Source organism: Solanum verrucosum, unplaced genomic scaffold (assembly GCF_900185275.1).
Source record: "Solanum verrucosum unplaced genomic scaffold, falcon-dt-bn FXZP01000363.1, whole genome shotgun sequence".
NCBI classification, from domain to species: Eukaryota; Viridiplantae; Streptophyta; class Magnoliopsida; order Solanales; family Solanaceae; genus Solanum; species Solanum verrucosum.
In genome coordinates, this window is record NW_026019863.1 from 1 (window position 1) to 72,089 (window position 72,089).

General features: G+C 29.9%; 6 protein-coding genes and 1 long non-coding RNA gene across 8 annotated transcripts in view; 6 read left to right on the forward strand and 1 right to left on the reverse strand.

Annotated features, from left to right (window-relative positions):
• Window positions 1-8: 8 nt before the first annotated feature.
• On the forward strand, window positions 9-619 carry LOC125818584 (tyramine N-feruloyltransferase 4/11-like; the record flags this gene model as incomplete). The annotated part of the gene is made up of 1 exon (XM_049498084.1): window positions 9-619. A coding segment is annotated over one exon (507 nt), but the record flags the coding sequence as incomplete, so codon positions are not given.
• A 14,438-nt stretch (window positions 620-15,057) lies between these two features.
• Window positions 15,058-15,956, forward strand: LOC125818556 (tyramine N-feruloyltransferase 4/11-like). The gene has a single exon (XM_049498050.1). The coding sequence runs from the start codon at window positions 15,076-15,078 to the stop codon at window positions 15,817-15,819; it is 744 nt and encodes a 247-aa protein (XP_049354007.1). The 5' UTR covers window positions 15,058-15,075; the 3' UTR covers window positions 15,820-15,956.
• A 14,412-nt stretch (window positions 15,957-30,368) lies between these two features.
• LOC125818575 (tyramine N-feruloyltransferase 4/11-like) lies at window positions 30,369-31,130 on the forward strand. Its single transcript, XM_049498072.1, has one exon. The coding sequence runs from the start codon at window positions 30,387-30,389 to the stop codon at window positions 31,128-31,130; it is 744 nt and encodes a 247-aa protein (XP_049354029.1). The 5' UTR covers window positions 30,369-30,386.
• Window positions 31,131-35,673: 4,543 nt separating this feature from the next.
• On the forward strand, window positions 35,674-36,602 carry LOC125818566 (tyramine N-feruloyltransferase 4/11-like). The gene has a single exon (XM_049498061.1). The coding sequence runs from the start codon at window positions 35,737-35,739 to the stop codon at window positions 36,478-36,480; it is 744 nt and encodes a 247-aa protein (XP_049354018.1). The 5' UTR covers window positions 35,674-35,736; the 3' UTR covers window positions 36,481-36,602.
• Window positions 36,603-44,091: 7,489 nt separating this feature from the next.
• Window positions 44,092-72,089, forward strand: part of LOC125818596 (histidine decarboxylase-like) — a 49,536-nt gene continuing 21,538 nt past the window's right edge. Inside the window, exon 1 of the mRNA XM_049498094.1 lies at window positions 44,092-44,145. Within this exon, the coding sequence (XP_049354051.1) occupies window positions 44,122-44,145 (24 nt within the window). The 5' untranslated portion in view covers window positions 44,092-44,121. The remainder of the gene's footprint in view (window positions 44,146-72,089) is intronic.
• LOC125818605 (histidine decarboxylase-like) overlaps window positions 44,348-72,089 on the forward strand; it is a 65,259-nt gene continuing 37,517 nt past the window's right edge. The window contains exons 1-4 of one of the 2 annotated variants that reach the window (XM_049498106.1): window positions 44,348-44,820; window positions 44,912-45,105; window positions 45,205-45,341; window positions 45,428-46,199. In XM_049498106.1, coding sequence (XP_049354063.1) covers window positions 44,360-44,820; window positions 44,912-45,105; window positions 45,205-45,341; window positions 45,428-46,006 — 1,371 coding nt within the window. In that variant the 5' untranslated portion in view covers window positions 44,348-44,359 and the 3' untranslated portion in view covers window positions 46,007-46,199. Of the gene's footprint in view, window positions 44,821-44,911; window positions 45,106-45,204; window positions 45,342-45,427; window positions 46,200-72,089 lie in introns of those variants that run through there. The other variant, XM_049498115.1, reaches the window with a different exon arrangement.
• Window positions 45,598-72,089, reverse strand: part of LOC125818621 (uncharacterized) — a 35,375-nt gene continuing 8,883 nt past the window's right edge. The window contains exon 2 of the long non-coding RNA XR_007442407.1: window positions 45,598-45,770. This is a non-coding gene — a long non-coding RNA (uncharacterized LOC125818621). The remainder of the gene's footprint in view (window positions 45,771-72,089) is intronic.

Here is a 72,089-nt window from a genome sequence, read left to right on the forward strand (position 1 = left end):
TTAAAGAAAATCCTCTTCCACTTTTCTACGGGCCATCCGTACTTCTACTTGAAGTCTCTCCAACACCTTTTAACGAACCCACAAATGAAGGGTTCAAGCCTGTCCTTACAACGTTCGACCTTAAATTCCCTGTCGTTGAAGGACAAGTTGAGGAGTTCCGATCAAAATATGATGATAAGAGTGATGCTTACATTGCAGGATATGCTTTCTTTTACGCTAATTATTCATGTTTCAATGACAAGCCTGGATTTTATTTTGAGAGTCTTTACTTCAGAGAGAGTTATAGAAAGTTGGGAATGGGGAAATTGTTGTTTGGAACAGTTTCGTCCATTGCTGCCAACAATGGGTTCGTATCGGTGGATGGAATAATCGCAGTTTGGAATAAGAAGTCATATGATTTTTACATAAATATGGGAGTTGAAGTTTTTGATGAGTTTAGGTATGGAAAATTGCATGGAGAAAATCTTCAAAAGTATGCTGATAACAAGGACAAAAATGACCAAGGAAGCTGTTAGCTATTGTGTGCTTTCTTTTAAATGTTGAAAGTTCAATTCATACATTTCTATTTGTAATTTTGTAAAAGCAGAATGCTCATTACATTTGTATTTTTAAATTTTAATTGGTAATTATCACATTAAACCCCTCTATTCAATTTACATGATCTTCTTCTTCTTTAAGTTATTACTCCCTCTGTCCCAATTTGTGTGACACATTTCGCTTTTCGAGAGTCAAACAGTTTAAGTTTGACTGAGAATTTGCTCATGAAATCTTCAAATTTTTTAAAATGAAATTTATATATTTATAAACTACATAAAAAGTACTATAAGTCACAATAATTGATAATTCAATATATTTTAAAAGATATAGGAAAAATTTACGATCAAAGATAGACTTGTTTGAATCTTGAAATTCAAAATATGTCACATAAATTGAGACAGAGGGAGTATAAAAAGAATCACATCTTTCTATATTTAGAGGTAAGTTCAAAGTATATATAGAGGGCATAACCTTAATTACCGCTCATAGTAATTTATCTCTCTTATCCCACAAGAAGTCAATATATATATATATAAAAGAAAATTCTAGACTCGCGTATGTAGCGCCATTACAAACCAAAATTCTCTTTTAATTTATTTTATTTCCAAAACTAGCCTTCCTCGTTTATGAAAAATTGTGACTTTTATGAAAAATTGCGACTTTTATGAAGAATTGTGACTTTTATGAAAAGTTGTGACTTTTATGAAAAGTTGTGACTTTTATGAAAGGTTGTGATCTTTCCTAAGGGTTGTGACCTTTCTGAAGGGTTGTGACCTTTACGAAGGGTTGTAACCTATCGAATAAGACACAATAAACATTTGTTCACACTACCTTTTGTTGTCTATAAATAGAGGAATTTTCTCTCATTTTAAAACAACAAAAAAATTGAACTTATTCTTCTTCTTATGGACAATTAAATATTTGTGTACTTTGCTTATGTTGAATGACTCACTGACACCATTGTTTTTGTATCAATACACTGGTGAATAAAATCGTTCTATCCTGAGAGGACCTATTCCTTTAAACATCAGGTACTAGATGGGAATAATTTTCTTAAGAGGACACTGTGCATTCAGTGGACTCAATTTTTTCCATTCTGTTTCATTCTATTGTTACAGATCCTAGTATGCATCTTACCGTCATTAATTTATGCTTATATTATTAATTGTTATTTTTGAGTACGTGCTTTAAACTTTGTTGTTTATGTTTCTGCAAAATTATTTTTATAAGTATTTGTTAGTACTGATTAAATAACAAATGTTAATTGAGTATTCAAATAAGTTTTCTCTATTAGAATTGTTGAAGGTACAATAAAAAAAAGGCCTTACAAATCTCTAATTTCTTCATCAACAACGTCATTCCTTACAAGGATGAGATTTTGTGTTCTATTTTTACTAAATTTTATTAGTGGAAATTATGACTACTTTAAGGATTGAAAGTTAATTGAAGTGTTATTCAATTTTTTGAGGTATGTTATTTCAAAACATAGGAACTTTTTTGGTTAGAATGTTTTGTTATCATCATTGGATAGCTCATAGTTTACTCCCTTTAATGTATGTTTTTTCTCGCCGTTTTGTTGTCTTCTTAAAATTGTATTGATTATTTTTTATTTGGTATGTATATGATCTCACTTGGACAAAGCTTTCGTCCTTTTAATGTTTTTCTTTTTTTCCTTCTCATTCGGCTCTTCTAATATTTTTGGTGTGAGTTATGACTATTTTCGGCAAGCTTAATTTGAAGAATATGAAACAAAACCTGCTTTAAATAAAAGTAATATCTTAAGCTACAAAAAGAAATGTCTATTAAGATAGATTTGTTGTCCATGTCCCAAGTCATTGCTGAGCATTTGAGTTATTTAGGTGAGACTCATTTTTAATTTTTTAATGTTCGAGAATATTTCTTTAACATGAGTCTAGAAACCAACATTTTGATCTACTTTTACTTTCATAATGCAAAAAATATACATACATATTTCTGAAAAAGTTGCAAAGTTGCATTGATGAAGCATCAAGAAGGGCCTTCAGAGTAGCAATTTAATGAAAAATGAATTTCTAAAAGGGTCAACAATATTATTTTGTTGTCGTTTCAAATTAAATTTTGTTAGAGTAACAAAGTAACAATAACGAAAAGTGGTGAACATTTGACCTCAGACAGATTGTCTCTAAATTTTTTTTAATTATGTTGTTGTGGTGTACATTTAACGGTCTTAACTTATTTATAACTAATATTGATTACCGAAATTTTCACATAATTTTTCTAACCATAAAAATTATCATATTCTATATTTTTCATGTAAAAAAATAGAAAAATTGATGTTTAATCGCTACATAGAAACATCACTCAGTTTATCAAGACAATTATATCATCAAACATATATTATGATAAATTATGTAAAAAATAAAAATGATTAGATATCAAGATATTTTTAATTATTCATTATATATTTATAATTCTTGAGATATGTGATAATGTCAAATCATTTAATTTCTGTTGAAATGATCTTAAAACCTACTAAAATTTGCTTATTTTTTTCTTATAACAATCGATTATTGAAAAGGTTGTTCAAAAGCTTAGAAAGATGATTAATGCCCAGGAAGCGTGAATTTATTACCTAGTTTACAATCAACTCTCAATCAGTGTCCAATAAAAATGAGACAAACGATGCAAATAGTGAAACTAAGTAATTAATCAACTAAACGACTAGATAAATTTTTTGGAAATATGTAATTGCGTTCCTATTTAACTTAACTAACTTCCGTCTTCCTTTTGCATTTTGTATTAACATATTATTTTGTGAAAAAATATTAAAGTATTTCATATGTGATTTATGATATGGCGTGTCTTCGTGTCATTTCATTAACCATCAATGTGAGACTTTTATCATTCTTTAACACCTCACATCACGCCTAGTGCTTAGCATGTGAACACTATAATGGGGAACAACATCGGTGGAACAACAAATATTGGGATAAACTTGACTCTAATACCATGTTAAATTATATTTTATGTCTAACTTACACCCCAAAAACTAGCTCATGAGGGGAGGAAGGTTTGTCCAAATACATATAAAGAGAGTAGGAGTGTCAAAAATGAACTCAAACATAGGTAAACCGTCCAACTCGCCCAGAATTTTAAGGGTTGGGCTCAAGATAATTTGAATTGGGTTCAATCTCAACCCATTCAGGCGTAACCCATTTTAAGAGAATCCTTAATTGAGTCCAATTCAATCTCCAATTTCAATCCGTTTTAAAACTCTTTATTAATATATGCTCCTATATTAAATGTATGAATTATTATCTATCTAATATCTTTTAGGATTTATCTATCTATTTGTTACTTTTAAAAAATAAAATAATAATCTTGAGTTGAAATTCAAATTGTGATTATAAAAGTTAAATATCACTATGTTAAAATTATAGAGATTAAGCAGGTCAAATTAGGCGGGTCAAGACCCAACCCATATTTAGCCCTTTTGAGCCCAACCCATTTGAATTCAAAGTAAACTTGGGCGGGTCAAGACCCAACCCGATTTCCATTTCAGCCCAACCCGCCATTTGACACCTCTAAAAGAGACCAATTAATCTCTTATTCCTCTGCAGATGTGGGACTTCTTAACAATATGATGTACTAATTTATATATTAGGGGCTTATACATATGCTCGAGTAGGGGTGTACATGACCGGGTTGGTTCAGGTTTTTCAATTATCAAACCAAACCATTTATGTCGGATTTTTAAATCTATAAATCAAACCAAACCAATAAAACTCGGGTTTTTCAACCTCGGGTTTTTTGAATTTTCGGGTTTTTCCGGTAAAGTATTCATACAAACATATAATTAATTTACTTGTACTTCAAATATTTCTTTAGTCCTACCAAAATACAACTATCTAAGATGTTTCTTAAGAAAATAACACAAAATATGATATGAGTAATGACACTAAAATATCCAACAAAATAACAATAATAATGAAATCGCGTAAAACAAATATTGCAAATTAACAAGTCATAATGAAAATGATCATAATTTAAAAGTACTAAATCATGCTAAATAAGTTTAATAAGTATTAGTTACATGACTAAATATTAAAGGAAATTAAAATTAGATTATGCATTAATTGAATTGTCTAAACCAATGTAAAACCAAAGAACAAATATTCAATATTATTGTCATTCTTAGTGTTGAATTGATTTTCTTTTTGCATTAGTATTAATTTGATTTTGATTTAAGCTTTATTATAATTATCAACATCTGTGGACTATAATCTTTATTGAACCATTCAGAATTCTAAGTTTCAAACTTGAAATAATATATTAAAAGAAAAAAACTATGAAAAAGTATAAGAAATATTTAAAAATTATATCAAAGTAAATATTTTTATATATAAAATAAAATTTTAAAATTATATATATAATGTCGGGTTGGTTTGGTCTCGGGTTGGTTTTTTCAGCTAAAACCAACCCAACCCAAATATAGTCAAGTTTTTTTTTTTCAATACCAAACCAAGTCAAACCAACCACTAGTTGGGTTTTTTTTTCTCGATTTGCGGTTTGATTTGATTTTCGATTTTATTTTGTACACCCCTATGCTCGAGTATACTTAAACACATTATATAGGCTATCATGGATTTGTGGGTGAGTCATTATATATTTGTATAGAATTTTCACGGTATAAGGCTAGATGTAGTTTTAAAAGTACAAAAAATTATTATTATTCAATTATATTATAAAGGTGTTTAGTTTAACTGATCATAAATAGTTGATAAATTTTAAGTGTTGAAACTTGAAGGTCAATTGATAAGTTTTAAGTGTTGAAACTTGAAAGTCAATTTTTTAAGTGATGAAATCAATTTAACTACACAGTTACGTGCTCGGTCATAGAAGTGTTGAAATGATCACCAATAAAGTATTTGATAAAACAAAATATTGATATTTTAAAATAAAAATAAAAATAACATACTTTAATTAATTCATTATTTTTGCAAGAACTATAAATTTGAAAAGTATCTTTTTTGTTAAAATAAAAGGAGGAACGATGAATACTGAGTGAAGAGAAAGCTAGGAATTTTATTTTGAAATATATATTTTGAGAATTAGAAAAACTATTAAGGGTAAAATAGTAAAATATTTTGATAAAATAAAAGTGCTTATAAAAAACCATTAATTAGGGATGATTCGAGGACCGTTAGTGGTGTATTCCATGACTTTTGTGGAATATTCGAGATGCCTTTTCAAGGGAATATAGTACCCTTTATATAGTCATGAACTAGAGTTTAGGGTTTACCCTCGAAGAATCCTAATTGGAATTGAACACATATTGTAGAGTCTCAACTAGAATTGAACACGTCTTGTAGAGTCCAACAAAATTTCAATGTCTACAACCACATCGTTACAAAAGAAAAATCGACGGCTTCACAAAATCTAATTTTTATTATACAAAATGAAATATTCAAAGAATTAGTACGATATAAATTTTTAAAAAAAACTAATTGCACTACTAAAAAATTGCTAAAAAACGACAGACGACGTCGCTCCAAAAAACGACACCATTTGCCACGCTGTCCGTCGCTTTTTAATAAAAATAATTATTTTTCAAAAAGCGACGGACGGCATCTCTTAGTCCGTCGCTTTTTTTTTCGCGGATTTTTGCACGAAATATATATATAATTAATAATTAATTGATTAATTATTTTTTTAAAGGAGCGACGGATAGCATCTCTAAGTCTGTCGCTTTTTGGTCAACATGACTGGTCAAACATTTAAGAAAAGCGATGGATAGCATCTCTTAGTCCGTCGCTTTTTTGGTCAAAATTTTGGTCAACTATTTTTAAAAAAGTGACAGACAAAGAGACACTGTTCGTCGTTTTTCTTAAAATATCTTTGACCCAGATCGTGATTTTCTTATTTTCTTCTCTCTCTCTTCTCTCTTCTTCTCTCTTCACTCTTATTCTCTCCCTTCTCTCTATCGATCTCCCTCCACCAGATGCCGCCTCCACCTCCACCGCTGCTGCCGTCACTGCCCTTGCCCGTCGCCGCTAGTCGCCGTCCGTCACTGCCTCTCCTCTTTGTTAAGGTTGGTGTTTAGTTTTAGTTTTAGTTTGTTTTTTTTTTTCAATTCTAGTGATTATAGTTGATTGTTAGTTAGTATATTATTGTTTTAGTTTGTTGGGTTGTGTTATTGTTAATTTGATTTGATTATTGTTAGTTAGGTAGAGAATTGGAGATTTTTTATTTTAGGATTTTCTTTTAAATTGAGCATTTTTAAATTAGGTATTGTAATTAGTGAATGAATTAGGGTTTTTTGATTTTAGGACTAGTTTGAACTTGAGAATATGTAATTTGATTGTGAATTGATATTTTTTTAAAATTTGATTGATATATTGTTACTTAGTAAAGTGTTACTTTGAAGTTAGAAATTAGTAATTGAAGTATATATGATGAATGTTTGAATGCCATGACTATATAGTGATGATTGTTTGAATGTCATGAATATATATTGATCGATGAGGTTTTTTTTTAATTAGAATTTGAATATATAACTAATTGTTGAATTAGAAGTTTATATATAACTAGCTATGAACTTTAATTTAGAACTTGAACTTGGAACTTGAATATAACTAATTAATTCTTGGATTAGAATTTTATATATAGCTAATTTTAGAAATTTGATAGGAATTATTAAATTTAATTAGAACTTGAATTTTTGTAGGATTTTAGAACTTTAATTAGATTGTGAACTTTAGAAATCTTGAATTATTGTATGATTTTAGAACTTTAGGTTGTGAACTTTAGAAATCTTGAATTATTGTATGATTTTAGAACTTAAAGTTGTGAACTTTAGAGAACTTGAATTTTTGTAGGATTTTAGAACTTTATAAGGTTGTGATCATTAGAAATCTTGAATTATTGTAGGATTTTAGAACTTTAAGTTGTGAACTTTAGAGAACTTGAATTTTTGTAATATTTTAGAACTTTAGGTTGTGAAACGTTAGAAATCTTGAATTATTGTAGAATATTAGAACTTTAAGTTGTGAATTTTAGAGAACTTGAATTTTTGTAGTATTTTAGAACTTTTAGTTGTGAACTTTTGAGAACTTGAATTATTGTAGGATTTTAGAATTTTAGGTTGTGAACTTTAGAAATCTTGAATTATTGTTGGATTTTAGATCTTAAAGTTGTGAACTTTAGAGAACTTGAATTTTTGTAGGATTTTAGAACTTTATAAGGTTGTGAGCGTTAGAAATCTTGAATTATTGTAGGATTTTAGAACTTTAAGTTGTAAGATTTAGAGAACTTGAATTTTTGTAGGATGTTAGAACTTTAAGTTGTGAACTTTAGAGAACTTGAATTTTTATAAGAACTTTAGGTTATGAAACGTTAGAAATCTTGAATTATTGTAGAATTTTAGAACTTTAAGTTGTGAATTTTAGAGAACTTGAATCTTTGTAGGATTTTAGAATTTTAAGTTGTGATTTTTAGAGAACTTGAATTATTGTAGGATTTTAGAATTTTAGGTTGTGAACTTTAGAAATCTTGAATTATTGTAGGATTTTAGAACTTAAATTTGTGAACTTTAGAGAACTTGAATTTTTGTAGGATTTTAGAACTTTATAAGGTTGTGAGCGTTAGAAATCTTGAATTATTGTAGGATTTTAGAACTTTAAGTTGTGAACTTTAGAGAACTTGAATTTTTGTAGGATTTTAGAACTTTAGGTTGTGAAACGTTAGTAATCTTGAATTATAGTAGTATATTAGAACTTCAAGTTGTGAATTTTAGAGAACTTGAATTTTTGTAGGATTTTAGAATTTTAAGTAGTGAACTTTAGAGAACTTGAATTTTTGTAGGATTTTAGAGCTTTAGGTTGTGAACTTTAGAAATCTTGAATTATTGTAGGATTTTAGAACTTTAGGTTGTGAACTTTAGAAATCTTGAATTATTGTGGAATTTTAGAACTTTAGGTTGTGAACTTTAGAAATCTTGAATTATTGTAGGATTTTAAACTTTAGGTCGTGAACTTTAGGAATCTTGATTTATAGAATTTATGAACTAATTATTAGGTTGAACTTTAGAAATCTTGATAAAATGTAGTCTTTATGAACTATTTGTAATTTTGAAACGAATTTTGACGGACTTTATAAGTCTTTATATTGTAATTTAGATATTTTTGAATGTTAATTTAAGTTTGTGGTTTTATATTTTGTGTAGCTTCTTTATAATATTTTGTGTTTGATTGGAGCTGAATTGAATTGAATTGAGTTGAATTGCTATTGCAGGTTGGCCAGTTTCTGCTGCCAAAAAATTTGCAGAAAAAGTGACGGACAAGGTGGTTTTGTCCGTCGCTTTTTTAGATTTTATTTTTTTAAAACCCAGAAAAGAGACGGACAAGGTCCTTTAGTCCGTCGCTTTTTTTAATTTTATTTTTTTAAAATCCAGAAAAGCGAAGGACAGGGTCCTTTAGTTCGTCGCTTTTCTGAATTTTTCAAAATTTTATTTCCAAAAAGCGACGGACGGTGTCTCATTGTCTGTCGCTTTTCAAGATTCTAAAAAAAATTAAAAATTAATTAAAGCGACGGACTTCGTCTCTTTTTAATTAAAAAAATAAAAAATAAAAAAAGCAATAAACGACATCGCATTCTTAAAAAAAAATATTTTTTTTAAAAAAAAAGCGACAATGTCCGTCGCTTTTGACCAAAATGTTGAGTTGTATCATAGACATGCACATTTATTAGGATTGTCGTTGTCTTAAATCATTCAACAAATTTATGTGATTAACTTGGTTTCCATTTAACAGAAACACTTGTTTCCATGCATCTTGGTCAATATTGATGGATTTCCATTACCTTTAATTTCAAGCCACATATATGTAATCCATACATATGATTTTTATCAATATTGGTGAAATTGTCAACATTTATCTTTGGAAGAATTTTCAATTCCTTCGCAGATGTTAACATTTGTATGATATTTTGCATGATCCTATGCTGTGCACCCACTTGCAATTGTTTCTTCTCGATATTTCACCTTTGTTGAAAATTCATGAATTATTTGTGAAATTTAACTATTAATAATGGGCCCTGTCGGTTGAGTTTAGGATTTTTTTTCCCCTTCCTATGTGGATAAATAAAATCTTATTAGGATCAATTCATTTTAGCCCATAAGCTCAATAATATGTGGTATATATATAAGGCATATTTAGGTCTTTTTTTTAGAAACACAAGAGAGAAAAATCAAGAGAGAGCCGTTTTAGAGATTGAGAGAAAGGGAGAAAAATCTCGTCTTTGCTTCAGGAAATTTTCTGCTCAGGCAGTTCTCTTCTAACAGAGTTTGCTGCTCCGTTAACCGTTGGATTGTGCTCAAATTTGAACTGGCTGTTGGATCGTGCTCAAATTTGAACTGGGAGTTCTCAGCATCTAGTTATTCAATTCAACACTGGAGATCAAATTTTGTTGTCTGTAGCTTCTGATTTTGGGGCGTGAACAATAGCTCGTTTTTTTTTGGTGAAATCTCTCCTTTAATTCTCTAGTTTTGGTGCAATCTTGTTTTGTTGACGCTCATTGTTTGGCACTTGTTTTGTGGCCAATTTTGGAGAACAATATTGTAACTCTTGGTGTTTATAGTGAAGCTTTTGGTCCTTACTGTCCATTCTTCGTATTGCTTGATTTAGTTTGTCTTCTCTTCGTTCAAATTGAAAGGAAAAGTTTAGATTTGAGTATTATTCCTCTGTTATCCTATCGGGCATTCTTGTGAATGTCTTGCCTTACCCAACACTGCCCTAGTCAAATCTTTCTCTTCGCACCTCAGATCAACAAGATCAAGAGGAAGGGCTGCTTGTCAAGCTGGCCTATATACAACTATAAGAAATTTCTTTCTATATCCAACTTAATTCTCCACTATAAATAACCATTATTATACTAAGTATTCCCACACAATATCCCATTTTAAACCTTTTATCTGAAACCTCATTCCCCTCAAATTTAACTAAATAATTTCCCATGGCTCCTGCTACTCAACAACCAACTCCATCTGAAACAACATGCATCCATGCATCATCCGAATCCAATAATGACAATGTTACCATCACTCGAAAGATATATACAAGAGTTTGTCTCGCTACAAAGTCTGATCTGTCTCATATATACCAATTGTTTTACCAAATACATGTATACCATAACTATACTCATTTATACAAAGCTACTGAGTCCTCCTTAGCTAACTTGCTAATGTACTTTTAATATTAAAATTATTTTATAGAGAGAAACTAGTTTAAAGATCTATTACAAAAAAATAAATTAAATTTTTATTTTATTAAAATAAAATGTTCATATTCAAATTTTCAATCAATACTATACATTTTTTTTGAAAGGTACAAATCTTTAATTGTTATGTTTTTTCTTTTTTCCTAATCTTACAAAACTATTATTATTGCCTTTCTCTTGTTTTCTAATTTTGTAAAGTAATACGTAAAATAATAAATAAAATAATAATACGCAAACGGAAAATAAAATATAAAATTTATTATATAAAAATAAAAAATAAAATTATTAAATGGAACTTAACCAAACATATTAGGTATGCTAATTAAGTAATAATATATATATATATAGGGACATTTTAGTCTTGAAAAAAATAATTTTCTTTTGCTTTTTTTTAAGCAGAAATTTTTAGCTTCTTCACAATAACAGAAAAACTGATTCTTCTTCTATTTAAAAGCACTTTTACAGGTTTGTCAAACACCAACTTTTTAAAAAAAAAGTGTGTTTTTGTTAAAATAAGTGTTTCTGGGCTCCCAACAACAATGTCAAATAGGTTCTTAATCAGTGTTAGATAATCACCAAATTATTAAAATATAAAAAAATAGATTTTTTATCAAATCAAATCATCATCTTTATTACAAAATTTCCTTCTTCATTTATTAGCATCACTATTTTCGATTTCTAAAAGTGATTTCTAATTTTAGGAAAGAGAAAACTACTAAATCAAGTTGAAAAAGGAAGAAGAAATAATGGAATAATATTGCAAGAAACAATCCAATAATATTACTTGTCAAAATTCAATATGTGTAAACTGTGAAAATTTTAATTTAGTAAATGTTTTTGAAGTTTTTGTAGAGAATAGCAGAAGAAAAGTGTAATCCGGGAAGTCTTCTGCTAGCCCAAGATCGTTAACTAAGATCGAAAGATTCAACTAAAGAAGAGAAAACTAGAAAGGAGAACTTGTTTATGGAAGAATACTCTTTTATTTGGGTTGTTTTTTGGTTACTTTACAAATGCCTAATGCCACCCCTATTTATACTTGTATAGGGATGCTTCTAGAAATTATTCTAGATACTTGTACAAGAAAAATCTAGATATCCTTATCTTCTGACTATGTAACAAGAACCTAGATATTTCTATACTTTACTTACTATACATATCTAATTATCTAGAACCTCTAGATTTTTCTTAAGTATAAATATAAAAGATATTTACTCTACAAAAATCTAGAAAGTTCTATTAAATATCTTAGATATTTTTTGTACCTCCAAAAAATCAACTTTAATTTTTCACAGTCCTCCTTAAAGTGATTTTTTGAAAACTAGCCCACACTTGTCATGGAAGAGCTCAAACGAAGCTTTGAGCCACATTTTGGTGAAAATCTCGACAGTTTCTTTCGAACTCCTCTTGCTTCTTCAAATGATAAAGATTCTTCATCGTCAGTTAATCCATGTAGATTATCTCCTTGTTGAGTTCTCAGACTCCCCCTTTCTCTTAACTTCTCGGTAATTATTTTATCTAGAGAAACACTATCAATTTCTTGTAAAGTCTCAACACCAACACATGATAACTACCATATTCTTTTATCATTTCCTCGATAGATTTTTTTGGCAGCTTTAGAACTTTCAAAAAACATATTATTTGTCTTTGAGACTTCAATATCAGCTTCTTCCTCTATTTGATATTCATCATCTCCATTTGCTTCTAATATTTGATCAAAGCCAAAGACTGACCTTGATATGGCTGACGATTGTTCAGAGAATTCAATTTCCCATACATCTTCCTCAATACTTTCTCCATAAAGGATACCATCAACATATATAGCTTTAAATACTGCTTGTTCAGAATTTATTTTCTTGATTTGTTCGATATATAGAAGCTACCATATCACCAGTATGCATATCTTTAATAGTTTCTTGCTTCATACTGATAACATCAACATTTTTCTTCTCCACGTGATCGATTGCATTATATTCTGAATCCTCGATCAAGTCTTCTTCAAGGTTGATGGAAATCATAACATCTATTGCTCGAGCCTCAACAACTCAACAATTTTCCCAGTCTTCTTCTTCTTTAGCAACTTTTTGAGCTATATTGCTCTCTTTGACTCAGCAATATATTCTTATGAGTTCTATTTCACCACAACGATAACATCTGAGAGGCTTTTACCATAATAGTAGAAGACTCTTCCTTCTTTCCAAGCAAGCTTGAATCATCTGAGGATCGAGAGTGCAACATATCTCTTGATTTTCCTTTGAAGTTTCTCTTGTCGACTACAAGAGCATCTCCTTCTCTATATTTGACAAACACACTAGCCAACTGCTTCGCTAGTAATTCCTGTGACGACAACAAAATTTTAAATTTCTTCAAGGATGGTTGTTGAGCCAATCCTTGAATTGACGTCACAAATGAAATATATTCATGTTTTAACCCATGAATGACTATTTTTTTCATTCGTGCTTCAGAAATAGCCTCTTTCGGATTCAACAAAAATATCTCAGAACATAAGTTTTTAATCTTCAAAAAATACTCAGCGATAGAAAGGTTACCTTGAGTGGTGTTAGCCAATTCATTCTCTAATATCTGCAGCCGAGATTCATTCTTCTTGTTGAACAAATGATTGAGGGTCCTCCATACTTCATGAGCTGATTTACACTTTATAATATGATCGAATAAATCGGAGGAGATTGTCCTCTTTAGAATGAACTCCGCCTTCACATTAATCTGCTTCTATTTCTTGTACTTATTTTCCGGTCCGTCAACAGGAGAACTTGTGTTACTCCCATTCATAATATCCCACAAATCCTCGCCCACAAGGTATGATTCCATACATGTTTTTCATACCTTATAATTGGACTGATTCAACAACTCCATCCCAAGTCCATTAACATGACCGCTAAAATCCATATAGACAAACCAGTTGAGTCTACCTCTAATCCGATCTTGAAATAACATCAACAAGCCAATCTACAACTATAGCTCTGATACCATGTAGAGAATAGCAGAAGAAAAGTGTAATTGGAGAACCCTTCAAGATCGTTAATTAAGATCGGAAGATTCAACTAAGAAAGAGAAAGCTAGAAAGGAGAACTTGTTTGTGGAAGAAGACTCTTTTATTTGGGTTGTTTTTTGGTTACTTTACAAATGTCTAATGCCACCCCTATTTATACTTGTATAGGGATGCTTTTAGAAATTATTCTAAATATTTCTACAAGAAAAATCTATATATTCTTATCTTCTAACTATGTAACAAGAACCTAGATATTTCTATACTTTACTATAAATATCTAGAACCTCTAGATTTTTCTTAAGTATAAATATCAAAGATATTTACTCTACAAAATTCTAGAAAGTTCTACTAAATATTTTAGATATTTTTTGTACCTCCAAAAAATCAACTTTAAATTTTCACAGTTTTACTTGTCAAAATTTTAAACTCCAACAATACTATATATAAACCGGGGTTGTTAAGTCCAACTTCATTTTTATTATTATTAAGGACTATTTATTTCGTCTAAGTTTATATGAAGTAGTTTACTGTATATCAATTTACGAAATAAGGGGAAACTTTAAAATGTTTCAAAACTACCTTAAAAAGAGTATATCTTTATGAACTTTTTTCGCGAAACAATTGAGATCCACCATAAGTAAAATGTTGATAGCATTATTAAATTTTACGTGTCATTATTCGTGGACTAACTAAAAATCAAAACGTGTCATATAAATTCAAACAGAAATAGTTAATTACTATTCCCTCCATTCACTTTTTTTGTGACTGTTTGACTTAACATACCCATTAAGAAAAAAAAATAAAATAATTATATATATATATATATATTACCAAACTATTCTTATTAAATGATACTTAGTATTGAGTCTTGAAATAATGATTTGAAAAATAGATATTTAATGGTGAGGGTAAAATATATAAAAAATTTTTTATCTTTTCTTAATAAGTCAAAAGAAATAAATAAAAACAAAAATCTATTATAAAATAAAGGATAAGTGGAAAGTAGTATCAACAACATAAAATTGGTGGCCAAAGGCCAAACCAATTACATCAATGACTCGACCCTATAGAACGCACGTCAGAGTTGACCTCCACCAACCGTTTTTTATTGTTGAAAAATCCACTAATCTCACTAGCAAATAAATGAATTTTAAAAAGAGACAACTTAATTCTCCACTATAAATAACCATTATGATACTAAAGTATTTCCACACAATATCCCATTACTAGTCCTTTCAACATTTCCTTTATCTCCAAATTTAACTAAATACTTTCCCATGGCTCCTGCTACTCAACAACCAACTCCATCTCCATCTGAAATAATAACCACCGATGCATCATCGGAAAACAACAACGTTACCATCACTGGAAAGATATACACACGAGTTCGTCTTGCTACGAAATCTGATCTATCTCATATATACCAATTGTTTTACCAAATCCATGAATACCATAATTACACTCATTTATACAAAGCTACTGAGTCCTCCTTAGAGGGCTTGCTTTTTAAAGAAAATCCTCTTCCACTTTTCTACGGGCCATCCGTACTTCTACTTGAAGTCTCTCCAACACCTTTTAACGAACCCACAAATGAAGGGTTCAAGCCTGTCCTTACAACGTTCGACCTTAAATTCCCTGTCGTTGAAGGACAAGTTGAGGAGTTCCGATCAAAATATGATGATAAGAGTGATGCTTACATTGCAGGATATGCTTTCTTTTACGCTAATTATTCATGTTTCAATGACAAGCCTGGATTTTATTTTGAGAGTCTTTACTTCAGAGAGAGTTATAGAAAGTTGGGAATGGGGAAATTGTTGTTTGGAACAGTTTCGTCCATTGCTGCCAACAATGGGTTCGTATCGGTGGATGGAATAATCGCAGTTTGGAATAAGAAGTCATATGATTTTTACATAAATATGGGAGTTGAAGTTTTTGATGAGTTTAGGTATGGAAAATTGCATGGAGAAAATCTTCAAAAGTATGCTGATAACAAGGACAAAAATGACCAAGGAAGCTGTTAGCTATTGTGTGCTTTCTTTTAAATGTTGAAAGTTCAATTCATACATTTCTATTTGTAATTTTGTAAAAGCAGAATGCTCATTACATTTGTATTTTTAAATTTTAATTGGTAATTATCACATTAAACCCCTCTATTCAATTTACATGATCTTCTTCTTCTTTAAGTTATTACTCCCTCTGTCCCAATTTGTGTGACACATTTCGCTTTTCGAGAGTCAAACAGTTTAAGTTTGACTGAGAATTTGCTCATGAAATCTTCAAATTTTTTAAAATGAAATTTATATATTTATAAACTACATAAAAAGTACTATAAGTCACAATAATTGATAATTCAATATATTTTAAAAGATATAGGAAAAATTTACGATCAAAGATAGACTTGTTTGAATCTTGAAATTCAAAATATGTCACATAAATTGAGACAGAGGGAGTATAAAAAGAATCACATCTTTCTATATTTAGAGGTAAGTTCAAAGTATATATAGAGGGGCATAACCTTAATTACCGCTCATAGTAATTTATCTCTCTTATCCCACAAGAAGTCAATATATATATATATATAAAAGAAAATTCTAGACTCGCGTATGTAGCGCCATTACAAACCAAAATTCTCTTTTAATTTATTTTATTTCCAAAACTAGCCTTCCTCGTTTATGAAAAATTGTGACTTTTATGAAAAATTGCGACTTTTATGAAGAATTGTGACTTTTATGAAAAGTTGTGACTTTTATGAAAAGTTGTGACTTTTATGAAAGGTTGTGATCTTTCCTAAGGGTTGTGACCTTTCTGAAGGGTTGTGACCTTTACGAAGGGTTGTAACCTATCGAATAAGACACAATAAACATTTGTTCACACTACCTTTTGTTGTCTATAAATAGAGGAATTTTCTCTCATTTTAAAACAACAAAAAAATTGAACTTATTCTTCTTCTTATGGACAATTAAATATTTGTGTACTTTGCTTATGTTGAATGACTCACTGACACCATTGTTTTTGTATCAATACACTGGTGAATAAAATCGTTCTATCCTGAGAGGACCTATTCCTTTAAACATCAGGTACTAGATGGGAATAATTTTCTTAAGAGGACACTGTGCATTCAGTGGACTCAATTTTTTCCATTCTGTTTCATTCTATTGTTACAGATCCTAGTATGCATCTTACCGTCATTAATTTATGCTTATATTATTAATTGTTATTTTTGAGTACGTGCTTTAAACTTTGTTGTTTATGTTTCTGCAAAATTATTTTTATAAGTATTTGTTAGTACTGATTAAATAACAAATGTTAATTGAGTATTCAAATAAGTTTTCTCTATTAGAATTGTTGAAGGTACAATAAAAAAAAGGCCTTACAAATCTCTAATTTCTTCATCAACAACGTCATTCCTTACAAGGATGAGATTTTGTGTTCTATTTTTACTAAATTTTATTAGTGGAAATTATGACTACTTTAAGGATTGAAAGTTAATTGAAGTGTTATTCAATTTTTTGAGGTATGTTATTTCAAAACATAGGAACTTTTTTGGTTAGAATGTTTTGTTATCATCATTGGATAGCTCATAGTTTACTCCCTTTAATGTATGTTTTTTCTCGCCGTTTTGTTGTCTTCTTAAAATTGTATTGATTATTTTTTATTTGGTATGTATATGATCTCACTTGGACAAAGCTTTCGTCCTTTTAATGTTTTTCTTTTTTTCCTTCTCATTCGGCTCTTCTAAATATTTTTGGTGTGAGTTATGACTATTTTCGGCAAGCTTAATTTGAAGAATATGAAACAAAACCTGCTTTAAATAAAAGTAATATCTTAAGCTACAAAAGAAATGTCTATTAAGATAGATTTGTTGTCCATGTCCCAAGTCATTGCTGAGCATTTGAGTTATTTAGGTGAGACTCATTTTTAATTTTTTAATGTTCGAGAATATTTCTTTAACATGAGTCTAGAAACCAACATTTTGATCTACTTTTACTTTCATAATGCAAAAAATTATACATACATATTTCTGAAAAAGTTGCAAAGTTGCATTGATGAAGCATCAAGAAGGGCCTTCAGAGTAGCAATTTAATGAAAAATGAATTTCTAAAAGGGTCAACAATATTATTTTGTTGTCGTTTCAAATTAAATTTTGTTAGAGTAACAAAGTAACAATAACGAAAAGTGGTGAACATTTGACCTCAGACAAGATTGTCTCTAAATTTTTTTTAATTATGTTGTTGTGGTGTACATTTAACGGTCTTAACTTATTTATAACTAATATTGATTACCGAAAATTTTCACATAATTTTCTAACCATAAAATTATCATATTCTATATTTTTCATGTAAAAAAATAGAAAAATTGATGTTTAATCGCTACATAGAAACATCACTCAGTTTATCAAGACAATTATATCATCAAACATATATTATGATAAATTATGTAAAAAATAAAAATGATTAGATATCAAGATATTTTTAATTATTCATTATATATTTATAATTCTTGAGATATGTGATAATGTCAAATCATTTAATTTCTGTTGAAATGATCTTAAAACCTACTAAAATTTGCTTATTTTTTTCTTATAACAATCGATTATTGAAAAGGTTGTTCAAAAGCTTAGAAAGATGATTAATGCCCAGGAAGCGTGAATTTATTACCTAGTGTTACAATCAACTCTCAATCAGTGTCCAATAAAAATGAGACAAACGATGCAAATAGTGAAACTAAGTAATTAATCAACTAAACGACTAGATAAATTTTTTGGAAATATGTAATTGCGTTCCTATTTAACTTAACTAACTTCCGTCTTCCTTTTGCATTTTGTATTAACATATTATTTTGTGAAAAAATATTAAAGTATTTCATATGTGATTTATGATATGGCGTGTCTTCGTGTCATTTCATTAACCATCAATGTGAGACTTTTATCATTCTTTAACACCTCACATCACGCCTAGTGCTTAGCATGTGAACACTATAATGGGGGAACAACATCGGTGAACAACAAATATTGGGATAAACTTGACTCTAATACCATGTTAAATTATATTTTATGTCTAACTTACACCCCAAAAACTAGCTCATGAGGGGAGGGAAGGTTTGTCCAAATACATATAAAGAGAGTAGGAGTGTCAAAAATGAACTCAAACATAGGTAAACCGTCCAACTCGCCCAGAATTTTAAGGGTTGGGCTCAAGATAATTTGAATTGGGTTCAATCTCAACCCATTCAGGCGTAACCCATTTTAAGAGAATCCTTAATTGAGTCCAATTCAATCTCCAATTTCAATCCGTTTTAAAACTCTTTATTAATATATGCTCCTATATTAAATGTATGAATTATTATCTATCTAATATCTTTTAGGATTTATCTATCTATTTGTTACTTTTAAAAAAATAAAATAATAATCTTGAGTTGAAATTCAAATTGTGATTATAAAAGTTAAATATCACTATGTTAAAATTATAGAGATTAAGCAGGTCAAATTAGGCGGGTCAAGACCCAACCCATATTTAGCCCTTTTGAGCCCAACCCATTTGAATTCAAAGTAAACTTGGGCGGGTCAAGACCCAACCCGATTTCCATTTCAGCCCAACCCGCCATTTGACACCTCTAAAAGAGACCAATTAATCTCTTATTCCTCTGCAGATGTGGGACTTCTTAACAATATGATGTACTAATTTATATATTAGGGGCTTATACATATGCTCGAGTAGGGGTGTACATGACCGGGTTGGTTCAGGTTTTTTCAATTATCAAACCAAACCATTTATGTCGGATTTTTAAATCTATAAATCAAACCAAACCAATAAAACTCGGGTTTTTCAACCTCGGGTTTTTTGAATTTTCGGGTTTTTCCGGTAAAGTATTCATACAAACATATAATTAATTTACTTGTACTTCAAATATTTCTTTAGTCCTACCAAAATACAACTATCTAAGATGTTTCTTAAGAAAATAACACAAAATATGATATGAGTAATGACACTAAAATATCCAACAAAATAACAATAATAATGAAATCGCGTAAAACAAATATTGCAAATTAACAAGTCATAATGAAAATGATCATAATTTAAAAGTACTAAATCATGCTAAATAAGTTTAATAAGTATTAGTTACATGACTAAATATTAAAGGAAATTAAAATTAGATTATGCATTAATTGAATTGTCTAAACCAATGTAAAACCAAAGAACAAATATTCAATATTATTGTCATTCTTAGTGTTGAATTGATTTTCTTTTTGCATTAGTATTAATTTGATTTTGATTTAAGCTTTATTATAATTATCAACATCTGTGGACTATAATCTTTATTGAACCATTCAGAATTCTAAGTTTCAAACTTGAAATAATATATTAAAAGAAAAAAACTATGAAAAAGTATAAGAAATATTTAAAAATTATATCAAAGTAAATATTTTTATATATAAAATAAAATTTTAAAATTATATATATAATGTCGGGTTGGTTTGGTCTCGGGTTGGTTTTTTCAGCTAAAACCAACCCAACCCAAATATAGTCAAGTTTTTTTTTTCAATACCAAACCAAGTCAAACCAACCACTAGTTGGGTTTTTTTTTCTCGATTTGCGGTTTGATTTGATTTTCGATTTTATTTTGTACACCCCTATGCTCGAGTATACTTAAACACATTATATAGGCTATCATGGATTTGTGGGTGAGTCATTATATATTTGTATAGAATTTTCACGGTATAAGGCTAGATGTAGTTTTAAAAGTACAAAAAATTATTATTATTCAATTATATTATAAAGGTGTTTAGTTTAACTGATCATAAATAGTTGATAAATTTTAAGTGTTGAAACTTGAAGGTCAATTGATAAGTTTTAAGTGTTGAAACTTGAAAGTCAATTTTTTAAGTGATGAAATCAATTTAACTACACAGTTACGTGCTCGGTCATAGAAGTGTTGAAATGATCACCAATAAAGTATTTGATAAAACAAAATATTGATATTTTAAAATAAAAATAAAAATAACATACTTTAATTAATTCATTATTTTTGCAAGAACTATAAATTTGAAAAGTATCTTTTTTGTTAAAATAAAAGGAGGAACGATGAATACTGAGTGAAGAGAAAGCTAGGAATTTTATTTTGAAATATATATTTTGAGAATTAGAAAAACTATTAAGGGTAAAATAGTAAAATATTTTGATAAAATAAAAGTGCTTATAAAAAACCATTAATTAGGGATGATTCGAGGACCGTTAGTGGTGTATTCCATGACTTTTGTGGAATATTCGAGATGCCTTTTCAAGGGAATATAGTACCCTTTATATAGTCATGAACTAGAGTTTAGGGTTTACCCTCGAAGAATCCTAATTGGAATTGAACACATATTGTAGAGTCTCAACTAGAATTGAACACGTCTTGTAGAGTCCAACAAAATTTCAATGTCTACAACCACATCGTTACAAAAGAAAAATCGACGGCTTCACAAAATCTAATTTTTATTATACAAAATGAAATATTCAAAGAATTAGTACGATATAAATTTTTAAAAAAAACTAATTGCACTACTAAAAAATTGCTAAAAAACGACAGACGACGTCGCTCCAAAAAACGACACCATTTGCCACGCTGTCCGTCGCTTTTTAATAAAAATAATTATTTTTCAAAAAGCGACGGACGGCATCTCTTAGTCCGTCGCTTTTTTTTTCGCGGATTTTTGCACGAAATATATATATAATTAATAATTAATTGATTAATTATTTTTTTAAAGGAGCGACGGATAGCATCTCTAAGTCTGTCGCTTTTTGGTCAACATGACTGGTCAAACATTTAAGAAAAGCGATGGATAGCATCTCTTAGTCCGTCGCTTTTTTGGTCAAAATTTTGGTCAACTATTTTTAAAAAAGTGACAGACAAAGAGACACTGTTCGTCGTTTTTCTTAAAATATCTTTGACCCAGATCGTGATTTTCTTATTTTCTTCTCTCTCTCTTCTCTCTTCTTCTCTCTTCACTCTTATTCTCTCCCTTCTCTCTATCGATCTCCCTCCACCAGATGCCGCCTCCACCTCCACCGCTGCTGCCGTCACTGCCCTTGCCCGTCGCCGCTAGTCGCCGTCCGTCACTGCCTCTCCTCTTTGTTAAGGTTGGTGTTTAGTTTTAGTTTTAGTTTGTTTTTTTTTTTCAATTCTAGTGATTATAGTTGATTGTTAGTTAGTATATTATTGTTTTAGTTTGTTGGGTTGTGTTATTGTTAATTTGATTTGATTATTGTTAGTTAGGTAGAGAATTGGAGATTTTTTATTTTAGGATTTTCTTTTAAATTGAGCATTTTTTAAATTAGGTATTGTAATTAGTGAATGAATTAGGGTTTTTTGATTTTAGGACTAGTTTGAACTTGAGAATATGTAATTTGATTGTGAATTGATATTTTTTTAAAATTTGATTGATATATTGTTACTTAGTAAAGTGTTACTTTGAAGTTAGAAATTAGTAATTGAAGTATATATGATGAATGTTTGAATGCCATGACTATATAGTGATGATTGTTTGAATGTCATGAATATATATTGATCGATGAGGTTTTTTTTTAATTAGAATTTGAATATATAACTAATTGTTGAATTAGAAGTTTATATATAACTAGCTATGAACTTTAATTTAGAACTTGAACTTGGAACTTGAATATAACTAATTAATTCTTGGATTAGAATTTTATATATAGCTAATTTTAGAAATTTGATAGGAATTATTAAATTTAATTAGAACTTGAATTTTTGTAGGATTTTAGAACTTTAATTAGATTGTGAACTTTAGAAATCTTGAATTATTGTATGATTTTAGAACTTTAGGTTGTGAACTTTAGAAATCTTGAATTATTGTATGATTTTAGAACTTAAAGTTGTGAACTTTAGAGAACTTGAATTTTTGTAGGATTTTAGAACTTTATAAGGTTGTGATCATTAGAAATCTTGAATTATTGTAGGATTTTAGAACTTTAAGTTGTGAACTTTAGAGAACTTGAATTTTTGTAATATTTTAGAACTTTAGGTTGTGAAACGTTAGAAATCTTGAATTATTGTAGAATATTAGAATTTAAGTTGTGAATTTTAGAGAACTTGAATTTTTGTAGTATTTTAGAACTTTTAGTTGTGAACTTTTGAGAACTTGAATTATTGTAGGATTTTAGAATTTTAGGTTGTGAACTTTAGAAATCTTGAATTATTGTTGGATTTTAGATCTTAAAGTTGTGAACTTTAGAGAACTTGAATTTTTGTAGGATTTTAGAACTTTATAAGGTTGTGAGCGTTAGAAATCTTGAATTATTGTAGGATTTTAGAACTTTAAGTTGTAAGATTTAGAGAACTTGAATTTTTGTAGGATGTTAGAACTTTAAGTTGTGAACTTTAGAGAACTTGAATTTTTATAAGAACTTTAGGTTATGAAACGTTAGAAATCTTGAATTATTGTAGAATTTTAGAACTTTAAGTTGTGAATTTTAGAGAACTTGAATCTTTGTAGGATTTTAGAATTTTAAGTTGTGATTTTTAGAGAACTTGAATTATTGTAGGATTTTAGAATTTTAGGTTGTGAACTTTAGAAATCTTGAATTATTGTAGGATTTTAGAACTTAAATTTGTGAACTTTAGAGAACTTGAATTTTTGTAGGATTTTAGAACTTTATAAGGTTGTGAGCGTTAGAAATCTTGAATTATTGTAGGATTTTAGAACTTTAAGTTGTGAACTTTAGAGAACTTGAATTTTTGTAGGATTTTAGAACTTTAGGTTGTGAAACGTTAGTAATCTTGAATTATAGTAGTATATTAGAACTTCAAGTTGTGAATTTTAGAGAACTTGAATTTTTGTAGGATTTTAGAATTTTAAGTAGTGAACTTTAGAGAACTTGAATTTTTGTAGGATTTTAGAGCTTTAGGTTGTGAACTTTAGAAATCTTGAATTATTGTAGGATTTTAGAACTTTAGGTTGTGAACTTTAGAAATCTTGAATTATTGTGGAATTTTAGAACTTTAGGTTGTGAACTTTAGAAATCTTGAATTATTGTAGGATTTTAAACTTTAGGTCGTGAACTTTAGGAATCTTGATTTATAGAATTTATGAACTAATTATTAGGTTGAACTTTAGAAATCTTGATAAAATGTAGTCTTTATGAACTATTTGTAATTTTGAAACGAATTTTGACGGACTTTATAAGTCTTTATATTGTAATTTAGATATTTTTGAATGTTAATTTAAGTTTGTGGTTTTATATTTTGTGTAGCTTCTTTATAATATTTTGTGTTTGATTGGAGCTGAATTGAATTGAATTGAGTTGAATTGCTATTGCAGGTTGGCCAGTTTCTGCTGCCAAAAAATTTGCAGAAAAAGTGACGGACAAGGTGGTTTTGTCCGTCGCTTTTTTAGATTTTATTTTTTTAAAACCCAGAAAAGAGACGGACAAGGTCCTTTAGTCCGTCGCTTTTTTTAATTTTATTTTTTTAAAATCCAGAAAAGCGAAGGACAGGGTCCTTTAGTTCGTCGCTTTTCTGAATTTTTCAAAATTTTATTTCCAAAAAGCGACGGACGGTGTCTCATTGTCTGTCGCTTTTCAAGATTCTAAAAAAAATTAAAAATTAATTAAAGCGACGGACTTCGTCTCTTTTTAATTAAAAAATAAAAAAATAAAAAAAGCAATAAACGACATCGCATTCTTAAAAAAAAATATTTTTTTTTAAAAAAAAGCGACAATGTCCGTCGCTTTTGACCAAAATGTTGAGTTGTATCATAGACATGCACATTTATTAGGATTGTCGTTGTCTTAAATCATTCAACAAATTTATGTGATTAACTTGGTTTCCATTTAACAGAAACACTTGTTTCCATGCATCTTGGTCAATATTGATGGATTTCCATTACCTTTAATTTCAAGCCACATATATGTAATCCATACATATGATTTTTATCAATATTGGTGAAATTGTCAACATTTATCTTTGGAAGAATTTTCAATTCCTTCGCAGATGTTAACATTTGTATGATATTTTGCATGATCCTATGCTGTGCACCCACTTGCAATTGTTTCTTCTCGATATTTCACCTTTGTTGAAAATTCATGAATTATTTGTGAAATTTAACTATTAATAATGGGCCCTGTCGGTTGAGTTTAGGATTTTTTTTCCCCTTCCTATGTGGATAAATAAAATCTTATTAGGATCAATTCATTTTAGCCCATAAGCTCAATAATATGTGGTATATATATAAGGCATATTTAGGTCTTTTTTTTAGAAACACAAGAGAGAAAAATCAAGAGAGAGCCGTTTTAGAGATTGAGAGAAAGGGAGAAAAATCTCGTCTTTGCTTCAGGAAATTTTCTGCTCAGGCAGTTCTCTTCTAACAGAGTTTGCTGCTCCGTTAACCGTTGGATTGTGCTCAAATTTGAACTGGCTGTTGGATCGTGCTCAAATTTGAACTGGGAGTTCTCAGCATCTAGTTATTCAATTCAACACTGGAGATCAAATTTTGTTGTCTGTAGCTTCTGATTTTGGGGCGTGAACAATAGCTCGTTTTTTTGGTGAAATCTCTCCTTTAATTCTCTAGTTTTGGTGCAATCTTGTTTTGTTGACGCTCATTGTTTGGCACTTGTTTTGTGGCCAATTTTGGAGAACAATATTGTAACTCTTGGTGTTTATAGTGAAGCTTTTGGTCCTTACTGTCCATTCTTCGTATTGCTTGATTTAGTTTGTCTTCTCTTCGTTCAAATTGAAAGGAAAAGTTTAGATTTGAGTATTATTCCTCTGTTATCCTATCGGGCATTCTTGTGAATGTCTTGCCTTACCCAACACTGCCCTAGTCAAATCTTTCTCTTCGCACCTCAGATCAACAAGATCAAGAGGAAGGGCTGCTTGTCAAGCTGGCCTATATACAACTATAAGAAATTTCTTTCTATATCCAACTTAATTCTCCACTATAAATAACCATTATTATACTAAGTATTCCCACACAATATCCCATTTTAAACCTTTTATCTGAAACCTCATTCCCCTCAAATTTAACTAAATAATTTCCCATGGCTCCTGCTACTCAACAACCAACTCCATCTGAAACAACATGCATCCATGCATCATCCGAATCCAATAATGACAATGTTACCATCACTCGAAAGATATATACAAGAGTTTGTCTCGCTACAAAGTCTGATCTGTCTCATATATACCAATTGTTTTACCAAATACATGTATACCATAACTATACTCATTTATACAAAGCTACTGAGTCCTCCTTAGCTAACTTGCTAATGTACTTTTAATATTAAAATTATTTTATAGAGAGAAACTAGTTTAAAGATCTATTACAAAAAAATAAATTAAATTTTTATTTTATTAAAATAAAATGTTCATATTCAAATTTTCAATCAATACTATACATTTTTTTTGAAAGGTACAAATCTTTAATTGTTATGTTTTTTCTTTTTTCCTAATCTTACAAAACTATTATTATTGCCTTTCTCTTGTTTTCTAATTTTGTAAAGTAATACGTAAAATAATAAATAAAATAATAATACGCAAACGGAAAATAAAATATAAAATTTATTATATAAAAATAAAAAATAAAATTATTAAATGGAACTTAACCAAACATATTAGGTATGCTAATTAAGTAATAATATATATATATATAGGGACATTTTAGTCTTGAAAAAAATAATTTTCTTTTGCTTTTTTTTAAGCAGAAATTTTTAGCTTCTTCACAATAACAGAAAAAACTGATTCTTCTTCTATTTAAAAGCACTTTTACAGGTTTGTCAAACACCAACTTTTTAAAAAAAAAGTGTGTTTTTGTTAAAATAAGTGTTTCTGGGCTCCCAACAACAATGTCAAATAGGTTCTTAATCAGTGTTAGATAATCACCAAATTATTAAAATATAAAAAAATAGATTTTTTATCAAATCAAATCATCATCTTTATTACAAAATTTCCTTCTTCATTTATTAGCATCACTATTTTCGATTTCTAAAAGTGATTTCTAATTTTAGGAAAGAGAAAACTACTAAATCAAGTTGAAAAAGGAAGAAGAAATAATGGAATAATATTGCAAGAAACAATCCAATAATATTACTTGTCAAAATTCAATATGTGTAAACTGTGAAAATTTTAATTTAGTAAATGTTTTTGAAGTTTTTGTAGAGAATAGCAGAAGAAAAGTGTAATCCGGGAAGTCTTCTGCTAGCCCAAGATCGTTAACTAAGATCGAAAGATTCAACTAAAGAAGAGAAAACTAGAAAGGAGAACTTGTTTATGGAAGAATACTCTTTTATTTGGGTTGTTTTTTGGTTACTTTACAAATGCCTAATGCCACCCCTATTTATACTTGTATAGGGATGCTTCTAGAAATTATTCTAGATACTTGTACAAGAAAAATCTAGATATCCTTATCTTCTGACTATGTAACAAGAACCTAGATATTTCTATACTTTACTTACTATACATATCTAATTATCTAGAACCTCTAGATTTTTCTTAAGTATAAATATAAAAGATATTTACTCTACAAAAATCTAGAAAGTTCTATTAAATATCTTAGATATTTTTTGTACCTCCAAAAAATCAACTTTAATTTTTCACAGTCCTCCTTAAAGTGATTTTTTTGAAAACTAGCCCACACTTGTCATGGAAGAGCTCAAACGAAGCTTTGAGCCACATTTTGGTGAAAATCTCGACAGTTTCTTTCGAACTCCTCTTGCTTCTTCAAATGATAAAGATTCTTCATCGTCAGTTAATCCATGTAGATTATCTCCTTGTTGAGTTCTCAGACTCCCCCTTTCTCTTAACTTCTCGGTAATTATTTTATCTAGAGAAACACTATCAATTTCTTGTAAAGTCTCAACACCAACACATGATAACTACCATATTCTTTTATCATTTCCTCGATAGATTTTTTGGCAGCTTTAGAACTTTCAAAAAACATATTATTTGTCTTTGAGACTTCAATATCAGCTTCTTCCTCTATTTGATATTCATCATCTCCATTTGCTTCTAATATTTGATCAAAGCCAAAGACTGACCTTGATATGGCTGACGATTGTTCAGAGAATTCAATTTCCCATACATCTTCCTCAATACTTTCTCCATAAAGGATACCATCAACATATATAGCTTTAAATACTGCTTGTTCAGAATTTATTTTCTTGATTTGTTCGATATATAGAAGCTACCATATCACCAGTATGCATATCTTTAATAGTTTCTTGCTTCATACTGATAACATCAACATTTTTCTTCTCCACGTGATCGATTGCATTATATTCTGAATCCTCGATCAAGTCTTCTTCAAGGTTGATGGAAATCATAACATCTATTGCTCGAGCCTCAACAACTCAACAATTTCCCAGTCTTCTTCTTCTTTAGCAACTTTTTGAGCTATATTGCTCTCTTTGACTCAGCAATATATTCTTATGAGTTCTATTTCACCACAACGATAACATCTGAGAGGCTTTTACCATAATAGTAGAAGACTCTTCCTTCTTTCCAAGCAAGCTTGAATCATCTGAGGATCGAGAGTGCAACATATCTCTTGATTTTCCTTTGAAGTTTCTCTTGTCGACTACAAGAGCATCTCCTTCTCTATATTTGACAAACACACTAGCCAACTGCTTCGCTAGTAATTCCTGTGACGACAACAAAATTTTAAATTTCTTCAAGGATGGTTGTTGAGCCAATCCTTGAATTGACGTCACAAATGAAATATATTCATGTTTTAACACATGAATGACTATTTTTTTCATTCGTGCTTCAGAAATAGCCTCTTTCGGATTCAACAAAAATATCTCAGAACATAAGTTTTTAATCTTCAAAAAATACTCAGCGATAGAAAGGTTACCTTGAGTGGTGTTAGCCAATTCATTCTCTAATATCTGCAGCCGAGATTCATTCTTCTTGTTGAACAAATGATTGAGGGTCCTCCATACTTCATGAGCTGATTTACACTTTATAATATGATCGAATAAATCGGAGGAGATTGTCCTCTTTAGAATGAACTCCGCCTTCACATTAATCTGCTTCTATTTCTTGTACTTATTTTCCGGTCCGTCAACAGGAGAACTTGTGTTACTCCCATTCATAATATCCCACAAATCCTCGCCCACAAGGTATGATTCCATACATGTTTTTCATACCTTATAATTGGACTGATTCAACAACTCCATCCCAAGTCCATTAACATGACCGCTAAAATCCATATAGACAAACCAGTTGAGTCTACCTCTAATCCGATCTTGAAATAACATCAACAAGCCAATCTACAACTATAGCTCTGATACCATGTAGAGAATAGCAGAAGAAAAGTGTAATTGGAGAACCCTTCAAGATCGTTAATTAAGATCGGAAGATTCAACTAAGAAAGAGAAAGCTAGAAAGGAGAACTTGTTTGTGGAAGAAGACTCTTTTATTTGGGTTGTTTTTTGGTTACTTTACAAATGTCTAATGCCACCCCTATTTATACTTGTATAGGGATGCTTTTAGAAATTATTCTAAATATTTCTACAAGAAAAATCTATATATTCTTATCTTCTAACTATGTAACAAGAACCTAGATATTTCTATACTTTACTATAAATATCTAGAACCTCTAGATTTTTCTTAAGTATAAATATCAAAGATATTTACTCTACAAAATTCTAGAAAGTTCTACTAAATATTTTAGATATTTTTTGTACCTCCAAAAAATCAACTTTAAATTTTCACAGTTTTACTTGTCAAAATTTTAAACTCCAACAATACTATATATAAACCGGGGTTGTTAAGTCCAACTTCATTTTTATTATTATTAAGGACTATTTATTTCGTCTAAGTTTATATGAAGTAGTTTACTGTATATCAATTTACGAAATAAGGGGAAACTTTAAAATGTTTCAAAACTACCTTAAAAAGAGTATATCTTTATGAACTTTTTTCGCGAAACAATTGAGATCCACCATAAGTAAAATGTTGATAGCATTATTAAATTTTACGTGTCATTATTCGTGGACTAACTAAAAATCAAAACGTGTCATATAAATTCAAACAGAAATAGTTAATTACTATTCCCTCCATTCACTTTTTTTGTGACTGTTTGACTTAACATACCCATTAAGAAAATAAAATAAAATAATTATATATATATATATATATATTACCAAACTATTCTTATTAAATGATACTTAGTATTGAGTCTTGAAATAATGATTTGAAAAATAGATATTTAATGGTGAGGGTAAAATATATAAAAAATTTTTTATCTTTTCTTAATAAGTCAAAAGAAATAAATAAAAACAAAAATCTATTATAAAATAAAGGATAAGTGGAAAGTAGTATCAACAACATAAAATTGGTGGCCAAAGGCCAAACCAATTACATCAATGACTCGACCCTATAGAACGCACGTCAGAGTTGACCTCCACCAACCGTTTTTTATTGTTGAAAAATCCACTAATCTCACTAGCAAATAAATGAATTTTAAAAAGAGACAACTTAATTCTCCACTATAAATAACCATTATGATACTAAAGTATTTCCACACAATATCCCATTACTAGTCCTTTCAACATTTCCTTTATCTCCAAATTTAACTAAATACTTTCCCATGGCTCCTGCTACTCAACAACCAACTCCATCTCCATCTGAAATAATAACCACCGATGCATCATCGGAAAACAACAACGTTACCATCACTGGAAAGATATACACACGAGTTCGTCTTGCTACGAAATCTGATCTATCTCATATATACCAATTGTTTTACCAAATCCATGAATACCATAATTACACTCATTTATACAAAGCTACTGAGTCCTCCTTAGAGGGCTTGCTTTTTAAAGAAAATCCTCTTCCACTTTTCTACGGGCCATCCGTACTTCTACTTGAAGTCTCTCCAACACCTTTTAACGAACCCACAAATGAAGGGTTCAAGCCTGTCCTTACAACGTTCGACCTTAAATTCCCTGTCGTTGAAGGACAAGTTGAGGAGTTCCGATCAAAATATGATGATAAGAGTGATGCTTACATTGCAGGATATGCTTTCTTTTACGCTAATTATTCATGTTTCAATGACAAGCCTGGATTTTATTTTGAGAGTCTTTACTTCAGAGAGAGTTATAGAAAGTTGGGAATGGGGAAATTGTTGTTTGGAACAGTTTCGTCCATTGCTGCCAACAATGGGTTCGTATCGGTGGATGGAATAATCGCAGTTTGGAATAAGAAGTCATATGATTTTTACATAAATATGGGAGTTGAAGTTTTTGATGAGTTTAGGTATGGAAAATTGCATGGAGAAAATCTTCAAAAGTATGCTGATAATAAGGGGAAAATGGAGGAAGAGAGCTGTTAGTTTTTTTTTTAATTGCTTTAGTTGTCTAGTTTATCAAGTTCTTGGTATTTGCTTTTTAAAAAAACAGTTGTATTATCTTTGTGGTTGAAAAATATTAAATCGATAATGTATTATATTATTGTACTGTATTTATATATAATAAAACTATTATATTCGGTGTAATTTTTTATATGATAGACCTCCCAAGAAGATTACGTGACATAATCTTATCTCTATCTTGCTATGTACATGAAAATGTATTTATAAATTTCATGTTCCGTTAAACACCATAGTATAAATGAAACCAAGAAAGTAAGCCCTCTTCATTTTCAAAATAAGTATAGTGCTTTTTACCTTTTCATTTTGTTTCAAAATATGTATTGTTATATATAATTAAGAAGAACTATTTTTTTCGTCCAAAATTACTCTTTTGTTAATACAGGGAGGTATACATCATTAAAGAACTTTTTTTAATCTTCAAGACATTTACTAAAGGTAAGATAGTATAATACTTATTATTTATTAAAAGTAGGATAATTTTTTTTTAAACACGCAAAAATTACAAAAATGAAAATAGAATGAGGCGGCAAAGAACAAGATTAATTTTAATCTGCTAAAATCACAATTTTTTTGTTGTAGCATCCATACTCTTTAAGTCTTACCTTACTACGTTTTACTTTCCCGCCATCATTTGTATAAGTATTTATATAAAATGATTCTTCGAAAGAAATCACATTTTATAACGACTAGAAATATAAAATATGTCTTGAGAAGAATTCCTGAAAACACTTATTTTTATGGATAATTAAGAGTGAAAAGGGAGAAAACATTTTTTTTGTTGTTGTTATTTTTCAAATTTTTGAAAATTCTGAAATATCAACTTGAAGTTGAATTTTGAATTTTTTAACCAAACTTGATTCATAAAGTTCAATTCCAAAAAAATAAAAATAAAAATCATGGCTTAACCCGCCTTCTTTCTTTATCCACTTTAATTTGATCTAGGCTAAAATAATACTACAAAGTTCTATTTACATGCCTTCCTTGTCAACTAACGTGAAAAAAAATAAAAGGGAAAAAAAGGTAAATAGACACGGTTAGATTTTAGGGGAAACTACGTACGTAAATGGACCGTAAAATATAAATTAATTATAATTTTGTAGCGTAATCCAAATTAATTCAACAAATACTCATTCACCAAAATAACTAATATCCCATATCCCCTTTAGTTTAGGCCAAATTTCCCTTTAGCTTTCGGCCCCCTTTAAATTTAGGCAAATTGTCACTTGCTTCAATTAATATTAGAAAAGAAAAGTAGGGGAGCTCGAAAGTGGAAAGGAGATAGCTGTATTTCGTTTGTTTCTGGGATAGGATTTACTAAGTTTTGGACTTCACTGATTAGGAGATGTATAAGTTTATTCCTTTGCAATTTTTAGAAAATAAGTACAAATTTAATTTTGAAGATAAAATTGGTTTCCCCACCTTTCTGATGAAATACAACACAACTAGGCCATAACTTATTAATATAAAAAAAAAAAGTACCAATTTAAGGGGAATCTATATATTCCGTCTAATTAAAACTATATTCCTAGTATCCAATGTTTGTTTTGACATCACTAATCGAATTTGTGCTTAATAAAACTATAGGATAATCGAATGATACATTATATTAAAGTTTTCATTTTGGGCTTAGGGGGATAAATCAACTACAAGTCAAAAGTTCATCTTGAATGGTAGTAAGCTATCAACAAGTTTTAGAAGCAAGTTATAAGATAATAGATATATTTCATTCTCTTATTTCCGGATGTATCACTATCATTGTCATCTTTCGAGTTCTCCTAATTCATTACCTTTTAACCAGTACAAAAACTACAAAAATGTATGTGTTATATAATATTATGATCTAACTGTTATTTGTAATTCTTACATGATGTTTTAAAAAATATTGAAAATCAATTTGAATCGTACCAATACAAAAAAAAACGAATATGATGAGACGGTTACAAAAAGTTTATTCCTTGTTAACGAAATAAAATAATCAAAAAAATTATATGTTAATTATGACATAATTTTTTAATAGGAAAAATCTTTTTGGCCAGAAAATTTGGCCAGAATGGTAAAATAATATATTTCACACTATTTTATTTTATCTTTTTGAACATTTTTACCCTTTTAACTTTAATACTTTTTAATTAAAAAATGAATAAAAGATCAGTTTATTTTAAAATAAAAAGGATATTATAGACTTTTAAATTTTCTAGTCATTTAGCATTACCCTTTTTAAAAATAACTAGTTCAACGGTACAATTGACACTCCTACTAAAATTGTCGTTGTCTTAAAATGTTCAACAAATTTGCGTGATTGATTATCTATGAGATAAGTTTTAAAAACACACCTAAACTATACTTTTTTTTTTAGTTTCATACCTAAACTATTGAGAGTGTGAGTTTCATACCTAAACTATCACTTTTTAGTTTAAGAAACACACATCTCTCTTTTATACCACTCTCATCATAGTGTGTGTAATACACTCTCTCTTTTATTTTAAAAAAATTGTCACATCACACTCCACATGGACAAAACATTCAACTTTGACAAAAATTAAAAAATTATTATCCAAAAAAATAATATTTCGTTTATAAATAAAATGTAAAATATTTTTCTTACCACACTCCATCACTTCCTCTCACCCCTCCCCCACCCCCCCTCCCCTGCATTTTTTTAAGTTTTTTTTTTTTTTTACTTCATCTTCCTCTCCCCCCCCAAAAAAACTAATTTGGATATTATTTTATTTTTAAAAAAAAAACAATTCTACCCACCCCACCTAACTCTCCGCTTACAAATTTTTTTCTCATTTTGTGTTAGATATATACATATCGAAAATATTTTTTATTTGCCGCCGCAAGATATTTTTTAATCTTTTACTTATTTATGTTATATTCGGTACACTAGTAGAATTTTTTTCTAAAAATATACGTACGTACATATCTAACACAAAGTGAGAAAAATGTAAAAAAAAAAAGCCAAAAATTAGGAGTGGAAGGTTAAATAGGATGAGGTAGAATTATTTTATTTTAAAAAATAAAACAATATCAAATTTTTTTTTTGGGGGTGGAGAAGGGGGGGGGTGAGTGCGTGGCTTTTTTTTTGGAGGGGGAGGGTGAAGTATGAATTTTTTTTAAAAAAATTTTAGAAGATTTTTTTTTCAAAAAAATGGATGGGGGATTATGGGGGGGGGGGGGGGTACGTGGAGGAAGTGGATAAGAAAAATAATTTAAATTTTATTTTTTTAAAAAAAAAATGAATAGTAACACTTTAATTATTAATTTTTAATTAATATTAATAGTTTATTATATAATAGTGTGATATATTTGGACTTCTTATATATTTTCCTTGTTGAAATTTCATGCATCTTGGTAAACATTACTCATTGTCAATGTTGACGACTTCACTTGACTTCCACACCTCATTTATGTAATCCATAGAATATTCATCCATATTGCTGTAATTGTCAATAACGATAATGTTATTTATTGCTCCCCGTTAAAAAAAATGACCTTTTTCCATTTTAAATAATATTTTAATTTTAATTTTTCATATAGTGTATTTAAGGCTATAAAATTAAAGAAAATTACGTTACATTTAATATAATATTAATTTAGGATCATAAATTGAAAAAACTTATTTAATTTTTCTTAAATGGTGTGTCAAGTTAAATTAGTTCATCGAAACAGAGGGAGTATAAAGTTGGTGAAAGTCTTTCCTCATACAAAGTCAACATCTTTATTTTTTTATTATTATTATGTTAAGAATAGTCAGTTTATTCGTACAATATTGTTAACATTTTAATGATTATTTTTTTTTTGCATGGTCCAAGCGAAAACATCTCTTGCACCAAGTACTCCCACTTGTTTTTTCTCTGTTTTTCCCCCCTTTTTCGTCTTTGAAGAAATAAATGATGAAATATATTAGGTGGCTACAATGAGTGAGTACAATTTATTGATGCTTCAAAAAATTGGGAAATAAGTTAAAACATGGAAATTTTTTTGGAATATTTATCATTTCAAAACTTCATGAATTATTTATAAAATTAAACTGATTAAAATTTGAATTCGTCGAATCATTTCTGAAGTTTGAAATTTTATTGAATTTCTGCACTTAAATTGTGAAATTAGTTGATTTGAGCAAATTATTTTTTGAGTTCCACTTGTCAAAGTTTAAACTCCACCAGTACAATATTTAAACATGAGTATTATTCCGTCCATTTTTTACTATTAAAAAGTAGTTAATCATCATTACATAAAAAATCAGTGGTGGTCAAATTTTGATGGCTAACTCAAAAAATATTATCCTAGCTATTTTTTTCTATAAGGAAAAAACAAAATTGAGATTAAAGGCATCAATGATTTGACCCTTTAGCCGACGCAGTCAATAGATATAGAATGCACCGTTATCTCCACCAACTTTTTTTTTCGTTGGAACCCATTTCCACGAACCTCACTAACCAAATAATGATTTTTTAAAAATTCTCCATTATAAATAACCATTATGATCCCAAACACAATATTATCCCATTATTACTAAACCTTTCAACATTTCTTTCCTCTCAAACTTAGCTAAACAATTCTCATGGCTCCTGCTCCTCAACAACCAACTCCATCTGAAACAATAATCACCGATGCATCATCGGAAAACAATAACGTTACCATCACCGGAAAGATATACACAAGAGTCCGTCTCGCTACAAAATCTGATTTGTCTCATATATACCAATTGTTTTACCAAATTCATGTCTACCATAACTATACTCATTTATACAAAGCTACTGAGTCCTCCTTAGCTAACTTGCTCTTTAAAGAAAACCCTCTTCCACTTTTCTACGGTCCATCCGTACTTCTACTCGAAGTCTCTCCAACACCTTTTAACGAACCTAAAAATACCACAGACGAAGGGTTCAAGCCCGTCCTTACAACTTTCGACCTTAAATTCCCTGTCGTTGAAGGACAAGTTGAGGAGTTCAGGTCCAAATATGACGATAAGAGTGATGCTTATATTGCAGGATATGCTTTCTTTTACGCTAATTATTCATGTTTCAATGACAAGCCTGGATTTTATTTTGAGAGTCTTTACTTCAGAGAGAGTTATAGAAAGTTGGGAATGGGGAAATTGTTGTTTGGAACAGTTTCGTCCATTGCTGCGGACAATGGATTCGTATCGGTGGATGGAATAGTAGCAGTTTGGAATAAGAAGTCATATGATTTTTACATAAATATGGGAGTTGAAATTTTTGATGAGTTTAGGTATGGCAAATTGCATGGTGAAAATCTTCAAAAGTATGCTGATAAGGGGAAAATTGAGGAAGAGACATGTTAGTATATAGTGTTGTTTTATTCTTATAATAATTGTGTAATTTATCAGTTTCTTCATATTTTCTTTTACTAAAAGCAGTTGCATTATCTTTGTAATTGAAATTTATTAAATTGATTATGTATTAATATATTATAGTGTCTTTATATAAAACAATAATAAGTAATATATTTAGGGTCTGTTTGGAAAGCCACTAGGTAATTGGAATTGGTGTAATTACTAGGGTAGTAATTATCAGCCTAGTAATTACACAGTCTAGTAATTACACTGACCTGTTTGGTTACCACAGTGTAATTACATTGTAATTACACATGTCTTGTTTGGATGTCACAGTGTAATTATACATGTTCTGTTTGGATGCACAATTGCAATCATAAAATTATAATAAATTTTAAAAATAAAAATTAATCATTTAAAATTATTCTAGAAAAATAAGAAATTTTATAAATGACATTAAATTAAATATTTAAGATATATATTCTTTTTTGAAAATATATTAATTAATAAACATATTTACTGTAACTAATATTATGAAAAAATATTTTATTTATATTTTTTCAAATTAATATATTTCAATTGAATTGATCGTAACAACTAAAAGTATGAAGTTTCTACGAACATTGTGAAATGCATGTTTGATAAAAAGAATAGTAATATATAAATAAAATATCATAAATTATTAAATGTTTGACAAAAATATAATCTATCAAGTCTAATTAAAAAATGACGTGCAATGTAAATTCAATATTACTAAAACAAATGAAATTGAAAATATAACATAAGTAATAAATTCAAAACAAAAAATTTAACATAATACTCTTATAACAAATTTTAACATAGCAATAAATATGATTTATTTATTTTTCTTCATAATAAAGAAAACGTAAGTCTATAACCTTACTTAACAATAAATTCTATTTTAATTTAAAAATTAGAATACTAATAAAATTATGCTAATGAGAAAATAAGCATGGCATAAAGAAATAGATAATACGAGAAAATTACATAAAATCATGTAAAGTAATGTTGAGAACAAGAATAAAATGAAATATAATAATAAAAAATAAAAAATAGACTTTTACAAATTTTTAGAATAATAAAAATAAAAATAAAAAGAAATTAAAATAATAGAAGTAAAAAAAATTAAAACAAAAAAAATAAAAAAGTAATCAGGTGGTAATTACACCATGTAATTACCAGCAATTCATAGTTTCTGCCTGTGAATTGTAGAGTGTAATTATCCCATGCCAATTACACCAATTATCTGCTGACCAAGTAATTACCTGTCCTTCCAAACAGGACAAGACAGTGTAATTACACCAATTAAACCAAATCCAATTACCAGAATATCCTTCCAAACAGGCCCTTAGTGTAATTTGATAAATGGGCTTTGAAGAAGAGGGTGTATATATAGCCTTATTTCTATCATGCTATGTACAAGATTATTTTTTTTTTAGGTGATATTTCATGTTCAGTTAAACATCACAATATAAATGGAACCAAGAAAGTAAGAACTCCTTCATTTGCAAAATAAGTACATGTTTTAATCTTTTCATTTTGTTTCAAAATAAGTATTGTTATATATTAAAAATAGAGCTGCTTCATTCTTCAAAACATTTAATGAAGGATAAAATAGTAAAATACTTCGTATCTTCTAGAAGTAAGTAATTTCTTAGTTAAATACTATTGCTCCAGTTGCAGTTTTGTGTTTTTATATTTCGGGCACATTCTCATCGTAAATTTTCCGTTCCATGTTAATAGCGGAAACCTTCCCACTGGAAAAAAGAGCCAACCAATAATTACAAGTTTTAAAGTTTTATTAAGAATTAAAGAAACGAAAAGTAAAGGCAAAGATGTCAATTTGAGATGTCCACACAATAAATTACGTAATTAGTAAATGGTCAAGCAAAGACGCAAGAATTACGAAATTGAAAATAGATTGAGGCATCAAAAGAATAAGATTAATCAGCTAAATTTTAACTTGTCTAAATATAATTGTAGCAGCATCCATTCTCTCACCTAGGGGTGTTAGTGGTTTGGTTATTGATTAAAACCAAAACCAAACCAATTTAGTCGGTGTTTTAAATTTTTAAAACCAAATCAAACGAAAAAAAATAACCGTCGATTTGGTTATTGTCGGTTTGGTTCAATTTTTCTGATTTACGGTTTGAAAGTAATTTTTTTTCAGGACGTACTTATCTCGATAGACACAAACACCTAGTACATGAGCAATCCACAAAAAAACTATTGTCGGTTTAATTAAGCAATAGTTGGACTAAAGTGTTGGCTTGAGAAGATGGTAAAGTTAAAGATTTCAGTTAATTAAAATTTAACAAAATATTTATATTTTACTTATGAATAATATATAAATAATTATAAAATTTATACATTTAATTTATCGGTTCGGTTTGATTATTTTTACGGTTGTTTTTTAGTAAAATTAAAACCAAACCAAATGGTATCGATTTTAAAATTTAAAACCAAACCTAACTTAATCAAACCAAATATTAATTTTTTTAATCAGTTTGATTCAAATTGCGATTCGATTTAATTTTTTAATCATAACCATGAACAACCCTACGATGTCTTACCTTACTATGTTTTACTTTCCCGCCTTCATTTGTATAAGTATTTATATTAATGATTCTTCAAATCAGACACTTAGAAAGGATCACATTTTATAACGACTAGCTAATATATAGAATATGTCTTGAGATTATTTTTTTAAAAAAAAATTAAGACAAGACCTTTTTGTAACTTTCGAATCTCTATGTATAAATAACACGTCACTAGGGCACTTAAGAAAGGCGCCAATATTAGAGGATTTGGTGAATTTCTCCCCTTAGTTAAAAACCAATTAAAAAATCCAAAGTCGCTCGTAATGATGATGTGCATATAAGTCATCAATTAATTGCGGTGAGCACTTGATCATGTTTCATTGTGAAATTTGAAAAAAATAATTTTTATTTGAAAAAAATAATTTTTATTTTCAAAGTGAAAAATAATATTTGAAAATTGAAATTTTGTTTGGAAATTGAATATAAATTAAAGTTGTTTTTGAGTTTTTGTGGATAATCTGAAGTGAAAATACTTTTTTGTTGCTTTTCAAATTTTTAAAAATCTGAAAATCAACTTGAAGCTGAATTTCGAAATTTTATACGTGATTCTCAAAGTTCAATTCCAAAAAAAATAAAAAGAAAATCATGGCTTAACGCTTCCTTACTTTATCCACTTTAATTTGGCCTAGGCTAAAATAATTCTATAAACTTCCTTGTCAGCTAACGTGAAAAGAAATGAGGGGGGGGGGGGGAGGTCGATAGACATGCCTAGATTTTACAGAGAATTTTAAGGCCATCATCGCTAAAATGCACTAAAATATATCTAATGGAATGAATTACTTAAGTGGCCACTAATGCAAAGCACCATCATTATAAAGTGCATTTCACGTAACTCGAGTTGGCCACGAATTATAAGAAAATTTAATTAGCTAGGATTTATTTAGTCATGAATTAATTACCGATAAATTTTATAGTTGTATAATTCCTTATTTTCTAGTAATGAGTGGGATAACATAGCCTAGGAACCTAATATATATTGTGGCACATAACATGTTGGGCTTGAATCTGATACTCAATTAATGTATTTGATTATCTCATCTAAAAAAATCAATTAAAGTATTTGATTATCTCATTTTAAAAAATAAATCGTTAGACTGAAAGATTATTTTATTTTCTTATTATATCTTCAATAACACTAGCCTTTTGATTCATGAAAATAGTTAATTAGAACGAGTAAAGGGAGGAAAAAGGTCATAATTCATTTCTAGAGAGCATATTCCTTTGATATCTCAAAGTAGATATGAACGCAATTCAAGGAAAAATCTTATTTTTTTAAATTTTAATTTTAATTTTGCTTTGATTTTTATTTTTGTGAAGTTGCAAAGTCAAACTTGTAAAGTTTCATCATTTCTCTAAAAGTCGAATGTCTGACTAATTAGAAGAATGTAGTACCTGCCTTTGCCTAAAAATATAGTGGGTAGGTAGGCGCACAGATGAGCTAAGTGGAAGTTCGTGAGTTTGGACGAATTTAATAGCTTTTTTATAGACTTTGTATTTATATTAGAAAATTATATATATATATCAACTTATGAATCTCTGAAAAAATTAATTGATGGTTCAGTGGTAAAAACGGGGCCGTGAAAATGCTTCCATACTAGTGTTGTGGGTTCGAACCTCTCCACCTATTTTTTGATATATTATTATACATATTTAATGAGTTTTCAATAAAAATAAATAAAATTAGAATCGAAGTTATATATATATATATATATATATATATATATATATATGAGATAAATCAAGGGAAAACATAATTTTGTTAGAGACAATAACCATATAAAAAAATTGTTATAACTTCTTTCATGCCAGACTACTGTTTGCGAAGAGGGGTATTTTTGGATATTTAGGTTATGTTAGGGGCTTTTTTGTTGGGATATTATAAGGGATGCTATATTTATATCTTTTTGAATAGAAAAGAGAAAAATAATCCTTTTTTCTTATTTTAATTATTATATGGTCGAAAAGAGGACTTCAAAGTGGAGGTAGTTGTAAATTGAAACTTTGCAAATTGGAAGGGAGAAAAGAAATTATATTTACAGTTTGACTCGTGCGATAATTCTGAATGATGTCTTCATTAAAAGAACTTGGAATTTAAATTTAACAAAAGTAGAGAGCTCTAGTGGATTGAATCTTTATAATTTTATTTTTTAAGAAAATAAATGTCACATGGGATAAGGTTTAAAGCCTAAAAGTTTGATTATCAAAAGATAAGTTTGATTTTGCCTTGGGTGGATACGTTAACCACTATTAGAAACAAAGATATTTTCAATCGTAAGCTCAATGAAAAAATGCATGGTGGAAAATAGATTCTTAGAATAAAGTTTCCGTAATTTTTTCCGTATGAAAACGTTACTATTTTTTCTCAACCTATTTAATCAAAATATCTATAAAAATAACTATGAACAATTATTAGTGAAAATTTCAGCGAAAAAATAGTAATTTTTTAATAATGGATTTATTGTTTGAAAATTAGGTTAATGATACCAAACAACGCAAACAATATGTTTTCAATGAATTAGATATGAAGACCATAAAGTAACATTATTTAGTAGTTAAGAATGTTCAACTTCGTTGGTTAGAAAAAAATGAGTTACTATGCAGTTTTAAAGATTTTTAATGACAATTTACCAAAAGACAAAATATAATACTGAGAGAATTGTTCTTTTATGCACACACACCTGGTCTTCATTTTACAATTTTTTACTGGTTGAAGTTATTTTTAAAATTTTAATCATTCACTTAAACCCAATTAACCTATACAAGTATTAAATTATATCCTGTAGATAATTAGTCAATTGATAAGAAATGATAGATTTATAATGTCTATGAGAATTTTAGAGGCGTATGCCAACAAAAAAAACATTATATTCTCAAGTACAAGGCAAAAAATAATTAGCTTTATAATCGAAATCAGAAGGAAATTGAGTGCTATTTTTAATTTTAATTTATCAACTACGAACTCCACTCTAAAAACAGAGATACCAACATTAATAACCAAGTCTAATTCCAAAATTTGAATAGGTCAACAAATAAAAAGATTATCCATCACAAATGAAATTACGTTAGTAAAAAATATAAATTGAATCATTTCTCAAACTTCACGAGATAGAAATATTAGAGGTTAAATTGTGACTGTTGCATAATACTAAGCTTAGTATATACTATAGTCTACTCTGCGCATAAAGGACAATAAGTTGTGACAGAAAAAATAAAAATAAATTAGTAATACATATATTGGATTTATCGGCTGATATTTTTGAATGATTAATTAGTGTGAACAGATTTAAAAAGACCAATTCAAAGGTTTGACCACTTCATTTATCCTATTATTGACATTTGGAACTATTGCATTGTTAAGTGAAGTAGAGTCTACTTGTTTGGAATTTAGAGAAAAAAAGGAATCTAGAGAGTGAAAACAAAATGCCGCGGCCTTGTTCCAATTTGTAAATATTTGGTCAAAAAATGTTTGCACTAACTTTCAACTTTAACAACCTTGCACACAAAAATATTGGTTACACAAGGGAAAATCGTCATGAGTTTGATTTTTTCTTTTTTTTTTAAGTGTTCGATATATAGATTGAAATCTAACTAATTTAAATTCGTGTCGCGTAAGACTGAAAATTTGATATTACATAGTGAAATTCATTTAAATTTTTTGACTTTACTTTTAAAATTAGTGTAATTATTTTTTAACTTTAGTATTTGGTCATAATGTCTTTTTTCCCTCCTTTTTATTATATGGTGTGCATATACACAAGTAAAATAAATTAGATAATGAAACAAGTAAGTTGATGACGTTGAATCATTAATTAACGAGCAGAACGAAAATATTGTAGAACAAAAAAATGACGTGATTGTGACTATAGAGGTAATTAACATTCTTGTAAATCGTAAGTGTCCCTAAAATCTATAGCGATAATTAATCCAATGACAATTAATTGATGCTGATAAAATTTTAATAGTCTTTGTTAATTTGTATATTTATTGCGACTAAAAGTTGTTTTTGTTATAGTATGTATAACCAGTTTCATTAATAAGATTTTTCTTCGAGTAACTATAAATAATTGTATGTACAAAATATATTACATTTGTGACACCACAATTAAGTCCATGTACTCTTACATATAAAAGTTTAAAATCATATCTATTTCGAAATTTTAATTTCATCAACCTTCCCCGTGATTATTTTATATGTAAACGTACTCAAATATCATCCAAGAACAACAAAATAACGATGAAATATCCGTACCACTTTCCTTGATTAATAGAAATATTGACCGTACCTCTCTGTTTTATATAGATGAAAGTTAGAAATAATAAAATTAATTACTGTTAACTCATCTATTGAACCTTCCTACCAGGAGCGGAGCCACCCATACTAGGGTGTCAAGCGATACTTCTTTATCGGAAAATTATATTGTATATAGAAGTTAAATTTTGGTTTAATAAATATATATATATATATATATACAGAAATATTGACATCTCTTGACACAAGTTGAAGATTTAGTCTAGTGATTGACAGGTTGCGAAAATTCCTTGAGGTCGCGTGTTATCATTATTTTTTTCTCGGAAGCTAGTTGATACAAAATTAACATTCTATTGGTTGTATTTACACAATGGTTTATACCAGATAATTCTAATTGAGTCCAAAGAGAATTTTTTACCAGCTTGAGTTTTGGCACCAATATTAGCCTGATTATTTTGATTAAGATTCTAATTAATTAATCTCACCTACCCATTCAAAAATACAAAGTTGAGCAGTCACTTTCTAACACGGGGTCAAGACCACATGCATTTTGCAATATACATAATGGTCTTTAGAATAAGGCAAGTGGGATATATTGAAGAAACTAGCAGGAAAAAGAGGGGGAAAAGAAGAGGAAAAGGGTGGTTAGTGCACAAAAATTTGGTCTTTCATAGAGTTGTATATATAAGTACTCAAGACATGAACAAAATTCACACAGAAATTGGTTTTCCATTCTAAGCAAACAAAAAAAGAAAACTTATAAACTTGTGCTTTAAGAGAATGGGTAGTCTCTCACTTGAAATGGTATGTACTCTTCATGTTAATTACATGTACAAACAATTGATAGTGCTATTATTTTGAACCAAAGTCTTCTAACACCTAAAAGAAACAATGTTTAGATGTGAGAATCAAAGTTGTTGAATTGTATGATCTCCTCGTTAGATAAAATATGTTTTTATTTACTTAACTATATCTTAAATTGGATTATGATATTTGACAGGATTTTGAGCGATCACCAATGACACCGAGAAGTTTAGCAATGACACCAAGAAGTTTAGCACGACGAAGATTGTTTCCGAATGTGGACAACAAGAAACCAAAGGTGGAGCAATCAGGCGCAGGGCCAAGGAAGAACTTACAACTTGATGTGGTGGAGCCTGGATTGAAGAATGATGGTCCTTCCTTGGACACTATCTTGGTCAATTATTTAGACACACTTACCCAACGAGTCAATTATCATTTAGGTTATCCGGTGAACATATGTTATGATCACTATGCAACTCTAGCACCACTTTTACAGTTTCACCTAAACAATTGTGGTGATCCTTTCCTTCAAAATACTGTCGATTTCCATTCTAAAGACTTCGAAGTGGCTGTTTTGAATTGGTTTGCACAACTGTGGGAAATTGAAAAGGACCAATATTGGGGATATGTTACCAATGGTGGTACCGAAGGCAATCTCCATGGTATTTTGTTAGGGTAAGTTCATAAATTGACCTGAGTATATATAATATAATAACTTCTATATATTGTTTCAGTGCTCTTAAATTTCTTAACATTATTTATGTAGGAGAGAACTACTTCCAGAGGGAATATTATATGCATCGAAAGACTCTCATTACTCAGTCTTCAAAGCTGCAAGAATGTACAGAATGGATTCAGAAACAATCAACACATCAGTAAATGGAGAGATGGATTATTCAGATTTAAGAGCAAAGTTACTTCAAAATAAGGACAGACCAGCAATTATAAATGTCACAATTGGTATATATTTACCCCAACCTCTTATCTTTTTTCATTTTACTTTTATGGACTTAATTAGTCATCTTACGACTTTTCTCTTGATGGTTCTTTTAACTATAGGAACTACGTTCAAAGGAGCTATTGATGATGTTGATGTTATTCTTGAAACACTCAAAAATTGTGGCTATTCACAAGATAGGTTTTACATCCACTGTGATGCTGCACTATGTGGTCTTATGACCCCTTTTATAAACAATGTGAGTTTCACTTCTTACTTCTAATTACAATTTCTTTAGTAATTTTGAGAGTAACATTCTAATAATTCTTTGTGCAAATTCAACAGATGATTAGTTTCAAGAAGCCAATTGGAAGTGTCACAATTTCTGGACACAAGTTTTTGGGATGTCCAATGCCTTGTGGTGTCCAAATAACAAGAAAAAGTTACATCAATAATCTCTCAACAAATGTGGAGTACATTGCTTCTGTGGATGCCACTATTTCTGGTAGTCGTAACGGTTTAACTCCAATTTTCTTATGGTATAGCTTGAGCGCTAAAGGTCAAATTGGCCTTCAAAAGGATGTTAAAAAATGCCTCGACAATGCCAAATATTTGAAAGATCGTCTTGAACAAGCAGGGATAAGTGTCATGCTAAATGAACTTAGCATCATAGTTGTACTTGAAAGGCCTCGTGACCATGAATTTGTCCGACGTTGGCAACTTTCATGCGTCAAAGATATGGCACATGTTATTGTTATGCCAGGCATCACACGAGAAATGCTTGACAATTTCATTAGTGAATTAGTTCAACAAAGAAAACAGTGGTACAAAGATGGAAAAGCAGAGGCTCCTTGTGTTGGAGAGGATATTGGTGCTCAAAATTGTGCATGCTCTTATCATAAGATTGACTACATCTGTCCTTAGAAGACAAACAAGACAAGATCATCTTCCACTTTAAAATTGGAATTTTTGAGAGCTTTCTAATTTGTTTATATGTCTTCCATAAAGATGACATTTTATTAATTCTTTATGAATTTTGATTTTGATTTCCCACAATGGTACAACCGGACGACATAAATGTAACATTTTTTAATAAAAAAGTTTGAGCACTCTTTTATGTTCTTGGTATAACATTAACTTACTGTTAATTTATAATTGAAACATGCAGTAAACATAACATCTATATTTATTAGCCTCCTAAATCGTATTCAAGTAAATTGAAAATATATCAAGCTAGATTTAATTTATTGGTCACAATTCAAGCAAAATATTCAATATCATTGGAGGTTATGAAATTCTGTGTATTTTTCAAAGATAGAAAGAGGTCTTGGATTTTGGACTTAAAAGATGAGTAATATTGATGATGATTAGCTCTGATATTCCCCTCCATTTGGGTGTATATTTATAAATATTTTGGTGGTAGCTAGTTTGCTTTCAAAAGATGATGGAGATTTAAAACTTGTCATTCCTTAGAGAGTGATTTTTTAAAGGACAAGTATATTATAATAGACAACAAACTTGTGAAAACAAATGGTCCAATGGATAGCGATTGACACCTAAAGATGAAAACTTGCTCATGGTGTTGTGGTTGAAGTGCTTAAGCCTCACATGGAAGATGTAGTTTCAAACCTTAGTAGAATAACTATTTACTATGGAAAAGGATAAACCAATATTTTTCAACTAAGCAAAATTCAACGAAAATGTCCTTAGTTAATAATTTATTTAAAAATGTCCTTGTCTCAATGGTTTGGTCTAAAAAATATCCTAATTGTTATTTAATGGATCAAAAATACCCGTTTTTCAAATAATTAAATAAATATTCTTTCTTTTTAAATATATTCTTTTCCTAATTATTTTTTTTAATTCGAAATACTTATCCTATTTCAATTTGGGGAAAAACTAAAAAATAAAAATATTTTCGATATATTAGGAATTTTTTATCATTATCTGAATGAAAATTAATATATATTACCTATATTATTAGTTAAAAATGTATATGAAGTAATTCTATTTTAATTGTTAAAATAATATTAAGAATAAAAGAGATTATTTCCTACTTATTTATTAAGTTAATGTGAGTTTAAAGAAAAGAAACATGAATTGGTGCAAGGGGAGGCCAATAGAAAACAAACATCTTGGCTTATCAAGAAGATTTTCAAGACTATAAGGAGTATGCTACTGGTTACACAAAAGATTAAATTCTAAATATTACACTATTTCTCTGTAAAAAAGATGTATCAATTGGTCTAAACCCATAAAAAGAAAGTGACTCTGATTGGAACAGTTAAATTCCACTCTAGCTTTTTCAATTTGCTTTTTCCATTTGTATTTGGTCTTTGACATAAGCATTGTGTGTTATTGTTAGAAAGTAATCCACCAAGAGAGGAAGGCACAACAGAGAATCGGGGATCATGACAAATTTCAACCGAACAAATTAAAGCATTTTTAAATTCCTGTCATATAAGCCCATTTGGCCTCAAAAGTGCCATATATATATATATATATAGTGAAAAGGTTAATTATATTATAGCCAGTGGATGGGTTTGGATGATTAAATTTAGGGTGAAAAGCACAATCCATATGCTTGTAGCATGCATAGATTAACTGATTTTTGGAGACTTGTATTGTTAGTTTTTTTTATTTTTTGCTTTTTTGGCCTAATTTTGAATTGCAATTGTAGCCAATTTCTTTGAAAAATAGCGACCATTGATTATTGTTATAGCCCTCAATTAATTGCCTATTTCCCACTCTACATAAATTAGTGTTATAGCCCTCTATTCATTAAACCTAAGTCATTCATATCAATATTAGACATGTGATAGTGTTGACACCCAATTTTGACCCTCCACAATATAAATTAATCATTTCGAGCTTCCTAATATTCAAGCGATTTAAAATAATTAGCTATGTCAAATTCAAATAATTTCAAGGTTAGTGTAAATAATTTCAATCGATTTCCATAGTATTTGAATAATAAATATATTTCATATAATTATATAAGTAATTAGTATATTTTATAAATGTTTGAAAATCATATCAAAAGATTTTTGCTTCGTTAAAATAAATATTTTATTAATTTAGTTTTAGTTTGAATTATAGCTTTAATTTTGAATTAATTAGTTTATTGAAAATCGATTAGTTTATAATTAAGTTAATTATTTTATCTCGTTAAGATTAAAAAGCTCATAAATTAATTATGTTAATTTGTCCTATTTAAATTCTAGCCATCTTCTAAAATTAATTCATTTGGCCGCCTTTTTAATCCATTTGCTAAATTGTTAATTAGTTCCTATTATTATCTTAGCCAAAATCTAACATTTTATTCAAACCCATTTTAAGACCAATGTTTGGGCCACTTTGTAGCAGCCCAATACAATTTTCTAGCAAACATAACCCAATTCTATACCAACAACCCATACCCACCAATACATACACAATATGTACAGCAGTACATACTACCCCTATACGTTTTCCTCTTCTTCTTCCAGCAAAGAACTAACACGCAAACCCAGAAATTCAGTGAAAAAATCCCAGCAAATCCGGAAATCTCATCACTCATCTGCAAACCCATACTCTAGCAAGCCCCAACGTCAACCTTCACGTCCTCTCTTTCTCCTCTTTTTCGCGGAATTCAGCTTTTTCCCCATCCCTTTACTGTTGCTTTGAAAAGGGCAGAAGAAATTAAAATTTTGTTTGAATTTTCCAACGGATTTCCCCCCTTCTAAATCGCTCAATATTTCCCTATAAATAGTTTCCGATGTTCAAGGGCAAAGGAGAGGAAGAGAGATTTTTTTTGGGAGTTCGAATTTTTGAGAGCACTAGTAACTTGTACACTTTAAAAAAAATAAAAATTTCAAACTTAGTTTGCTGATTCTAAGTTCCGAAAGATCACCACTCAGACTTTCTTGATTTGCTAGTCGTAGTTGGATTTTGTGGTGAAAGTCGCTATTCTCCAACTCGTTTGCTCCCAGTCGCTGCTCCAAGAAAGGTAATTTCAGGCCCCTCTTACTTTTCCGCCTCAATAGGATGTATTATGTACTCAATGTTTGCTAAATGCCCTGCTATGAATAATAGTTGGTTTCTTCTCTTCGGTCCCCTGCATCTGCTTCATCTCTTCTGTGAAACTTTGAACCATAAGCATGGGGGTAGCATAATGATAAAATTCCTTTGGGATTATGAGTTGGTAGTGAGGTTCATTGGCTGGATTGTATATTTAAGGCTAGCTGAATCTTCTTTTAATTTTGCTCGAAATAATATACTATACATTTGGTTTCAACTTTGAGCATGCCGGATATTATTCCGTTTCTTCACTATTTGTTGGTACATTTTGGTTGTCTTCTTTGCCGTTTTGATATGTCCCGGTAGCTTCTCGCCATGGTTGGCTTCATCCCGTAGGAATTATTTATGTTCTTAGGTGATTTGAATGTTGGTTGTGTTTCTCTTATATCCTAGCTACTAATGTTATGTGTGTAGCTCACCATAATCTCGTTCTAACGTAGCTCATATTCCTATTATTCACTTACTTTCAATTTCCGAATATACACTGAGTCCCATGTGCTAAGGTTGTTTGAATTGATAATGCGACTGGTTTGAAAGGCCATTTTCATGAACATGTTATAGATTCTAATAAATTGTTGGCTGCCACTAATTTGCATCGTAAGTCACTGTAATAGAAAGATTCAATCTTGTTTTGTTGCCCAACTCGCAAATTATTAATCCTTCCTGTTAAAGTGCTCGACTTTTGGGACACCTTATCGTAATAATGTTGGTTTAAGTTTAGTTCTGATGATAGCTTTAATGTGTTTATTTTGAGTAAAAGAGGATGTTTAAGTTCAAATTTGTAGGTTGTTCAAAGTTTGTTCACGGCTTGGATTTTCGATTCCATAGTCATATAACTTGTTATTTGCTACTTTCCTTATTAGAATTCCGTTTTCTCCCTTAGCATTTATATGACTTATTAATTAGCTAAAAAATCTAGCTTGTCATTTTATAATTTTTAAGAATACAGTAGTTGGGTTTCATCGTCTCAAGACGCCTCTGTTTCCTTGAGGAAATTGAATGCATTTGTTTGTGCCTAATTAATGTAGTTAAGTGACACATCAATTTTGTTTGTCATATTGTTTTTTAATTGCCTAGCCATGTAAAGGGAATTTTAGTCAATGCTATTTGTTTGTTAAAGTAGCAGCTTGGACTAATTTAAATGTACTTGTGTGCTTTGGACTCAATTGAGCTTAGTAAGCTCTTGTTATCCTTCCCTGCATAGCTCATCATAGGCACTGTCTCCATTTGGTTTATTAAAAATCATGGCAATAACTCATTTTACCATAAGTTGTGTATTTTCATTTTAATGCATTGTTATGTTATCGTTTAAATATTAATCTTCATTTCCTTGCTCTTTTACATGTAAATTTGCTCTTGAGTTCGCCACGAACTCGCATCTACTCTCCTTGCATCTCGAGTGGGCTCAAAACCCAACAAGTCTTCTTTTATCGGGTCAAACAACCTTGGGAAATCGAAGAATAAGTCTTTGGAGTTGACGTACAGGTCTCGAAAAGCAGAAAAATGGGTTGTATACACCCTATATACACTGATATACATCAGATGTATATAAAAACGGGATTGAGTAAAATCCCCAGAAATTGCAGCAAAATTGGCTCAAAAAAAGAGGCCCAAATTCAATTTCTAACTTATTTAATTGTGTGATTATTTATTTATTTGTTTTCTTTTAAATTGCGACTTAATTTAATTAAATTCCCCAAAAGATAAACCATGTTCTTTATGTTAGTTTCTTTAAAAATAATTTGTTTTTTTTACCAACTCGTATGCTTATTCAAATATTTTTTAGTCAAAACTTTCACTCATCTTTAATTAGATTAAAATAATGTCTTGGTTTGTCTACCGAGTTGGTTCGAATTATTATTTCTAAAAAAATGACGCAAATAAATCTTAATTAATCTAGTTTTGTTAAAGTCCTAATTGACCAAGTTGTTTCAATTAAGATCCAATTTTCCAAAAAATTAAAAAAAAATTATTCTTTATTTAACTATTTTTATCAAAGTTAATCAAATATCGTAAAATATTATATATTTTATGTTAAATTATTTTCCTAAATATTTTTTAAAGATATGTTCTTTAAGGGTTTTCTTCATTTAAATCATTTATTTTTTTTACCCATTTCAAAATTGTTGTAAGTTGAAGTATTTTTTTTTTATTCTTTTATTTTTAATAAACTTTAAAAATGTGTTAGTCAAAATCTTTTTCAATTGATTAATAATAATAAATAATAATAAAAAAAAATATACTTACTTAAGTCCTTTTCTCAACAAAAAAAAAAGGGTTAATCAATTAATAAGAAATGGTTTTTTCATGTTTTAATTTATCAAATTGGTTTAAAAATGAATTAAATAAATTCTAATTAATTTAGTTTTATTAATATTCCAATCACTTGTATTTCGAGTCGAATGTATCATTTTGGAGCCCTTCCTCTAAAAAAATAAAGATGAAATAAAAATGCGTTATTTATTTAATTATTTTCTTAATCAAATATGTTATAAGTTTTTTTTTTTTTATGTTAAATTATTTCATTTTTTCTAAAAATAGTCAAATATATTTTAGTCAAGTCACAGGTCAACCGCATGTTAGCGGACACTTCGAATGCTTAAACCCTTCTCGAAGTGTAAATTGAATCCCGAACCCTCTTTGGTAATTTCAAATGATTTTTCTGTTTAAATCTTTGAAAATTATAAGTTTGCTTAATTTTTTTAAAAAATTAAGTGGCGACTCTTTTCTAAGTATTTTTCTCAAATTGTTTTATACTTAGAATATTTCAAAAAGTGATTTTTCTAAAGGTTAGTAAAATTACGACACAACAGATAGTTGACACTCATTCAAGAAATAATTTGGAGAAATAAAGATGATAGTTAAATCTCTTTCATATAAATATGGTTCTCCCAACACTATAAGAATTGACAAGGTAAAACAAAGATAAATGTGGATAAAATATAAATAGTACAACTCACATAACATATTGTACAATTAAGTACTCCAGTGTTAGTCCTTTTTTTTGTTGGCTTATATATAACCTAATTTTGAATTGCGCGCAATTGTAGCCAATTTCTTTGGAAAATAGCCACCATTGAATATTGTTATAGCGCTCAACTAATTGCTTATTTTCCCACTCTACATAAATTATTGTTATAGCCCTCAATTAATTAAACCTAAGTCATTGATACATTGATATCAATATTAGACATGTGACAGTTGACACTCATTCAAGAAATAATTTGGGGAAATACAAATGATAGTTGTCACGATCTATCGTCGTGATTGATACTTACATTAACCCTCCGGTGGGAAAACCATTATTACAACCCAACTAAGCAACTAAATCAAAATACTACGCATTTAAAGATACGGAAGCAAGTTTAAATGACAATAAAAATGGAGTCCCCATAAACTCCAAGGGTTCAACTAAAACAACGAAACATAACTAATGCGGAAATTCAACCCCTAGAACCTGAAAGTCATTGTATCAAAACTCTGATTAACTAACAAGTCTAACAAAAGGGGGCGCAATCCCGAAAACTAAACAAAACACCCTAAACAAATAGTCTAAGTCTAAAAAGAGTGGACTTAAACAAGAGAGATCCATGACAGCCTGAAAGAATCGACTCACCCTTGAATTCGGTAACTCTCAATAGTCACCTAACTGAGGTCTGTCAGTAGCCGCCTAAGATTCCATGTACTCAACAAAGAATGAGCAAGTGCAGTATCAGTCAACAACCACAGTGTACTGGTAGGATCACACGGCTATTCGAGTAAGCACAACATATACCAACAATAACAACAAAGTAAACACATACATATGCAATATATATATATTGATTATCATTTCAGGAGCAATGCACAATTCCACATTCTCAATAACAAGTAGATATAACAAATCAATGGTCCTCTCATGGAACCCATACCCAATCTGTTAGTGTGCCGGAACGTGACACCCGATCTCAATTAGTGTGACGGACGTGACACCCGATCACATATATGCACCAGAATGTGAAACCCGATCCAAGTTAGTGTGTCGGAACGTGACACCTACTCCAATATAAGTGTCGAAATGTGACACCCGATCCCAGTTAGTGTGTCGGAACGTGACACTCGGTCCATTCAACATGCCACAATCACAATCACAATGTACATTCTCATAATCATACAATCAAGAGTTAATTCATGACTTACAATCATTCATTCATACTCATTGACATTAGATGTGATCAATAGTGCAACACTCGCATACATACATGCATTACAATAAAGCAATTACTAACATACATCACACAAACACAAAATCAAACCATCACCTACCTCGAAACCAAACTTGAATCCCTCTAAGGCACTTGAATCTTCCCTTTTCAAATTATTTCTGCTTGTTCGAGGTCTACAAATAATTAATATACGCAATGATCAATAATCAAAGGCCTAATTATCGGATTATACCAAACCCAATAACCCAAGACCAAACCTATGATCCTAAGGTGCAACTAGGGCTTTTTTCCACATCCAATTCAGTCCAACCCCCTCCACCCCCAATGATAATTAACCAAGAATCTAAGATCTATGGATCGAAAAATGGATTAGAGGAGTAAAATCCTTATCTTTAGCACCAAAAGTCGTGGAAAACTATCAAGAAATCACATGGGGTCGTCTCTTAACTCCCAAGAACGAAACTTGCAGAGAAATAACATTTTTAGCGTTTAATTCCAACTTAAGTGGCGACTGGCCCGCCGTAGCGGGACCCAACCCGCCACAACGGCCCCGCCCTGGCGGAATAAATCCCGCCTTAGCGGTTTGCGCAGAGACAGAACATCGAAATTGAGTTTCAAACCCCCATTTCACAACACACCTTCAACTCATGACATTTAAAAACTACCCGTTCACGCTAAGGTTAGTTTCAGGAGTTTTACTCACCCGAATTCGATTCCGTAAAGTCGTACGGGTTCTTTAACGTCTTAGCTATCTACTCATGTGATCAAATTCATAATTAGGTCCCCTACACATTACCAAATTTCCCTAGACCTCACTTACTCAAATTTCGTCTAAAACTGGACTAGGCTAGGAATTTTCAAGTCACAATTCAAAAGTTCTAGCCCCAATTCTTTTCCCATTGACTTTTCCATAACGACGGAATCATGTCATTACAATAGTTAAATCCCTTTTGTATAAATATGGTTCTCCTAACAACGTAAGAATTTCTTAAATACTGATAAGGTAAAATAAAGGTAAATGTGGATAAAATATAAATAGTATAACTCACACAACATATTGTACAATTAAGTTCTATAGTGTTAGTCCTTTTCGTTGTTAACTTATATATAGGGTAATGTGGCAAGAGAGGAACCAAATTGTTTTTAAAGGCAAAATAAGAGAAATATCGGTCATTCTGAAGAGAATAATTTAAGACGTATATTTCAGAGACTGTCTCAAAGTGAAATTAACTAAATATTTGACGATGTCGAACTACTATCCAAGCCAAAGTAGTCAATAGATGGTTAGGAGATGGAAGATTATTAGTTGTGTTCGATCTAGTCAGAGTAGTTTCTTTTTATTTTTTTTAGCTGTAAACTTCTCTTTGATAATAAAATGCTTACTTACCAAAAAGAATAATAATATTTTTATCATAAATATAATTTAATTAAAAAGAAAAATAATAATGATATATTCATTAAGAAAAATGAATTTTTAACCCATTAAATAACAATGAGGATATTTTTAAACCAAACTATTAACGTCTAACACACTTTTTGTTGGGTATGTAGCAAGAGTTAATGGAAAATGGAAGGAAGATGAAAGAGGAACTTGAAAAAGTTGGGAACTTGGAAAGTTGAGAACTTGAAAAGTCCTCTTATGCTTTATTGAAAAGACATTTGTCCCTCATCGGTGGTGGAAAGAAAAATAGGAGAATTTAAATATAGAAACACTCCTATTAATTGTTAAAAGGGTTGGAAAGAGGGACCCCCCTCGCGCCGTCGTCGCTCGCTCGGCTCGGCTTTGGCATTGGATTTGGATTTGGAAAAATGATTGATCGAGAGATTATTTTTTGGACAAAGTTTGTTTTAATTATTTTAGTTAATTAATTATTTAATTAATTAAATTAAATTAAATGACCAACGTTTTAATTAGTTAATTAACCGATTCAATTAATTAGTTAAATCTTTCCCGTTTTATTTGAATTTCCCGCTGTTGGAAGTGACTGTTCTGAAAGGGTTGCAACTTTCAGAAACAGCCATAACCGTTTGAAAGGTTGCAAACTTTCATGAATGGTCGTGTGGATTCTGGTGTGAATTTCAAAGGATGGCAGCAAGGGGTATTTTTCTGGCTTACCACTCTTGGTCTGCAGAAATTCACCAATGAAGTAACTCCAGTGCCTTCTGCTGAAATGCCAGACAGAGAAAAATTCATGATTATTGAAGCATAGAAACAGGCAGACTTCCTATGTAAGGGCTACATTTTGAGTGCGTTAGAGGATGACTTATATAATGTCTATAGTGCAATGACAACTTCGAAAGAATTGTGGGATGCACTTGAGAAGAAATATAAGACAGAAGATGCATGCTTGAAAAAGTTTGTGGTCACAAAGTTTTTAGACTATAAAATGTCAGATAGTAAAACTGTTGGATCACAAGTGCAGTAACTTCAACTTATTTTCCATGATCTGATTGCTGAAGATATGGTAGTAAATGAAGTGTTTCAAGTGGCTGCAATGATCGAGAAGTTACCTCCTTTGTGGAATGGCTTCAAGAATTATTTAAAGCACAAACGTAAGGAAATGAAGCTTGAAGATCTTGTGATTTGGCTCAAGATTGAGGAAGATAACAAAACCGCCGAAAATAAGCCTCGTAAGAGTTCGACATTAATTGGAGTTAATATTGTTAAAGAAGCTCCTACCAAAGACAAGAAGAGAAAGAAGTCCAATGGACAGAAGTCAGAACTAGCCAAGAAAAAGTTCAAAGGCAACTGTTACAATTGTGGTAAGGCTGGTCACAAGTCTTCTGACTGTCGTGCTCCAAGAAAGGACAAAGACAAAGACAAAGGCAAAGGCAAAAGCTAAGCAAACATCGTGGAAGAGATGGAAGATGCAGATGACCTATGTGCAATGATCTCAGAGTGCAACTTAGTTGGAAATCCCAAGGAGTGGTTTCTCGACTCAGGTGTCACTCGACATATTTGCTCTGCGAAAGAAGCCTTTGCAACATACACTCCTGCTGAGGTTGATGAAGATTTGTTCATGGGAAACACAACAACAACAAGGATTGCAGGAACTGGGAAAGTAATGTTGAAGATGACATCCGGCAAGGTGTTGACTCTGAACAACGTTCTGCACGTTCCTACTATTAGGAAGAATTTAGTTTCTGCTGCACTGCTCGTTAAAAAGGGGTTCAAGTGTGTCCTAGTTACTGAAAAAGCTGTAATAAGTAAGAATGAGATGTTCTTGCGAAAAGGCTACCTCACTCACTGCTAAAAAATGACAGAAGAAAAAGCGACGGACAGCGTCGCTCCAAAAAAGCGACGGACTAAGAGATGCCGTCCGTCGCTTTTTAATTAAAATAATTACTTTTAAAATTATTTTACAAAAAGCGACGGACTGCATCTCTTAGTCCGTCGCTTTTTATTAAAAATAATTATTTATAAATTAAACAATAACCACGCTGTCCGTCGTTTCAATTTATTTTATTTTATTAATTAGTTTTTAAGAAAAGCGACGGACGGCATCTCTTAGTCCGTCGCTTTTTATTAATTTTAATTGTTTAATTATTTTTTAAATTAGCGACGGACAACATCTTTATGTCCGTCGCTTCTTGGTCAAAATATTTGGTCAAATATTTTAAGAAAGCGACGGACAATGTCTCTTAGTCTGTTGCTTTTTGGTCAAAATGTTGGTCAAACATTTTTTAAAAACCGACGGACATAGAGACGTTGTCCGTCGCTTTTTTAAAAATATCTGCACTAGCAGACGCAATTTTCCCTATTTCTCCATATAAAAAACAAAATTGAGAAATATTTTGATTTAATTTTATTTAATTCGTCTTCCGAAAAATGGTTTTGTGTAAAATTAAAAACAAAAAAAATTATAATACCGACTTTCAGATGTCGGTAAAATTAAATAGTATGTAATAAATTAATATTTTCTATTAACTTTAAATAAATCGTCCTCCGAATGACGGTTTTATATAAGTTAAAAAATAATTTAATATAAAATACCGACCTCCCGATGTCAATATTATTTAATTAACATGATTACTTTTTATTTATTTTAAAATTTAATGTGATACTGACCTCATGAGGTCGGTATTTTTTATTATATCTAATTACTTTTAATAAAAGCGACATCCGGAGGTCGGTATGTTTAAAATATTCCTATTAATCATAATTTTGTTATTGTGCATAATATTAAAATTTCATTTTACACCTACGATTAATTGTTCAAAAAGTGTAACAATTTTGTATCCTTTTACAAATAAAATGTTAGAATTCGTGAAATAAATAAAAAAATATCTATAATCCATATTTAGAGTATGAAACTACGTTGATATGAATTAGGAGATAATTATACTTATATTTATAGAGTAATGTACAAATCCTATCAGTCCGTCATCTAATCATAAACTTAATATCTCATGTCATGATGTAGTAGAGGTGAAGAGCTAACATATAATCCATTCCAGTATGAAATGCGAGATAGTATTATTATATACGTTCGATCTTGAATGGATGTCAAGTATAGTGATCACCTCCTAATTATGATGACATGTAAAGGATACTTCATCGGAGTATGAAATACGTTGATTAATTATATATATATTCCTCGAGTAGTTTAACAAATCAAGTCTTATATACTAGTGGTTTAGATGTGAAATACATTATCAATTAAAGAAATACCGATGATCAATTCAAGGAGATTTATATATTAAATTGGATATTGATAAACTTTTGTTGATCAATAAAATTAAATTTATATAATTAGAAGGTATATAATTTAAATTTATAAAATTAACTTGATCGATAAATTAAATTTATTAAATTAAACTTTTGTTGATGTGTAGTTAAATTATATATATTACTATATTATAGAAGACTCTAGGAATGACTATCATTTTGCCAATAAGATCACTACTAATGTCCAATATATTTATAAAATATATAAGTGGGCCCCACCACCTTCCACTTAAATACTACATATTATATATTATTAATTACTATACTATAAATCACTACTAATATCCAATATATTTATCAAACTATATAAGTGGTCCCCACCACCTTCCACTTAAATACTACATATTATATATTAATTACTATACTATAAATGACTTAAATACTCCATATTATCTATTACAATAATTAACAATTATTTGACACTTTAAATTCTATCAATGCCATATAAATTAGGATAAAAAACCTATGATATAATATTTAAATATATTTAAAAATAATATAAGTAATACTATACATTACAATAATTAACAACTTAATTATTTAAAACTTATATAAAAAATTTAATTGACTCTCTAAATTCTATTGGTACCACATAAAATGGATTATATAATAAACATATATTGTTTGAAATTGACGAAAAAGAAACAATAAATTACAATAATTAATAAAAAAATAGTCCACTCCAAAAAATCTATCAATTAACAACATATATTGTTTGAAATTGACGAAAAAGAAACTATAAATTACAATAATTAACAAAATAAATCTCTCGACTCCAACAAATCTATCAATTAATGCCACATAAATTGGGACATGGCAAATAACATATATTATTAAAAAATTAGGTTCAAAATGTACTATAAAATACAATAATTAACAACTTAATATATTATAGAGACATATAAAAAATGATTAATATTTGAAATTCTGCATCTATTTTAATTAACAGGCACACGTCTATTTTTTTAAAATAAGAAATTGCAATTGAAGAACATAAATAAAAACAAATCATAAAAATTAAGGTTGTCTAAAAAATTATATATTTTAGTATGCATGATTTATAAAAATATTATTATTTTTAAATTATTATATTTATCGATAGTTAAACTCAAAATAATTACTTTACTTATATTTTAAAATATTAGATGTTTTTAATAATTTGTGAAAATATTTTAATATGTAGTATTTATTAATCGGATAGCATTTCCTTATTCTTCCTCTAAATTATTTAAATTATAGTCCATTCTATTCCAATTTATTTCAATTCTAGCCCTCTTTCTATGCAATTCTCTTTTGATTTTAGCCTCTAATTTCAATTTAGTCGCAAGTGATTATTTCAATTTAGGCCCATTCTTATTTCAATTTCAGATTCCAAGTGATTTAATCTCATCCGTCCATCTCTAAATTAAATCCTAGATCAAATATCAGCCCTACATCTTATATTATTCAAGGATCCAGATTAAATTCCATCTCCTTCCTTCTAATATATCAAAACTAATACCCTAAATTAATGATCTCCTCTCTCCCTCTCCAGCCGCCGCCGCTCCCTCTCTCTCCTCTCTTCCTCGCTCCGGCGACTAGCAGCAATTGCGACTAGCAGCAACGCCGGCGCCCTCTCTTTCTCTCCTCTCCCAAAATTAGCCGCCTCCTCCATCTCTCTTCTCCATTGACGCCGGCGAGACAGAGAGACACCATCGCCCTCTCCGGCGAAACCTCTGTTCCCCCTCTCCTCTCCTCGCTGCCTTCTCTTCCCTTTCCTCTCCTCCTCTCGGCGAGAACAACTCCTCCAGCGAGCTCCGTCACAACAACATCAGCAGCCGGCGGCGAACAAGCAGTGACCAGGCCACCCCTGATCAGCAAACTCCAGCAAATAAGCAATGTTGTGACAACGAAAACGAATTTTTTTGATAGGGATGGATCTTTACAGATCTGCCCCAGGTATGAATATTTATTTTAAGCCTTAAATCTATATACAGGTGGGTTGTTTTGTTCATTGGTGTTCTTCCTTACCTAGAATTCTTGTATAAATAAGGTATTGCAATTCCTTAGAATGCTTTAGTGTCATTTCCGATTTCATTCATTTTTGTGTTGGAACTAATGTGTTAACTTTGTGGTAGAACTAGTGCGTGAATTTATGTGTTGAAATCAACTTGTTTAAGTCTTGATTGACCATAAGTTAATGTGGCATGTGTATATTAACAATTGATTTAGCCCTCTCCTTAATTGACAATTGCCCTTAATTAGTAGTATTTGTTGATTTGATAGCAATTTCGTAGGTAAATTGGTAAATCGGATTGATGTTCGTTTCTTCCAATTCTCAATAATCTCTAAATCAATTAGCTGAATTTAGTCAACATTCTCTCTTATTAGTAAACCTTGATTTCATCCTGTCACTAAATTATATATATTGAACTTGAACTTGAAATTAGAATTTGAACTTGAACTTAAATTTTGACTTGAACTTAGAACTTGAACTTGAAATTAGAACTTGAACTTGAAATTAGAACTTGAACTTGAAATTAGAATTTGAAGTTAAACTTAGAACTTGATGTTGAAATTAGAACTTGAACTTGATGTTGAAATTAGAACTTGAACTTGAACTTAGAATTTGAACTTAAACTTAGAACTTGAACTTAGAATTTGAAGTTGAACTTGAAATTAGAACTTAAACTTAGTTATTGAAGTTGAACTAAGAATTTGAACTTGAACTTAGAACTTGAAATTTGAGTATTGAATTTGTTAATTAGTGTATTGAATTAGAACTTGAACTTGAACTTAGAATTTGAAACTTAGAACTTGAACTTGAACTTGAACTTAGAATTTGAAACTTAGAACTTGAACTTGAACTTAAACTTAGTTATTGAAGTTGAACTTAGAATTTGAACATGAACTTGAAATTAGAACTTGAAATAAGAATTAGAACTTGAACTTGAAATTATAAATTGAACTTCAACTTAGAACTTGAACTTGAAATTAGAATTTGAACTTGAACTTAGAACTTGACCTTGAACTTAAAATTTGACTTGAACTTAGAACTTGAACTTGAAATTAGAACTTGAACTTGAACTTAGAATTTGAAGTTAAACTTAGAACTTGATGTTGAAATTTGAACTTGAACTTGAACTTAGAATTAGAAATTTAACTTGAACTTAGAATTAGAATTTGAACTTGAACTTAGAAATTGAACTTGAACTTAGAAATTGAACTTGAACTTAGAACTTGAAATTTGAGTATTGAATTTGTTAATTAGTGTATTGAATTAGAACTTGAACTTGAACTTAGAATTTGAAACTTAGAACTTGAACTTGAACTAGAACTTAAACTTAGAACTTGAACTTAAACTTAGTTATTGAAGTTGAACTTAGAATTTGAACATGAACTTGAAATTAGAACTTGAACTTAGAATTAGAACTTGAACTTGAAATTATAAATTGAACTTGAACTTGAAATTAGAATTAGAACTTGAACTTAGATTTTGACTTGAACTTAGAACCTGAACTTGAACTTAGAATTTGAAGTTAAACTTAGAACTTGAACTTGAAATTAGAATTTGAACTTGAACTTAGAATTTGAACTTGAACTTGAAATTATAAATTGAACTTGAGCTTAGAACTTGAAATTAGAACTTGAACTTAGAACTTGAACTTAGATTTTGACTTGAACTTAGAAATTGAACTTGAACTTGAAATTAGAATTAGAACTTGAACTTAGAACTTGGAACTTGAAATTAGAATTAGAACTTGAACTTAGAATTTGAACTTGAACTTGAAATTATAAATTGAACTTGAACTTAGAACTTGAAATTAGAACTTGAACTTGAACTTGAATTAGAACTTGAACTTGAAATTAGAATTTGAACTTGAACTTAGAATTTGAACTTGAACTTAGAATTTGAACTTGAACTTGAAATTATAAATTGAACTTGAACTTAGAACTTGAAATTATAAATTGAACTTGAACTTAGAACTTGAAATTAGAACTTGAAATTAGAACTTGAACTTAGAACTTGAACTTGAAATTAGAAATTGAACTTGAACTTAGAATTTGAACTTGAACTTGAAATTAGAACTTGAACTTAGATTTTGACTTGAACTTAAAACTTGAAATTAGAACTTGAACTTAGATTTTGACTTGAACTTAGAACTTGAAATTAGAACTTGAACTTAGAACTTGAACTTGAACTTGAAATTATAATTTGAACTTGAACTTAGAATTTGAACTTGAACTTGAAATTATAAATTGAACTTGAACTTAGAACTTGAAATTAGAAATTGAACTTAGAACTTGAAATTAGAACTTGAACTTGAAATTAGAATTTGAACTTGAACTTAGAACTTGAACTTGAAATTAGAATTTGAACTTGAAATTAGAACTTGAACTTGAAATTAGAATTTGAACTTGAACTTAGAATTCAAACTTAGAACTTGAACTTGAACTAGAAATTAAACTTAGAACTTGAACTTAAACTTAGTTATTGAAGTTGAACTTAGAATTTGAACATGAACTTGAAATTAGAACTTGAACTTAGAATTAGAACTTGAACTTGAAATTATAAATTGAACTTGAACTTAGAACTTGAAATTAGAATTTGAACTTAGAACTTGAACTTGAAATTAGAATTTGAACTTGAACTTAGATTTTGACTTGAACTTAGATTTTGACTTGAACTTAGAACTTGAACTTGAACTTGAAATTAGAACTTGAACTTAGAAATTGAACTTGAACTTAGAATTTGAACTTGAACTTGAAATTATAAATTGAACTTGAACTTAGGACTTGAAATTAGAACTTGAACTTAGATTTTGACTTGAACTTAGAACTTGAACTTGAACTTGAACTTGAAATTAGAATTAGAACTTGAAATTAGAACTTGAACTTAGAACTTGAACTTGAAATTAGAATTTGAACTTGAACGTAGAATTTGAACTTGAACTTGAAATTATAAATTGAACTTGAAATTAGAACTTGAACTTAGAACTTGAAATTAGAACTTGAACTTAGAATTAGAACTTGAACTTGAAATTATAAATTGAACTTGAACTTAGAACTTGAAATTAGAACTTGAACTTAGAACTTGAAATTAGAACTTGAACTTAGAACTTGAACTTGAAATTAGAATTTGAACTTGAACTTAGAATTAGAACTTGAACTTGAAATTTAACTAATTTTAGAACTTTTCGTGCTAGGCAACTGAGGAAGCTCAACATCTAAAAAAGTTGATACAAGACTATATTGCTTCTTTCATCAAAGTAGGAGATAAGGTTGGTGCTTCTAAATTTCTAAAGTTCAAGTACAATTGTTTTCAATAATGTGTTTGTGTCCATCTAGTATTGATATTTAGCTTTAATTTTATGATAATATTTTTGTGTCCATCGATTGTTTGTTAAGCATAAGTACCAACACTAGTTGATCCTATTGATGACAAAATTGATTTTCTTGCAAGATCGATTTGTGTCCATCTAGTGTTGACACTTAGCTTTAAATTTAGAAATAAGTTGAATTAAAAAATGTGGTTTTGTTGATGGATTTAGTTGTTGGAATTAAGTCAAAACTAAACTAGTTAAAGTTGTTAACTTGTTTAAATAAGTTAAATTAATTAATGTGGTTTAGTTGGTGGATTTAGTGTTGTATTAAGTCAAAACTAGTTCAAGTTATAAAGTTGTTAAGTTGTTTAAATAAGTTAAATTAATCAATGTGGTTTAGTTGGTGGATTTAGTGTTGTATTAAGTCAAAACTAAATTAGTTAAAGTTGTTAAGTTATTTAAATAAGTTAAATTAATCAATGTGGTTTAGTTGGTGGATTTAGTGTTGTATTAAGTCAAAACTAAACTAGTTAAAGTTGTTAAGTTGTTTAAATAAGTTAAATTAATTAATGTGGTTTAGTTGGTGGATTTAGTGTTGTATTAAGTCAAAACTAAACTAGTTAAAGTTGTTAAGTTGTTTAAATAAGTTAAATTAAATAATGTGGTTTAGTTGGTGGATTTAGTGTTGTATTAAGTCAAAACTAAACTAGTTCAAGATTTAAAGTTGTTTAAATAAGTTAAATTAAATAATGTGGTTTAGTTTAGTTGGTGGATTTAGTGTTGTATTAAGTCAAAACTAAACTAGTTAAAGTTGTTAAGTTGTTTAAATAAGTTAAATTCAATAATGTGGTTTAGTTGGTGGATTTAGTGTTGTATTAAGTCAAAACTAAACTAGTTCAAGAGTTAAAGTTGTTTAAATAAGTTAAATTAAATAATGTGGTTTAGTTGGTGGATTTAGTGTTGTATTAAGTCAAAACTAAACTAGTTAAAGAGTTAAAGTTGTTTAAATAAGTTAAATTAATTAATGTGGTCCAGTTGGTGGATTTAGTGTTGTATTAAGTCAAAACTAAACTAGTTAAAGTTGTTAAGTTGTTTAAATAAGTTAAATTAATTAATGTGGTTTAGTTGGTGGATTTAGTGTTGTATTAAGTTAAAATTAAACTAGTTAAAGTTGTTAAGTTGTTTAAATAAGTTAAATTAAATAATGTGGTTTAGTTGGTGGATTTAGTGTTGTATTAAGTCAAAACTAAACTAGCTAAAGAGTTAAAGTTGTTTAAATAAGTTAAATTAATTAATGTGGTTTAGTTGGTGGATTTAGTGTTGTATTAAGTCAAAACTAAACTAGTTAAAATTGTTAAGTTGTTTAAATAAGTTAAATTAAATAATGTGGTTTAGTTGGTGGATTTAGTGTTGTATTAAGTCAAAGCTAAACTAGTTAAAGTTGTTAAGTTGTTTAAATAAGTTAAATTAAATAATGTGGTTTAGTTGGTGGATTTAGTGTTGTATTAAGTCAGAACTAAACTAGTTAAAGAGTTAAAGTTGTTTAAATAAGTTAAATTAATTAATGTGGTTTAGTTGGTGGATTTAGTGTTGTATTAAGTCAAAACTAAACTAGTTAAAGTTGTTTAAATAAGTTAAATTAATTAATGTGGTTTAGTTGGTGGATTTAGTGTTGTATTAAGTTAAAATTAAACTAGTTAAAGTTGTTAAGTTGTTTAAATAAGTTAAATTAATTGATGTGGTTTAGTTGGTGGATTTAGTGTTGTATTAAGTCAAAACTAAACTAGTTAAAGTTGTTAAGTTGTTTAAATAAGTTAAATTAATTAATGTGGTTTAGTTGGTGGATTTGGTGTTGTATTAAGTCAAAACTAAACTAGTTAAAGTTGTTAATTTGTTTAAATAAGTTAAATTACTTAATGTGGTTTAGTTGGTGGATTTAGTGTTGTATTAAGTCAAAACTAAACTAGTTAAAGTTGTTAAGTTGTTTAAATAAGTTAAATTAATTAATGTGGTTTAGTTGGTGGATTTAGTGTTGTATTAAGTCAAAACTAAACTAGTTAAAGTTGTTAAGTTGTTTAAATAAGTTAAATTAATTAATGTGGTTTAGTTGGTGGATTTAGTGTTGTATTAAGTCAAAAGTAAACTAGTTAAAGTTGTTAAGTTGTTTAAATAAGTTAAGTTAATTAATGTGGTTTAGTTGGTGGATTTAGTGTTGTATTAAGTCAAAACTAAACTAGTTAAAGTTGTTAAGTTGTTTAAATAAGTTAAATTAATTAATGTGGTTTAGTTTAGTTGGTGGATTTAGTGTTGTATTAAGTCAAAACTAAACTAGTTAAAGTTGTTAAGTTGTTTAAATAAGTTAAATTAATTAATGTGGTTTAGTTGGTGGATTTAGTGTTGTATTAAGTCAAAACTAAACTAGTTAAAGAGTTAAAGTTGTTTAAATAAGTTAAATTAATTAATGTGGCTTAGTTGGTGGATTTAGTGTTGTATTAAGTCAAAACTAAACTAGTTAAAGAGTTAAAGTTGTTTAACTAAGTTAAATTAATTAATGTGGTTTAGTTGGTGGATTTAGTGTTGTATTAAGTCAAAACTAAACTAGTTAAAGTTGTTAAGCTGTTTAAATAAGTTAAATTAATTAATGTGGTTTAGTCAATACTAAACTAGTTTTAGGACTACTACTAGTAAAATTATTATTAAATTTTATTTATAATATAATTGAATATCTATATTTTTGTAGATGGATCATCGTTTGTGGATATATAATATGCATTATGAAACTGGTGCTGGTTCGAAATCTGAGTTTATTAACGGTGTTAGAAATTTTATTGAACATACAATGACACTTGACATTTTCAAGATTAATGGATTGGTTAGGTGTCCTTGTAGTGTATGTAAGTGCTTAAAATTTTTCAAACCAGATAGAGTTATGGTTCATTTGTACCGTAATGGATTTAAGCCTAGATATTTTGTATGGAGTGATCATGGAGAAAGTGATGGATTGGATGGTATCTTTTATAATTCGATGCCTGTTGATGTATATAATATGGTTGCACCACATGGCCAAATTAGGGTTGAACAAGTTAGAGTTGAACATGATAGGGTTGACAGATCCGGATGTGTGGGTGGAGGAAAGGGCCGAACGAACTTTTGTAAGTTATTTAATATGAAAAATATATATCAATAGTGAATATATTTATGATATGTATATATATTGATGTCAATATTTAAATTTAATATGCAGAATGACTTTCATAAGTACGTCGCTGAGAATCTAGATAGTTTGGTTCAATTGACACCTGAACTGTCCACTCAGATTTGGAAAGAAAAAGTGGTAGGGGGGACACACAAGGGTAGATGCTATGGTCTAGGCTCTCGCAACGATGTTAGACGCCTTCAGTCAGGATTAGAAGGTATTGGATCGTCACGTCAAGCTGAGGCACTTGACGGTGTTCAGATTGCTGCTATGTCGGATGAAATAACTAAACTTACAACGGCACTAGCAGAGTCGAAGCGGAAAAGAGTAGATGAACAACAAAGCATGAGTGAGACCGTTCAGCAAATCAAAGAACAAGTGATGAACCTCGCTCGTCGACCTACTACTTTGGCTCCCGATGACACCGATGACACCGACGACGAGAGTGATGAGGATGATTATGTAAATCTCACTCCCTAGATTAGATCTCTGGACATTTATGAACTTTTTGAAATTTTAAAACGAATTTTAAAAGACTTTATAAGTCTTTAATTTATGATTTAAATACTTTTGAATGTTATTTTATGTTTTGTTTAGACTGTTTATAATTGTGTGTGTTTGATTGGGCTGAATAGTGTAGAATTGAATTGAATTGAATTTGCAGGTGGGCAGCAGAAGCTGAGATCTGCTACTGTCAAAAATATTGCAGAAAAAGTGACGGACAGCGTGGTTTAGTCCGTCGCTTTTTTGAGTTTTAATTTTTTTTTAAAACCCAGAAAAGCGACGGACAGAGTGGTTTTTTCCGTCGCTTTTTTAGGTTTTTTTTTTAAAATTCCATAAAAGCGACGGACATCGTGGATTTTTCCGTCGCTTTTTTGGGTTTTTAAAAATAAAATTTCCAGAAAAGCGACGGACTGCGTCGCCCTTTAGAAATTTAAAAAAAAAATGAAAATTAAAATAAACCGACGGACTCCGTAGCTTTTTAAAAAAAATTCAAAAAAAAAATAGTCGAAAAGCGACTCAGTCCGTCGCTAAAAGAGATGCAGTCCGTCTCTAAAAGCGACGCAGTTCGTCGCTTTCTTAGCGACGTAGTCCGTCGCTTTTTTAGCGACGCAGTCAATCGCTTTTTGAAAAACGACGTTGTCCGTCGCTTTTTAGCGACGCAATCCGTCGCTTTTTGAAAAGCGACGAGCTAAAAAGCGACGGAAGTGACTGCGTCGCTTTTCCGTCAATTTTGACTAAAAAAGAGACGCAGTCCGTCGCTTTTGACCGTCGTTTTTCAAACTGAATGTAATGGTTGTGACTCAGGGCCTCTTCAAACTGAATTTAATGGTTGTTGACAGTATTAATAAGAATTCTGCTTCTGTTTACTTATTGGAGTCAAATGATTTATGGCATGCTCGTTTGAGACATGTAAATTACAAAGCCTTACGGAAATTGGTTACTTTAGAAGTATTGCCTGATTTTAAATGTAATAAATCGAAATGCGAAATTTGTGTGAAAAGTAAGTTTGTTAAACATCCTTATAAGTCTGTTGAAAGGAATTCAAAACCTTTAGACTTAATTCACACAGATATATGCGATATGAAGTCGACACCATCTCGTGGTGGGAAAAAGTATTTTATAACTTTTATTGACGATTGCACTTGATTTTGTTATGTATATTTGCTTAATAGTAAGGATGAAGCAATTGATGCATTTAAGCAATACAAAAATAAAGTGGAAAATCAATTGAATCTAAAGATAAAAATAATTCGAAGTGATAGGAGTGGAGAATATGAATCTCCTTTAGCTGAGATATATTTGGAATATGGTATTATCCATCAAACTACTGCACCCTATACACCACAGTCAAATGGTTTGGCTGAACGGAAGAACAGAACATTAAAAGAAATGATGAATGCCTTAATAATCAGTTCTGGTTCACCAAGAAATCTATGGGGAGAAGCCATCTTTACGGCTAACAAGATACTCAATAGGGTACCCCGTAGCAAAATACAATCAATTCCATATGAGTTATGGAAAGGAAGGAAACCCAACTTGAAATATTTCAAAGTGTGGGGGTGTCTTTCCAAGGTAGAAGTTCCTTTACCTAAGAGGGTGAAAATTGGACCCAAAACAGTGGATTGTGTATTTATTGGATATGCTGTGAACAGTAAGGCCTGTCGGTTTTTGGTTCACAAATATGATAATCCTGAAATTCATGTGAATACGGTAATTGAGTCAGATAACGCTGAGTTCTTTGAACACATTTATCCGTATAAAACTGAATGTGAGTCGACAAGTGAAAGATCTAAACAACCACGGGAAGAATCAAAGGAAAATGCACAACCTAATGAAGATCCTAGACGTAGTACTCGCCAACGGAAATCCACTTCTTTCGGATAAGATTTTGTGGCATTTTTGCTTGAAAATGAGCCTCCAACATTTAAAGCAGCTATGTCGTCATCTGAGTCAATCTATTGGAAAGAAGCAGTCAATAGTGAGATCGAATCAATTTTAAGTAATCATACTTGGGAATTGACTGATTTTCCTCCAGGAAATAAACATTTAGGAGCAAAGTGGATCTTTAAAAGGAAAATGAAAGTCGATGGGACTATTGACAAATATAAGGCTAGACTTGTAGTCAAAGGATATAGACAAAATGAAGGTCTGGACTACTTTGATACATACTCTCCACTAACAAGGATAACATCAATTAGAATGTTAATAGCACTAGCGACAGTGCATGATCTTAAAATCCACCAAATGGATGTAAAGACAGCCTTCTTAAATGAAGAGTTGGAGGAAGAAATTTACATGGAACAACCTGAAGGGTTTGTGGTTCTTGTTAAAGAAGAGAAAGTGTGCAGACTTGTGAAGTCGCTTTATGGGCTCAAGCAAGCACTCAAACAATGACATGCTAAATTTGACCAAACAATGTTGGCAAATGGATTCAAGATTAACGAATGTGATAAGTGTGTTTACATTAAAAATGTTCTGAATCATAAAGTCATTGTTTGTTTGTATGTTGATGACATGTTAATAATGAGTAAAGACATTGACAATATAAGTACTACTAAGCGCATGCTGTCGAACAAGTTCGATATGAAGGACTTAGGAGTTGCTGATTTGATATTAGGGATCAGAATTCTCAAAACTCCTCAGGGACTAGCATTATCTCAATCTCATTATATTGAAAAAATATTGAATAAGTTTAAGTACTTGCATTTGAATGTTGTCAAAACTCCAATTGATTTAAGCTTTACATTTCAAAAGAATGTAGGTGAAAGTGACTCTCAATTGGAATATGCCAGAGTGTTGGGAAATTTGATGTATATTATGAATTGTACGCGACCAGATATAACATGTGCTATTAGCAAACTGAGTCGGTTCACTAGTAATCCGAATCAAACTCACTGGATGGCAATGAAACATGTGTTGGGTTATTTGAAGCATACACAACACTATGCTTTGCATTATAATAAATATCCTGCCGTGATTGAAGGATATAGTGATGCAAATTGGATCACCGGGTCAAATGAAGTAAAATCCACAAGTGGTTATGTGTTTACACTTGGTGGAGGAGCGGTCTCTTGGAAATCATCCCAACAGACATGTATCGCTCGCTCCACAATGGAATCTGAATTCATTGCCTTAGATAAGGCCGGTGAAGAAGCTGAATGGCTTCGAAATTTCTTAGAGGATATTCCATTCTGGCCCAAATCTGTGGGACCTATTTGCATACATTGTGATAGTCAAGCAACAATAGGTAGGGCAGGGAACGTTATGTACAACGGGAAGTCTCGTCATATACGACGGAGACATAATACCGTAAGACAACTTCTCTCTAGTGGAATTATCACAATTGACTATGTGAAGTCAAACGATAATGTGTCAGATCCACTAACGAAAGGCCTAGTGAGAGAGGCAGTTGAAAGATCATCTAAGAGAATGGGTTTACGGCTTAGGACAAGTCAACAGAGCGGTAACTCTATCTAGCAGACTGGAGATCCCAAGAGCTAGATTCAAGGAGAAACACAAAGTTGTGACTGACGGTTCGACATTGTCAATTAACTCAATCCATTCTCATGATGAAGACAATGTTCAGGAACAAGGTTAAGACTTTAAGGCTTGTTAATGAGTTAATAAAACTTAAAGTTTTTAATGATTTGCTAAGTTTGGCAGATTTGACCAAATAGTGTATCTACGAGATGACACGGTTAGAAATCACCTATGTGAGTGTGAAGTGTAAGCCGCTTCAAAAAGAATTTTATGTCAAAAGCCTATTCTTTATACACTCATGAAACCAGGAGGTGTTCATGGCTGAAACGAACACAACAGTAAGAACCATAAACGGTAAAGGGTTAATTGTGTGACATATGGTTGTCTAGGTATACACCAAAGCTCGACGGTTCAAAGATATCGCATCTACCAATTGACCGAGTATATCCGACATATGTTCACTACGGAAAGTCCAAGGGGAAACCTACTTATCTAGATGCAATTGATTCTTGCTTGTAAAGTACACACTTGTCCGTGCATTCCTTATGTTATAAACATTCCCCATTAATGTGGGGGATTGTTGGGTATGTAGCAAGAGTTAATGGGAAATGGAGGGAAGATGAAAGAGGAACTTGAAAAAGTTGGGAACTTGGAAAGTTGAGAACTTGAAAAGTCCTCTTATGCTTTATTGAAAAGACATTTGTCCCTCATCGGTGGTGGAAAGAAAAATAGGAGAATTTAAATATAGAAACACTCCTATTAATTGTTAAAAAGGTTGGAAAGAGGGACCCCCTCGCGCCGTCGTCGTCGTCGCTCGCTCGGCTTTGGATTTGGATTTGGAAAAATGATCGATCGAGATATTATTTTTTGGACAAAGTTTGTTTTAATTATTTTATTTAATTAATTAAATTAAATGGCCAACGTTTTAATTAGTTAATTAACCGATTCAATTAATTAGTTAATTGGCCCGACCCGACCTCGGATCCACTCGTGACCCGCTTTATTTTAACCAAACTATTTAAAAAAGACATTTTTATTCAATTTCATATAGTTTTAAAGCATTTTTTTTAACCCTTTTCCATTTATTTTATAAACCTTTCCTATATTGTTCACTTTTAGATCTCATATTAATTTTGTTGAGAGTACGTAGCACCTCCTTAATTAGCTGATTTTCAACAATAGAGGTGGGCGTCCCCGTAAGAAAATGGGTTGAGGACACGGACGAAGCCAAAATTTTAATTTTAAAGATTCTCAATTTTGAAAAGACGATTTTAACGGTTAATAATTGAGATCTTATCTTAATATTTGTGCATATTTAATAGCTTCTTAATACACATACATTAGTTGATTAAAACCTATTGAATTCAACAGAGTCCATACTCGGCTTCTAGATAGATTCCAATTATTAACATGGGTTGTGGTGTAGTGATGGAACAACTCCACCCTTAATCAGGGATTTCAGATTCGAGTCCTCGGTATGAAAAAAATCATGTTGGGAGCCCTGCTCCCGAATGGGCCTAGCAGTATGCGA

Bases quoted from the DNA above. Each gene is read 5' to 3' on its own strand.
- LOC125818556 (XM_049498050.1), top strand. From the start codon at position 15,076: ATGGCTCCTGCTACTCAACAACCAACTCCATCTCCATCTGAAATAATA.
- LOC125818575 (XM_049498072.1), top strand. From the start codon at position 30,387: ATGGCTCCTGCTACTCAACAACCAACTCCATCTCCATCTGAAATAATA.
- LOC125818566 (XM_049498061.1), top strand. From the start codon at position 35,737: ATGGCTCCTGCTCCTCAACAACCAACTCCATCTGAAACAATAATCACC.